Raw genomic sequence first — 72,089 nt, 5'->3', positions numbered from 1 at the left:
TTCATTAATACATTTTTTTTAGAAATGTAGAACTTGTAATTGCTGGTAGACGTCTAATGGCGGTATATGCTTTGAGTGATTTTTTTAAACATAAAGAAATTGAAGTGCAACAGATGTAATTGATTTATTTGTTCCCCTGCGTTTCAGAATGGATAAATCCTGGATGAGCGCTTGTCACCTGCACTTAAGATTTGAATATATGCTGAAACTTGACGCATAATGACCCTGGAGAACGAGGTCATTGTGTTTGATTTGGATGGATATAAAATGATTATGTAGTGTGTTAGTGTGTCTCTGGCTCTCTGCACTTAGTTGAAGTGGGCATTTCATTTTATGTACTTGAAGGGATGAGATATGTACATTTCATGCTTGGGTACTTATTTCTGGAATAAGTGAGTTTTTTTTTTTGAACAAATTTTAAAACCTCCAAGAATTTATTAGTACAACATTTGAGTTGATAAAAATGAATAAAGGAATCTAAAATTAGTGGTTCTCTTTTCAGTGAGTTGAATGTAATCGTGTTCTAGTAGTGCAACTACTCTGAACCATCATCTAAAATGTTACTTTCCATATGTAAAACTATAAACTAGTTTATAATATTATGTAATGGCTCCATCAAGAAAAGTTTAAGATACGTTTTCATATTTAAGATTGTCATCAATGACCTATTTTTGATTTTGGTGTGGTCATCAGTGATGTGATTTGAGAATTCTAGGAAAAAGTAACACAATAGAACTCCACTATGAATGTCTTATTTTCACAAAATAGCCAGCTGCACCCGCTGTATTGCAATTCCTTTGGAACACAATCACTTATAATATATCCTTCTAAGACCAGAGCTTCAGGTTTTTGTATTGCAGTGAACAAGCATAGACATTATGCCACGCTGATGTAAATGATCTGGGTTGCAGTGGATAAATCCTGTTTTTTTCGTTCTAATATTTCCGTTACTTTGGCCATATAAAAGTATTTCATCTGGGTTGCAATATGTGCATAATGAACTGAAGGCTATGGTCACATAAACAAAATCATTGTGGCCATATAGTAATCCTCCCAGAAAAATAAGTGGTGTAGCAATATGTTAATCTTTTGTCATGTTTTTTTAAAATGTGCCCGTTTCTAAAATGTAAATGTTAAAAAATCATGTACTATGGACACATAAACAAAAAGTGGCTAAATAAATATCTTTTCGTCACGGGTTGATAATTGTGTCTATTGCCATCCTACACATTTGACACATACATAATTCCTAAATGTGGCCATATTCGCATCTATGGCTACATGTGATGGGATTAGACTGAAAAGTTTGGATAAACAATTCCCTATGGCTACAGTTGATGGGTTTATGATTAAACCCATGACCAAATGGTGCACTATGGCTACAAGGTAACACAAAACGTAGCTATATTTATGTTGATGACCAGTAGCCACGCAAATAACCCAAAACGTGGCTAGGCTTTAAACCAAAAAACGTGGCCTATGTGAAGGTTTGTACTAGTGGCGTTTTGAGACAACCAAGCTTGGTCGGTCTTGGCCGATTAGTCTGGTATACAGATGGCGGGCTGGTGTACACGTCCATACCTTAATACCCTATAGAAACGTGATCTGAGCCACTCAATTTTTTCGAAAAAGTTGAGTGGTCGAGATTAGTTTGCAATTGGGAGGTGTGACCACTCCTAGTTTGGTCGTGTGAATCGAGACGACCAGGCATGATGTGCCTTGGACGATCGGGTGTGGAGATATGTGGACCCACAGTGATCGTGTTGATACTTACTGGACCTGCTTAATCGACTCCTAGACCCTTCGTTCGATCAGGTGAAAATGGACGCTCGTGCTCGAAAACCCTAATTAGGGTTTTGCCAGCCGTGTGTCATGCCTTGTTTGGGCGCACGAATTGGGACGACCATCCATGTTTGGTCCTGACCGATCGGTCATGTATGTAGGAGGGCCCACGGTTTTTATGTTGGTATGCTCTGGGCCCTTTGAATCTACATCTACACCCTCCATCTATGCCTGCGAAGATGGATGGTTGAGACTGATTTGCGACACATGTAATGTGCTGCAAACCCTAATTTAGGGTTTCTCGTCCACGCTACTTTGGTTGTACGAATTGGCAAGCTATGCTACCCTTTTGAGGAGGCCGACCATGCGGGGTCCGCATTGGTCCGGTGTTGAACATTCCAATACCTGCTTGAGGGTTATGGATTCGATCTAAGCCATCCTATCATGATGGTGAAGTTGGATGGTCGTGATCGTTTCTGAGACTGATACGGACAGTCCAGATGCTCGATCGGGCTAGTATAACACTCGGAGAGTTATAGCCTGTACGGGTATTTCGTACATTCTTCATTATTAATGCTTGGAGATTCGTGTTGCTCTGCTGAGAGCAAGACTCGGTCGTCATGCAGTACAGGAAATACAAGGCTGGTCATGCATTAATAATGTTATAAATTCACAAGGTATATGGGATTGTTGCTACATGATCCATTATAGGTGAATTGGTAAACTGGAGAAGTATTCATCACTTATTAGTGGTTTTATCCTTTGCAGGATGTCAGCGCATAAATTTGGTTTTAAAATTTTAGCCCTGAACTAAAATCCACCATCAATATTAAGTCCCCTGCCTAGCGCATAATGGTTTCATTATTGTGGGGTAGGCATGAGATGGTGACAGTTAAAGATAAAACTTATGAGACAAAGTTAGATGTTACCAGAAGAAACGGGTCGTCTTTTCCTTGGAGCATGTCACGTTCAAGAGGCGTCCAGGCTAGCGTTCCCCTAGCATGATGTCGGTCTTGCCTGCTTCGATCGACCTTTCTATGCCTGCTTCGGTCGAGGGGATATTGCGCCTGCTTGATCGAACATGGGCTTGATGTGCCTAATCGAGGGACTGCTGCGCCTGCTTCGTTCGTGGGAGTACACCAGGTGTGATGACGACCTTGGTGGGACCGGTTTCCTCCTTCAGATATTTGAGCCAAGAAGGGAATAGAACTTGTATGCTCCTCTTCCCATAGACAACCGTGCATGTAACCCTGAACGATGTGGACCCCACCATGTATATGCTTCAACCAAATGTTACCCTGTTACACCTCTTTGATAGGCATGTGGGCCCGCCTACTTCGCTCAACCGTGGGACTCATCATGCGTCTGCTTGATCGAACATGGGCTTGTTATGCCTGCTCAAGTTAAACGTGGGTTCACTGTGTGCGCCTATTATACCGACCTTATGTCATAATCAATACCATCCTTTGTGACTTGATCAATACCAGCCTTGTGATTTGATCAATACCAGCCTTGTAACTTGAGCAATACCATCCTTGTGACTTTATCAATACCAGCCTTGTTTGCTGACGTGATATCAGTCTTGCTTGCGTGACAGGATACTAGCCTTGCGATCTCGACTAATACCAGCTTCGCGGAATTGAGCAACACCGGCCTCGTTTGATGACGTGGCCCAATACCAGTCTTGCTTGCTTTGCCCGTACGGTTTATGTGCTTGATCAATGTGGGACCCGCCGCGTGCCTGCTTTGCTTGGGGCTGGCTGTGCCTGCTTTGACCAATATGGGGCTGGTTGTGCTTTATCAATGTGGGACCCGCCACGTGCCTGCTTTGCTTGGGGACGGCTATGCCTGCTTTGACCAATCTGGGGTTGGTTGTTATTGATCAATGTGGGACCCGCCGTGTGCCTTCTTCGACCAGACACCAAACCTGTTGCCTCACACAACACCAGACTTGTCTCTTGACCAACACCGGCCTTGCCTTGACGAACACCGTCCTTGCTATCTTGTTTCGTTCGAACACCGGCCTTGTCTCATACACCAACTTTGTTACTTCTACCAACACCGGCCTTGCTGCTGAGACCAACACCGGTCTTGCTGATTAACATCGGTCTTGCTAATTAACATCGGTCTTCCCTTTGATCGAACGTGGGACCCAGGAGTGCTTGATTTTCCCAAACGTGAACCTTGTATGTTCGAACGTGGTGTGGGTCCCACTGAGAGCGTTGAAGCAGCTTCTGGTGGAGGGAGCGTTGAAGAAGCTCTTGACTGACGACGGAGGAATTTCATGCTGAGCCTCAGCCCCCATGCGTGGTCTACGTGGCTCTATCTTGTATTCCCGATAGGTCTTTTATACGTAATGGTCGTTGATATGGTGAAGCTCTAGATGGTATCAATCGACGAGCAACAACAGTTTTTGGCAGCAGCTGTAATCAGAAGAGGCTGGAAGGGAGAGGTGTGATAGCTATGGGCACGAACTTGGCAGTCTTCGTATAGTGGTAGAGCTCGTCTCATTGTTAGAGGGATAAACTGGAACCGATGGATTACTTGACGTTTCTTCATGAAATAGAGAAGAGGGAGACAGTCCCCTTCCCACGAGTATCCAGAGCTTTCGAACTTATAGGTGTTGTCACGCTAGATTCATGAGGTTGTCTTTGCGATGGGAAGTGCTAAGCAGTCCCAGTCATACTCCTTTGGTAATGCAACTACTTCTTCTATGGGAGAGAATCTCTCATTGATGTAGTTACCATCGATCCAGATATGGAATATCTTGGACGTTGTTTCACCATTACGGCAGTCGTTCATATGGTACTAGAGTTGAAGTTGGAAATTTTGGACGCGCAGGATGTTGTATCTTGGTGGCTTTCCTCTTGATGCTTTAGTGAAAATGCTTACAGAAGGCTGAAGGTTGTATTGCATGTTGGTGAGATGTATTCTTCCACGAACATCATGAGGCTCTTCATTACTGGCAGGCTTGTTCTTCTAGCAGGGAAGGTGCTGTCGCAACTAAGCGTTTAGCAGCTTTACGGAGTTCAGAAGATGTCTGAAAGCGCAGGTTCTTCGACAAAGCACGATAGACAGGTTCCGTCATATTGATGCACAATTACACCACTTGTTGTTCAGTCACATTTGGATCGTGACCCTCAAGTGTCCTGAATTCGGGACGCTCCAGTAGATCCGAAGATGTCCCTGGATCGCTCTTTGTCCGGGATGACATGATAGGTGAACCCTTGTGGATATTTGGAGATGACAATATTCGTTGAATCTTCCGAAACGCTTCCTGTTGTAGTGCGGTCTAGACGAAACTTTCTCGTCTCTTCAGCAAGGGAGTGAATGAAGCAACAAGATGGACTAATCCAGGTATAAAACATCGAATTCACCTTGCCCATGATGTTGTGGAACCCCTTAACGGTTCGCGGAAGCGGCATTGTGAGGATAGCTTGAGTCTTGTTTGATTACTATATCTTCCACATAGTCTTCAAGTGCACCATGCTCATACATCCTTATCTGGTTGTAGCCTCTACATCCATCCATGGAGGAGAACATATCGTGTTCGTTGGTAGCATCTACCAACATGTCGATGTTTGGTAGAGGAAATCTTCATTGAGGCAGCATTCGTTCAAGTCTCTGGAATCCATGCAACACCTGATATCGCGCCTGAATTGCCTCGGAGATTGTTTGACCGGCTTGAATCGGAGATTGTATGAATGCTTACACAAGGTCGAGCTGATGGAGATAGTCCTAGGAGATTCCTCATCGTCGATCTCATCAGTTATGGAGTTGGTACCATCTTGCAGCTGTCGTGGGGCGTCTTGCACTTCTTCTTGTGGCTGATCGTTGTTGTAGCATTCCGTTGGGTGGAGAGAAAAATTTAGATGCCTCGTCAGCAAAGATGCATCATGGGGCCTAGTTTTCGATGATGCAGGTCGGTCCTCCTCCTAGATTGACGCTCTCGTGGGGAGTGGGATGCAATGGACTTTGTCTGATCCTTCCCGCGGAGCTTCCCTCGGTTTGAATAGTTCCACTCCGCATATTCGTGCGTAAGGAAACAATGATGCAGGAATACGAATGACTTCTTTATTCATAGTCTTCAGGCATTGGTGATACGCTGAAAGGACGATCTCGTATGTGCTGGTCTGGTTTCATTCAAAGTATGTCATTGTGGTAGGATGCCATACGATCTTTCCTGAGCGAACCTTAGCCGTCCTGAGAGTCTTGAGAGTAATCACATTCAAAGACGCTCCCGTGTCGATGAGGGCCCTCTTGAACTCTGAATCCTTGATGCGTGCAGTAATGTGTAGGGCCCGGTTGTGATCTTCTTCTTGTTGATTGTAGCAAAACGTCTCTGCCCGTTGATTCTTCGAGAGGTGTAAAAGTTCGCATAAACTTTCCACTGGAGAAACCGCTTCCTGATCCACCGGCCTCCGGCTCATAGTGAAACTATTGACTTGAGGAGGATCGTTGTGAGGATCAGTCCCCAGTGTAGGAATCTCCATGACAGGACCGTTCATATTTGATGTCGCTTCTTTGATCAGGTCCATGTAGGTCCGCGCCGCTGAAGTACCTTCTCCGGGTGCGTTGAATGCGTTCCTTGTTGGCTTCAGGGGATGTCGCGGCTCTTGTGGCAATCAATCAGTTAATGTCTTAACAAAAGTGAGTACCTCTTTCTGAGTTGCAGCCATATCCGTTTGAGTCTTAGCAAGGACTTCCTGCCTATCCATGCGATGGTATTGGGAGATGTTCCTCCTCTTTCTTCTCCAGCTCCTCGTCCTGATGAAGGGGTGGAAGTTGTTGCTCTGTTGACCGCCGTAGGTGTTACACTTTGAGGAGATGCCGGGATTTGCGGCTGCTCTGGCTCTGGTGATGGGAGGTGTTACACTTACCGGAACGTCTCCTGCTCCGCTAGTGCTGGTAGTAGAGGAAGCAATTCCACGAGATACATTGATGGTATTGACTGGTTGCACGGTGACACCTGAGATATCAACGACGAGAGTGTTGTCAACGCTAGTCCCGTCAGAAGGAAGCATGTAATGCTAGGTTAAATAACTAAGTTATTTGGAATTTGATACTTGTAAAATATCACGTGAATTATATGCATGTAATGCATCGAATATATTCAGCATGTATGAAGCATCACTGTTTTAAGGCTTAATGGAGTAAGTCACGATTAAGCGTCTTAAAATAGATGTGTGTCTAGCCATCTTAAAGTGATCGTTTAGGGCTATACAGGTAAGTCCTGACTTGACCGATCACTGGGTGTGGTAGAGTGGCGGATGGTAATCAACACAACACCTCATTGACCAGTTAACTCGTGACCAGGGTTGTATAACCAAGTAGGTGAAGTTGAACGGACGAGATGATCTTTGAGACACTCATCTGCGACCGTTAGTGGAATTAGGGTTTATGAAGAGGTGCGCAAGCATTACTCTTCAGCTTGGTCGAAACCAAGCTTGGGACGCAATTTTGGCCAGGACGATCGTGCATGCGTGTAGATGGCATGCCGGTGTAAGCGCCCATACCTCATTGTCTCGTGAAAGTGTGATCTAAGCCACTCAATTTTTCCGGCGAAGTTGAGTGTTTGAGATCAATTTGCGACAAAAATCCGGTGCCGCAAAAGCCGCGCGTCATGCCAACTTCGGGCGCGCGTTTCGAGACGACCAAGCTTGGTCGGTCTTGGCCGATTAGTCTGGTATACATATGGCGGGCTGGTGTACATGTCCATACCTTAATAACCCATAGAAACATGATCTGAGCCACTCAATTTGTCCGGCAAAGTTGAGTGGTCGAGATTAGTTTGCAATTGGGAGGTGTGACCACGCCTAGTTTGGGAGTGCGAATCGAGACGACCAGGCATGATATGCCTTGGCCGATCGGGTGTGGAGATATGTGGACCCAAATTGATCATGTTGATACTTACTGGACCTTCTTAATCGACTCCTAGACCCTTCGTTCGATCAGGTTAAAATGGACGCTCGTGATCGAAAACCCTAATTAGGGTTTTGTTAGCCGTGCGTCATGCCTTGTTTGGGCGCACGAATTGGGACGACCATCCATGTTTGGTCCTGACCGACCGGTCATGTATGTAGGAGGGCCCGCAGTGTTTGTGTTGACATGCTCTTGGCCCTTTGAATCTATATCTACACCCTCCATCTATGCCTGCGAAGATGGATGGTTGAGACTGATTTGCGACACATGTAATGTGCTGCAAACCCTAATTTAGGGTTTCTCGTCCACGCTGCTTTGGCTGGACGAATTGGAAAGCCATGCTACCCTTTTGAGGAGGCCGACCATGCGGGGTCCGCATTGGTCCGGTGTTGAACATTCCAATACCTGCTTGAGGGTTATGGATTCGATCTAAGCCATCCTATCATGATGGTGAAGTTGGATGGTCGTGATCGTTTCTGAGACTGATACGGACAGTCCAGATGCTCGATCGGGCTAGTATAACACTCCGAGGGTTATAGCCTGTACAGGTATTTCATACATGCTTCATTATTAATGCTTGGAGATTCGTGTTACTCTGCTGAGAGCAAGACTCAATCGTCATGCCGCACCAATAATAAGAGTGGAGCAGTACAGGAAATACAAGGCTGGTCATACATTAATAATGTTATAAATTCACAAGGTATATGGGACTGTTGCTACATGCTCCATTTTAGGTGAATTAGTAAAGTGGAGAAGTATTCATCACTTATCAGTGGTTTTATCCTTTGCAGGATGTCAGCGCATAAATTTGGTTTTACAATTTTAACCCTGAACTAAAATCCACCATCAACAAAGTCCCCTGCCTAGCGCATAATGGTTGCATTATTGTGGGGTAGGCATGAGATGGTAGAAGTTAAAGATAAAACTTATGAGACAAAGTTAGATGTTACCAGGAGAGACGGGTCGTCTTGTCCTTGGAGCATGTCACGTTCAAGAGGTGTCCAGGCGAGCGTTCCCCTAGCATGATGTCGGTCTTGCCTTCTTCGATCGACCTTGCTATGCCTGCTTTGGTCGAGGGGCTATTGCGCCTGCTTGATATAACGTGGGCTTGATGTGCCTAATCGACGGACTGCTGCGCCTGCTTCGTTCGTGGGAGTACGCCAGGTGTGACGACGACCTTGGTGGGACCGGTTTCCTCCTTCATATATTTGATCCAAGAAGGGAATAGAACTTATATGCTCCTCTTCCCATAGACAACCGTGCATGTAACCCTGAACGATGTGGACCCCACCATGTATATGCTTCGACCAAACGTTACCATGTTGCACCTGTTTTATAGGCATGGGGGCCCGCCTACTTCGCTCAACCGTGGGACTCATCATGCGTCTGCTTGATCGAACGTGGGCTTGTTGTGCTATCTTCGGTTAAACGTGGGTCCACTGTGTGCGCATATTATACCGGCCTTATGTCCTGATCAATACCAGCCTTTGTGACTTGATCAATACCAGCCTTGTGACTTGATCGATTCCAGCCTTGTGATTTGATCGATACCAGCCTTGTGACTTGAGCAATACCAGCCTTGTGACTTGATCAATACCATCCTTGTTTGCTGACGTGATATCAGTCTTTCTTGCGTGACAGGATATTAGCCTTGCGATCTCGAATAATACCAGCTTCGCGTACTTGAGCAACACCGGCCTCGTTTGCTGATGTGGCCCAATACAAGCCTTACTTTCTTTGCACGTACGGTTTATGTGCTTGATCAATGTGGGACCCGCCGCGTGTCTGCTTTGCTTGGGGTCGGTTGTGCCTGCTTTGACCAATCTGGGGCTTGTTGTGCTTGATCAATGTGGGACCCGCCGCGTGCCTGCTTTGCTTGGGGACGGTTGTGCCTGCTTTGACCAATCTGGGGCTGGTTGTGCTTGATCAATGTGGGACCCGCCGCGTGCCTTCTTCGACCAGACACCAAACCTGTTTCCTCACCCAACACCAGACTTATCTCTTGACCAACACCGGCCTTGCCTTGAGGAACACCGTCCTTGCTATCTTGTTTCGTTCGAACACCAGCCTTGTCCCATACACCAGCTTTGTTACTTTTACCAGCACCGTCCTTGCTGCTGTGACCAACACCGGTCTTGCTGACTAACACCGGTCTTGATAATTAACATCGGTCTTCCCTTTGCTCGAACGTGGGACCCAGACGTGCTTGCTTTTCCCAAACGTGAACCTTGTATATTAGAACGTGGTGTGGGTCCCACTGAGAGCGTTGAAGCAACTTCTGGTGGAGGGAGCGTTGAAGAAGCTCTTGAATGACGACGGAGGAATTTGATGCTGAGCCTCAGTCCCCAAGCGTGGTCTACGTGGCTCTATCTTGTATGCCCGATGGGTCTTTTGTACGTAATGGTCGTTGATATGGTGAAGCTCTGGATGGTATCAATCGACGAGCAACAACAGTTCTTGGCAGCAGCTGTGATCAGAAGAGACTGGCAGGGAGAGGTGTGATAGCTATGGGCACGAACTTGGCAGTCTTCATATAGTGGTAAAGCTCGTCTCATTGTTAGAGGGATAAAATGGAACCGATGGATTACTTGACGTTTCTTCATGAAATAGAGAAGAGGCAGACAGTCCCCTGCCCACGAGTATCCAGAGCTTTCGACCTTATAGGTGTTGTCACGCTAGATTCATGAGGTTGTCTTTGTAATGGGAAGTGCTAAGCAGTCCCAGTCATACTCCTTTGGTAATGCAACTACTTCTTCTATGGGAGAGCATCTCTCATTGATGTAGTTACCATCGATCCAGATATGGAATATCTTGGACGTTGTTTCACCATTACGGCAGTCGTTCATATGGTACTAGAGTTGAAGTTGGAAATTTTGGACGCGCAGGATGTTGTATCTTGGTGGCTTTCCTCTTGATGCTTTAGTGAAAATTCTTACAGAAGGCTGAAGGTTGTATTGCATGTTGGTGAGATGTATTCTTCCACGAACATCATGAGGCTCTTCATTACTGGCAGGATTGTTCCTCTAGCAGGGAAGGTGCTATCACAACTAAGCGTTTAGCAGCTTTACGGAGTTCAGATGATGTCTGAGAACGCAGGTTCTTCGACAAAGCACGATAGACAGATTCCGTCATATTGATGCACAATTACACAACTTGTTGTAGCATTCCGTTGGGTGGAGAGAAGAATTTAGATGCCTCGTCAGCAAGGATGCATCATGGGTCCTAGCCTTCGATGATGCAGGTCGATCCTCCTCCTGGATTGACGCTCACGTGGGGAGTGGGATGCAATGGACTTTGTCTGATCCTTCCCGCGGAGATTTCCTCAGTTTGAACAGTTCCACTCCGCATATTCTTGCGTAAGGAAACAATGATTCAGCAAAGTCTTCAGGAATTGGTAATACGTTGAAGGGACGATCTCGTATGTGCTGGTCTGGTTTCATTCAAAGTCTGTCATTGTGGTAGGATGCCATACGATCTTTCCTGAGCGAACCTTGGCCGTCCTGAGGTCTTGAGAGTAATCACATTCTAAGACGCTCCCGTGTCGATGAGGGCCCTCTTGAACTCTGAATCCTTGATGCCGCAAAAGCCACGCGTCATGCCAACTTCGGGCGCGCGTTTCGAGACGATCAAGCTTGGTCGGTCTTGGCCGATTAGTCTGGTATACAGACGGCGGGCTGGTGCACACGTTCATACCTTAATACCCCATAGAAACGTGATCTGAGTTACTCAATTTGTCCGGCAAAGTTGAGTGGTCGAGATTAGTTTGCAATCGGGAGGTGTGACCACGCCTAGTTTGGGCGTGCGAATCGAGACAACTAGGCATGATATGCCTTGGCCGATCGGGTGTGGAGATATGTGGGCCCACAGTGATCGTGTCGATACTTACTGGACCTGCTTAATCGACTCCTAGACCCTTCGTTCGATCAGGTGAAAATGGACGCTCGTGATCGAAAACCTTAATTAGGGTTTTGCCAGCCATGCGTCATGCCTTGTTTGGGCGCTCGAATTGGGACGACCATCCATGTTTGGTCCTAACCGATCGGTCATGTATGTAGGAGGGCCCACGGTGTTTGTGTTGACATGCTCTGGTCCCATTTAATCTACATCTACGCCCTCCATCTATGCCTTCGAAGATGGATGGTTGAGACTGATTTGCGACACATGTAATGTGCTGCAAACCCTAATTTAGGGTTTATCGTCCACGCTGCTTTGGCTGGAAGAATTGGCAAGCCATTCTACCCTTTTGGGTAGGCCGACCATGCGGGGTCCGCATTGTTCCGGTGTTGAACATTCCAATACCTGCTTGAGGGTTATGGATTCGATCTAAGCCATCCTATCATGCTGGTGAAGTTGGATGGTCGTGATCGTTTCTGAGACTGATACGGACAGTCCAGATGCTCGATCGGGCTAGTATAACACTCTGAGAGTTATAGCATGTACGGGTATTTCGTACATGCTTCATTATTAATGCTTGGAGATTCGTGTTGCTCTGCTGAGAGCAAGAATCAGTCGTCATGCCGCACCAATGATAAGAGTGGAGCAGTACAGAAAATACAAGGCTTGTCATACATTAATAATGTTATAAATTCACAAGATATATGGGATTGTTGCTACATGCTCCATTTTAGGTGAATTAGTAAAGTGGAGAAGTATTTATCACTTATCAGTGGCTTTATCCTTTGCAGGATGTCAGCGAATAAATTTTGTTTTACAATTTTACCCCTGAACTAAAATCCACCATCAACAATCCTGTTATACGATTAGCAATGTTATTAACATATGACTAGACAAGGACGAGCCCGAAGGCTCTGAGTCGATGAGTCATCGCACCCTCGTAGTTTTATGCATATCGTACTCAGTTTTATAATGAATGATTGTATGCGAACATTGTTTGTGAACGTTTGGATGCCATCGTGATCTATGTGTTCACATTAGTCTTCCAACAATCCCTCATTAAGCATGGTCACCTGGGGTACTAGGGCTTCCATGATCATCGGAAGCAACACGGTCAATATCACCACAGGATTGTGTCCAGCGAAAGCAGCAGTAACACTATTTCCAATTTCATCAACATGACGAACATCAATATCATCATCTATCGTCGTACCTCCTGTAGTTACATTTCTTCAGTGTACACAACAAATTTTGCAGCTCTTTGTGTACTTGACACAGTATCTGCAACTGGGGAATGACATTTCATAGAGCAAGGGATACGCATCGGAATAATACGTGGGCGATGCTTGGGAATAAAAGGAAGTATTTCTTTACCAGGAGATATGCTTGTAGCTAAAGAATGACGATACGAAGAGACCATTGATCCTTTCAATAGACAAGTAGTGGTGGTAAGTAATATAGCTAATATCGCAACATTGATCGCCATTGACAGTAGAGACTAGCTCTCTGATTCTCTACTCTCTCTGTCACGAAAATCCTTAAATAGGGTAAATGCACACCTCTGAAGCCACTACTACAGTATAATCAGGTCATTTGACAGAGGGTTAAGTTTCGCACTGATTCCTCTTTGAACAGTGATATAAAAATGTACGTTGTTTAAGCCACGGGCCAAAAAAGAGAATTGGTGATATATCCCACTGCACATGTTCAAAATACCAATAGAAATGGTTTTTGCAACTTTGAGTATCTTTTGTTTTTTTTTTTCTTTTTTGTGCTGTTTTGGTGTTACACGTAAAATAGCATAAATCACATGTTTTAATTCCACATAGTGGAAATTCATCTTCAAGAGCTTGGTAATGTGGCTTGTCTAGGAGCTAAATTTTAAAAAAAATCCAAGATGAACACATTTTACAGTTAAATTCAACTCCAAAAAGTAAAACTAATTGATTTATCAAAACTCAACTCAACCAACGATTTTCAACCCCTTACTGGTTTAGATGTGTTTAGTAAATAATCAGAACAAGGATTTTCCAAAGAATGGCAAGAATGTCAAGGTATGTATCAGTTTGTCGATCATATTTTTAATCTTATAATTCTATTGATACAAATTTGTCTGCTATCTAACTTTTACATGTTTTGTGTGAAAATATCGAAAAATTTGTTGTAAAGGTTGGCTATACCCCGGTTCAATGATCTCAAGATAAATCAAAACCAAGGAGAAGACGGTAAGAAGACGGTAAAGGCAAAAGTGTACTCAAAGCGTATGGAAATCAGAGACCAAAAGATCAGGACAAAGATAGTAAATGAGAAGGCATGTTTTATTTGTAGTACGTACTGGTCATATATTGTTTTTTTTGGGATTTAAGGTAAATTCACTACCCCGTTCCCATTTTGGCGAAAAAAGGGACACCTTTGGCTCCGCCACTGGGTGTTGGTTTCCATTAGTCAATATAGGTGGAAATTGGAAAGTCGATATAGATGGAAATTGGAAAGTCGATATAAATTCGGGCTGAGTTCCCTTGGATAGAACCTTAGGCAATTAATTATCGTACGTCTAACAAACTCATTAAAAACAACATCATCAAAGTTCAGTGTGCTAGTGGCCTAGTGCTCGTATCATTCACATTTTATTATACAAAGTTCACTTCACGTGTAATTGTAAATTACATGACCCATTTCCATTGGCATTTTATTTTTGTTATTTCATGACTTGTCCATATATATACATAGGTATACTGACTGGGCTTCTTAGAGTTGGAACATTTGGTGGAGACTAAATGCGAATTTAATCCTAAACATCAGCAAAAAAAAATTGGCATGTTGGAGAAAACTAAAATAAAGAAATCAATCAAGAAAAAAAGTATCCACTGCCACTATCACTAGGATTAGGCAAGTTCCCTCTGATATAAACTGCTAAACTTTCCTTAAATATCATAATAAATAAGTTTTACTCCAGTATTCTTCCATTAGTTGATTTGTCTTTGGTGAGATCATAGAGGGGACGATAGAGAAACTTGAGTGAAGAGACGATCAATTTACAGTTACAGATGTTTCATCTTCAATTTACTAAAGAAAATATTAACTAAAAGTTAACCTAGCTTTCCTTTCACGAGAAATTTACACTTTCAATACAAAAGTCAGGTTAATTAACATTTTCTTAATAAGATCACTCCATTATTAATTCGTAGTTTAGATGCTAAAATAGAGTTGTTGTTTTTTTTTTGTCCTAAAAAACTTGTTATATGTACTTCATATTTTTTTCACCTTTTATTCTAACTCAGCCCCAACTTGAAATCCGGCCTTAATACGGAAAATTGTGTAGTTCAACTTTGTAAACACAATGTAAAATACTTCTCTCTATATTTTTTTTATACGAAGAAGAACTTTTATTAAACTCAATGAGGTTCAGGCACATTGTTCCTTGAAAGTACAGACTTTAACCAAGGAGAAAAATCTAAGTACTCCTCTAAATGAAGTTTATCAATCCTCACTTTCTTACAGATGATATCTCCAACACGATTACCATCTCTCTTAACATGAGATAACTTATACGAACTAAAAAATGAAAGAACAGACTTAATCTCTTGTAGAGTTTTGTTATTTTCCCATCTGATTTGCACATTCTCAGTGGTTATCGAATTAACTATAACATCAACATCTGATATCATATAAAAGTCATCCAGCTGCATACTTTGCATCCATTCTAGAGCTTCTCGTATCGCCAGACTTTCTCCTGCTTCTGCATCCATTACTCCAGTTGCATAGGTGCCCCTGATTCTTTCACAATTTCCCGTGTCAGAGAAAAGCACCATGGCAGTGCCATTTTCATTAGTAAGATGATTAAAAGAAGCATCTACGCATAATGTAAACTTATATTTCTTTTCTGCAACACAGGTAAAGAGTTAGTGACAACTGCAACAGGGTGAGTAGCTAAATAGAAATTATGCAGATGGTGCTGAATTCTAGAAGCAGTAGAAGTAGGGTTAGAGTTTTTTCTTGGAAGACACATTCATAGCGCTCCTTCCAAATTACCCAACATCCTACCATAAGAGTATTTATCCATTTAATCATATCCTCAGCTCCCATATTACCCATATCATTGAACCATGAGAGTATCCATTCTTGAACTGTAACACAATTGTCTTTAACCTGATAAAAATTAATATTTATTATCCTCCATGTTGCTCTTGCATGTGAACAAGTGATGAGAAGATGACAGAGAGATTCCTCCTCATTGTGACAGATGCCACAGTCGAAATCAATTTCTCTGTTATAATGTGCTAGTGTTATTTTAGTTTGAACTATTCCCCTTAAGCATTTCCAGATAAACAACTTTATCCTGTGAGGAAGATTCATTTTCCATAACTCCTTCCAGACAAATTTAGGTACAGTGTATAGAGCAGCCTGACTGTTGACCGTGTGTTGACAAGCTTGTTATAAGCACTTTTTACTGTGAAGATCTCATCCTTGGTAGGTTTCCATCTAACAATATCTTGATTATTGGGAGAGATGATCATTAACTTTATTTTGTCAACAACTTCAGCAGAAAATAGAGTGTTGAGTAGCGGCACATTCCAAGTAGCTGAATCAGGTAAAATTAGCTCACTTACCTGATTATAAGTTGAGTGGGAAGGATCACTAGGTGCTGGTTTAGAGTCCAAGCCAATAATCCAATAATCAAGCCATATTCTAGTTTTTTCTCCATTATTAACTTCCATACAGTAGTGTTCTTGCGGAATGTGAAGACCCACTTCAATACCCCTCCAAATCCAAGAAGTGTTGTGCTTTTTAGAATTGATATGAAGAAATTCTTCATCTCTGAAGTATTTAGCTTTGAGAACCTGTGACACTAATTGATCTTCTTGAGTGCAAATTCTCCAGGCCAGTTTAGTCAGGAGAGCATGATTCAACATCTCCAGATCTCTAAAGGCCAATCCACCTAAATCCTTTGGGATGCAAAGATTATGCCAAGCAATGAATTTAGTACCTCTATTACCTTTATGAGCCCACCAGAATTTTATCTGTTGTGAATTAAGCTTTTTAATCAACTTCTTTGGAATTTTAAAGGTGCTCATCTGATACAATGTAACTGAATTGAGGACAACTTTGACCATGGTTGTTCTACCATCTTGACCAAGATTGATGTCATTCCATCTAGATAATCTTCTTTCAAAAGCAGTATTGACTTCTTCAAAGGTGTTTACTTTGGATCTTCCAATTAGAAGTGGAGAGCCCAAGTACTTTTCCTTCTTATCCATATAATTAACCCCAAGGATGTTTTTGAGAGAATTACAAACATCATGATCCATATTGTTGCTAAACAAAATGGAGGATTTGTCAAAGTTAATGACCTGACCAGATTATGAACTAAAATCTAGCAAAAGTTGCTTGAGATTATTCACACTGGTTAAATTAGCTTGGGTAAATATAAGGCAATCATCTTCAAATAAAAGATGATTAATTGGAGGCCTCTAGCAGCCTTAATTCCTTTGATTTTCTTTGAAAGATGAGCAGCAGTTAAAGACCTTGAGAACCATTCCATAGCAAGAATAAACAAGTAAGGAGATAAATGATCTCCCTGCCTTATCCCTCTAGTTGGTTTGAAATCTTCACAAGGAGAACCATTGAGAAGTACAAAAAGTGAAGTTATGCCGATACACTGATGTATTAGATGAATCCAGTCCTTCGAAAAACCAAAACCTTCCAAAACTTTAAGGATGAAATTCCATTCAAGTATGTCAAAAGATTTGCTCATATCCAATTTAAGAACCATCCAACCGCTTTCTCCCTCTTTTTTCCTCATTGAATGAATTAACTCATGAGAAATAATAGTATTGTCATTGATAAGCCTTCCAGAAACATATGCAGCTTGATAAGGAGAAACTTACAAATTAATGGCTTCATTCTTGTAACCACGATTTTGGAGATTATCTTATAAGAAGTATTGCATAATCCAATGGGTCTAAACTCAGAAGGAGTAGTTGGTTTTTTAGTCTTGGGAATCAAAGAAATATAAATCTTGTTTAAATATTGAAGCATAAATACTAAAGTGAAAAAATTTCTCACCATTTCACAAACATCTGAACCAACAGTATTCCATTGTGATTTAAAGAAACCTGCTTGAAACCCTTCTGGTCCAGGGGCTGACCAGTTTTCCATACTTTTTAAAGTTTTGAAAGTCTCCTCATCTGGGGGGGGGGGATAAGAAGAAGTTTGTTCTCTTCAGCTGTGATAATAGATGGAAGCAAATTATATTAATGTTCTTCAATTGCAGGTGAAGAAGTAGTGCTTATCTCCTTAAAATGCTTTGTCAATAGATTTGACAGATCTTCTCTTGAATTAAGCCAATTGCCATCATTATCTTTTAAGGAATTGATGTTGTTTCTTGCTCTACTTGGTGTTATTATCCATCTCCTTAAAAAAATTATCCCTTGATTTCTGCTTATGAAAATCATGTTGTATCTAATGACATTTTTTGAGTTCTTCATTAACTTCATAAGCTTTGGATGTGTTATCAGCAGAATGCCGGATTTGTTGTATTTCATTTGGTTGATGTTGAAGCATATCAACCTTTTGATCAATATCACCAAAATGGGATTTGTTCCATTTAGATAATGCAATTCTTGTAAATTGCAGTTTCTTGAGGAGTTTGAAACCAGGTGAACAATGTACTTCTTTGTCCCAAGCTTTAGCAATCTCCACAGCACAAGACTTATCATGTAACCAAGTGAGGAAGAACTTAAATGGATTCCATAATTTAGGAAGATTATAATATGAAGCTAGCATAATGGGGCAATGATCACTGCCTGTTTTAACAAGATGTAATAATTTAGAGTATGGAAAACTGGTATTCCACTCTGCATTTCCCAGAGCCAAATCTATTCTTGATCTTTTTTTTCCTGTCCCCAAGTTGTTACTAGTCCATGTATGCTCTTTTCCAATAAAACCAATGTCTTCTAAACCAACAGACTGAAGAATTGAATTAACCCAACCATCACTTTAAGTATAAGAAGAATTAGAATGAAGGATATGTATATTCAGATCACCCAATAGAATCCAAGTGTGCCTGATATTATTACCTACTTCTTCAATGAACTTCCACTGTTTTTTCTTTTTCTTTGAATTGCAGTACCCATACATACAAGAAAGAAGCCATTCTGGGAGGCTAGGATCATCTTGAATTATGGCATGAATCATATTGTCTTCACAACTTAGAATTTCACAACCAAAACCATTTTTCCACAACAAAGCTAAACCTTCCAGAGAGTCCAACAGGCTCAAATAATTTAATATTTGGGAAGTTAAATGAAGAGAATAAGGGTCTGATTTTGGACTCTTCTAATTTTGTTTCACATAAAAAATCATATCAGGATTTTGTGTCCTAATGAGATCTCTTAGGTGGTCTCTAGTATAAACATTCTTGAAACCTTGAACATTCCAGGAGATAATTTTCATGGTGCAGGGATTGCTAAGAAGTAACAAAGAATTGATCAAGAAAAGCCTTAAAATATGTATATGTGTACTAGAGTGTATGCAAGCTAGATTGTAATACTGATAAAATAAAAAGATTATAAAAAATACTACAAAGATGGAAAAAGAGAAATATATGCAAAATATATGCCTAATGTGAATGCAGGAATCAGAATCTATGAACCTAAATAACTTTTTAAGCTTATCCAAATAGCAAAATTGAAATTGGAAGGGATATAAATTAAAACTATTTAAAGCCTGAGTAATATTTAATACCTGATTCTCCTTGTCCGTAGTTTCAGTCTGTTTTTCTGCTGTGATTACCGTATGAGTATTTTGGAAGTTTGCATTGTTATCCATGGTTCCATGTTGAGAAGATGACTCAGTGTTGGGATGGTTGCAGCTATCTTCTTTAGAACTTCTAAGCCTCTTACCAAGACTTATGTCCTCAGCTTCTTCATTGTTGCTCTTCTTAAAAAGGAAATCCATATTAATCACCTCTCCATCTTTGGGTGGAACAAAAACAACAGCCTTAACATACTTGTCATGTTTCTTTATGGAAGTAGGAGCCTCTCCAGTTTTGATTTTGCAGACATTCTTTCTGAGATTATTAGGATTGCCAAAAAATAATGCTTCCCATGAGACTTAGCCAGATAATTATCTACATCCTTGCAAGCCCCTTTACAATGTTTTATCACATAACATTCAGTACAAATGCTACCTGGTTGTCTCTCGAAGAAAATTTCTGCCACTTTGTAATTCTTGCATTAGTTATGCACTTAACCCCCCTCCTTAAAGGAATACAGAGATCCACATTGATACACACTTTGACAGGATCGATACCAATTGGAATAACATCTTTTGGTTCAATGGAAGTAACTTCACCCATAAGTTCTCCAATTTTAGTAACAGAGAATACATTCATATGTTCTGGAAGGAGGTATTTCAACTGGAGCCAGAATTGTTGAAAGCCCCAGTGCTTCTCTATATAAACCATATCTGGGATATACTCATGAACCATCAACATATGTTTATTAATACTCCATGGTCTATGCTCTATTACCTTATTTAAGAAATCCCAGTTACTGAACTTGAAAATCATCATATTTGGCTCTATTTCGACGATTCTGATATCAGCAGTGGCAATGAAAGGCCAAGTGTATTTGATGAATCTCTGAACTGTGTCATAGCTCATCTTGCCTTCAATAATGACTTTTCTAATTGCACTAGCTTCCCAATTATTTTCTCCATTTTCAACCTTATCATTATCTTTCTGTAAGACTTCAACTTCTGTTGTATCTCCAAGTTCCAGTAAGGCTTGCTTAAACTTGTTAACCAGATCACCAACATTTTGGGAATTTTCTCTATAGCTGCAGGAAATCCTACACTACACCCCTCACAAGATTTCATTAACATTCAACTCATTTTAGATTAACAATCTTAATTTTATTGATGAATCTTTGAACAATCTTACAAGAAAAGATAAAGGAATCAAGAATAACCACTGCTCTAGATTTTCTCTCTCCTATTTATTTGCTTCTCACTCAGAAAAAGATCTCCCCCCTCCTTACAGTTGATCGACTCTTTATATAGAGTTTTACATAGTGGATGACAGCTAATCTAACCTTTATTTTCGGATATGGCTTGCGACATTCTCGCAACCTTACAAATGTTAATCTCGCAAACTCTCTAATTTTCGCAGGACCATCACATTTTTCTCATGATTTAGCTGACGTTGTTTATTATTTCGTTTCTGAAGTTATTCTGTGACGCTGCTGTGTTGTGTTATTAATAATTTCGCTGAGGCATTATTGCTGCGAGATTCTGATCCTACATCTTTCCTCTTCTCATATCTTCTCTGCAAAGTAGAGAATGATGTGAGAAATGCCGCAACTTTTCATCTCTTCATATTATACATTTATCACACGTATTCTTTCTTCCATCTATTTCTTGACACGTCTTCTGTAACCGCTGCTTTTCAACCGCTCACGTCTTTTCTCCTTAATGGTGTTTATTTCTTCGAGTAAAAAAAATCTTCTTTATATATTCTTCTTACTCTTCTTTCCATTTTTTTTACTTTCTCCTCTCTTTTTATTCTCTCATCTCTGCAACTCTATTGTTCTTCCGTAAGTTCTGCTACTGTAATTCTTCCCTCTTCAATCTTCTTACTTTTTATCTATTCCCATACTTTATATTCAGATATTCCTCCAGGTGGTCACAAACATGAGAAAAACTTAATATACGTCCAAAAAGATCTTGTTGAGAAAGGTTTTACACTTTCTACCATTCCTGGTGAAAGTGCCAAGTCAATTCTTTCTATCAAACTTTTCTCTGATCAACATTGTGATGATCAATCAATCATAATTTCGCTAGGTCAAATTCTCGCAGGTCTCCCCATTCCTATTTATGACCCAGATATTCCTCTATTCTATGGAATTCTCGCCCACTCGGGATTTTCGCGAGCTATCTTCCAATTGAGTGGGGATTGCATCCGTCTGATGCTAGAGTTCACTAACCGTGGTGCTGGTAAAGGATCTCTTTACTCCAAAGAACTTAGGGATCCTAAATTCACAGACTTGGAGATAATTGCTGAAAAATACACAGTGGCGAGTTTCTTTGAAAATTATGAATTGATCTCCATGAAGAATACTCGCTGGGGTCTTCGCTTGAAAAGGAAAGATAATATTGATGAAGCTAAAATACTCATGCAAGACATTGATTGGAATTCTGGTAAGAACACAACTCCTCGCCAATCCAAAGATGATAAATGGTGTGTTTTTCCCTTGATGTTGAAAGGACCTTACATTGCTGGGTCAAATGTTCTTCCTGAGAATCTCGCTTCCTATCAACCTTGGGTATTTTCTTGGCCCGAGAAGAAGAAATAGGTATGTCTCTTCCAGTTTTACCCACTTTATATTTCTTTATTTGTCTTTATTCTTTTGTTCGCTGACTCTAACGACATTCTACAGATCCAGAAACTGAAAGATAGCAATCAAAGGACTGGAAAGGCTAGTACCTTGTTATCTCTTCGCTCATACACAGATGAGGTAAGAAATATTCTCTTATGATTTTAAACAGTATACTGTTGCTTCTATTTCTTATTTCTATCTGTGTGTGAAGATTATTGCTGAAATAGAAGAACCTGCCAATGTTGCGAGGACTGGTGATAAAGGCAAAGGTGCTCTTCGCAGGGAAAAACCAACTGCTCCTCCTTCAAAGAAGAGAAAAACTCATTCTTCCTCTCCTTCAAATATTCCTTCTCAAGAAAACTCCGAGAGTGATGAGGATGATGTGGATAATGATGTCCTTGCTGCCAATGAAGATTCTCCATCTGAATCTTCTATGGCTAAGCTCTCTGGCCTCTTTTCTGATTCTTGGCAAGGAATGGGAGATAATCAATTCGCTAATACCTGCAAATCTCTCGCTACAATTTGTGATGTTCCTTTAATGGATGGTGATAATTCTCTTCGTGGAGTTTCTAGATCAGTTACTCCCAACTTCCTGCATTCTCTTAATATTCTGGTATGCTTTCGTCTTTTTACTTCTTCATTACTGTAACTCAAAATCTTCTTCTATTTTAATACTTTTTACATTCTCTCGCAGACTGAAAAAGCTTCTTTCGTTGTTTCCTCAGATCTAGAGAGGAGATGCGAAATTCTTGAGAAGAAAAATTTTCAATTTCGTGCAAAGAATGAGGAATTGGAAATTGAAGTCATAGATCTTCGCGAGAAGAACAAACAACTAGAAATTGATTCTTCTTCGTATAATAATAAAATCTCTAGTCTTCAGCAAGCTAATAACCAACTCTATGGTATGTTTATTTTTCTCCTTTCCCTTCATTCATTCATCCTGTTGTTTTTCTTATTTGATTAATCCTTTTTGCAGACATTTATGGTCTTTCTGATGAAGCTACCATTCTTCATTCATTTCCTAATGCCTTGGATAATGATACCCTTCTTGAGCGTCTTAATAAATCTTTAAATAGTTTCTCAAATGATAAAATTTCATCTCTTTCTCTGAATGAACTGAGATCCAAATTTCGCCTCTTAGAGATTGACCATAGATCTAGTTTAAGTTTAGCCAACCGATTTAAGCGTCTCTTTCTTAATTCTAAAGAGAAAATCAATGAGTTAAGAACCAAAATTAGCGGTCTCATAGATGATAAGGATCACATCCCTGATCAAGGTGCTAAGGCGTTGGCGAAATTCCAAGATACCCTTCTTGAAGTTCAACTTGAACGAGATGAAGCTAACCGCAAGAATACCGAGCTCTGCGAAAGAGAAAACCAAATTCGTTCTCGTCTCCTTATAAATAATGAGGATGAATTCGCTTGGGCTGCAAAAATCTTAGACGATTCCAGAAAAGATTTAGGTGTAAATATTAGTCTCCAAGTTGAGCATACAACCTTGATTAGAGATATGATTTCTGACAGAGAAGGTTATTAACTGTTCTTCTTCACTAATCTTTTGTTTCTTGTGAATTTTCCTCAAGTTATTAATTAATTGCCTTTTGCTCACAGATTCTGAAAGTAAATATCGCGGAAGAATTGAGGAACTTGAAGCTGAAAAAGAGGAACTCGCAAAGAATCTTTCTTCTCGCAACGATAAATATTCTAGATTAAAGAATCAAATCAAGATCACTGTTGCGAACTTTAAAATGATGCTATGCATTTTCTCAATCAAACTATTCAAATGGTTTGTGATGACCATAGTATTCCTTATTCTGATTATCCTTGTCTCTTGGAGGAGATCCCAAAGAACATTCCTAGCCTGACTATTTCTGATAGTGAAGCTGATGATGAAGAATCTGATGGTGATGAAGGTTCTGATGGAGATAAAAGTTCTGAAGCAGGCGAAGAAGGGAACAAGTCTGATGAAGATGATGAAGGATCAACTAAGAAGTAGTTTTTGTTTCTTTCTTTAATCTTCTGTAATACTTGTACATTTATTCCTCCTTTCTGTACATTTGCGAATTCTTTTGATTCTCCATATTCCTTAATATATGAGTTTCTTTCATTTTGACCTGCATTCATTAAAACAATTCTTCTTTGCAATATGGTTAATCAATATAATCATTAATTTTTTAATTTTTGCGTAAATCTATCATGTGGAGACAAATAACATTTTCTAATTTCATTCATTCCCATACTTGCCTCTGTTATTTGTATCCGAATGATTTGCAGATTTTTCTTATTTTGTGCCTCAACTTTGCAGTTGTTTATGTATAATTTCGCAATCATATGCAAAATGAATTTTGATTTTTTTTTTTAAATATCCTCCCTGTGTGGTCTTATTTTTCCTTCCTAGTTAAAGGTCTTACTATGCCACCTCTTGTCATTGCGACAAAATCGCAGGACGTCCTTGCACTTTCATGCAAAAATTCATTGATCTTGCCTTAACTTTTTTCTTTTGTATTATGGCCTCTTCAGAAATGTTGCGACAATATAACATGCCTAAATATTCTTGCGAACATAAATCCCCATTACATTGAAAACCCATTGATCTCGTCTTATCTTTTTCTTTAGTATTATTGCCTCTTCAGGATTGTTGCACAAATATGACAAGCCTTAATACCCTTGCAAGTAAAAAGCCTCATGACATTTGCGTCTTAAGACACTTATCAACTCCCTAATGGAGGGTGTCACCCTTATCTTCACCCTGGTTGCCCCTTCAAGGAGGCGTACTTCGACCATACAAGGTTGGCTCCTCCCATCCAGTCTTAACAACAACCAGTTGTTTTCGCATCCTCTTATCCCTTTTACCTATAGGGTTTATGGTTACGAGGATGCACCTTAAGTGGGGTTTTCTTCGGGACGAGTGCAGTATAAGCCAAGACTTGTCAAGAATGGCAAGGTACGCTCCAGACGCCCCTGGCACTCTTGACTCAACCGTGTACCTCGGCGCCTTGATCAGATTCTGCACTCCTTGGGAGAATCCTTAGTACCTTAGTCACCCAACCTAATTAGTCATATGCTTAAGCTGAGAATCCAAGGTGCCTCTCCCGGATGGGCTTTATTGACCCCAAATCTCCATGAGTCAGGTTCCGGTGGCGATGTATCCTTTCCCTGAGCCATGCAACATGTACCCCCTTGACGTACTTTAAGTCTTACATTTGCCTATTGCGAAATTGTATTCGCGAACTAGGGTGTACGCCATAAAGGTTCTCCCCTTTCTCTTTTGTCATTGTTCTCTGATTGTCTTTTGTAGAATTCATTATCTCTGCGAGATTCTTGCACATCATTATATTGTATTTGCATTTCACAATCTCAATTTTGTTATTCAATAAAATGTATTTTTGAGAATTTTGTTTATTGCGAGAGTGTCACAACAAATCAATCATTCATACATTACCTTTGCTATCCTCTGCTTCTTTGTTATTTTCTGCTACTGTTTCCTTGGTAGTGGTATGTTCACCATTTTTTATTCTGAGCTAGCATTAGTTTCGCAACATCTCTTCTTCTTTTCTTTCGATTGCATCCACCATCAAATTCTCACTTCTTTGTGTCTCTTTGATTTTGTGTCGCCAACTTTCGTTCTTGTTTTCTCTTCCTTCGTAGGATTCTATCTCAGTTTCGTAACACCTATTTCCTTCAACCCAATCTCCCTTTATGATTCCTACACCGCTAGGATGAGGGAATATCATGCACTGGTGGAAATTTGAAGCTACACCTAGAATCGCATGAAGCCAAGGTCGACCAATTAATGCATTGTAGGGTGATTCTAAATCAACGACACAGTAATAGGATTTCAGAAGATATTCCCTTCAATGGAATTCGCATAGTAACCTCCCCTTTAGGCTTGTTTGCGTTACCATTAAAATCATATATCTTATATGTTGATGGTATAAGATCATCATCTCTTCCTCCCATAGTTTTATAAGTATGATAAAATAAGATGTTCACAGAGCTTCCAGTATCGATTAGAATCCTATTAATTTCCCATGAATCTTCAGCTTCATCATCCTCATCTTCTTTCGGTTTTGGATTAATTACTAATTTTATTGCCAATGGATTATCATGTACCTCTTCACCTTCGGGGATTTCTTCTGCGGCAAAAGAAATAATCTGTTTCTGCCATGCCTCTAGTGGCGAGATTTTCGCAATATTCATAATTTCTCTTCCATCGTTATTTCTTGCGAACACTCTACTCAAGACATTGTCATGAAAATATTCAATTGTCTTGTATGAATGTACAATAGAGTGACAGAATAGATTCTTTGCTTTTGCACCAACTTCTATGAAGAATGTTTCCTTCTTTTTCATCGTGTTTACTTTGTGATGCTCTGGTGGTGGTGGCAATGGTTGAGATTGTGGGTGCCCTACCAAAAAGTGGTTTAGTTTTCCTTGATCTATCATTCTCAGAATAATTTTTTTTACATTTCTGCAATCATTTATAGTATGTCCATGAAAATGATGATAAGAACAAAACTCATGACTTATGTGGTTTGGAGGTGGTTCCGTTCCCATGTTCCATGGTGTTGGTATATTCTCCATCAAAATTATAGCTTCCCATATTTTCTCCACACTTGCATTTAGAGGTGGCATCTTGATTTCTTCCCATACTACCTTGTGACCTCCTTGTCATCTATTATAGTTTTGTGTTTGACCTCCATAAGTTTCTTGCGGCTGATCAAGTCTTTGAATTTTGTTATTTCCACCATGATTGTAGAAATTTCTTTCTCTTTCATACTCCTCTTGATCTCGGCTTCCCATAGCCACCAGTTTCTGTTGATTGTTGCCCGTCACCTTTTCTTGTTGTACTTGCGAGGTGCTCGCCATTGTGTTTATTAGTTTGGGTAATAAGCTTGCATTCACTGTTTGTGAACTGGTGTTCGCAACCGTATATGATTCCATTTCATTTTGCCTTTCCTCTAGAGCAATATATTCTTCATGAAGTTCTCGCAATTCAGTCATTGTGATTGTATTCTTGACTCTGAAAATTTGGATATACAATAGGTTGGTTGCAAACATAGCATTGATAAATGATAAGATAAGATATCTCTCATCCACACGGCCAACCATTTCTCTACACATAGTCCTCCATCTTTTAGTTAGGTACTTCAAACTTTCGCCAAATCTTTGTTTTAATCCAAATACGTCTTCAATACCAGGTCACGAAGAATTATTACTTATATATGCCCCCAGGAATTTAGTCTGCAAATGATTGAAGGATGTTATTGTATTCTTCGGTAGACCTTCGAACCATTTTAACGCCTCCCCTGTTAAGCTGGATGCGAAATACTTGCATAATACATCATCATGATTTTCCCATTGCAACATGCACCTCACGTAGGCTTTAATGTGTTGAATTGCACAAGTTGTTCCATCAAAAATGCTGGTTAATGCGGGCAAATTGCATTTCGGTGGTATTCCTCCTAGTTGTACTTCCCTTGTAAATGGAGTTTTCGCAGCTTCCTCTATGGCTTCATCTAATTGTGTTCTGCCTACTTCTCCTCTATTATTTAGCATTCATCTCATTTCTTCTAATTCTTTTAAGATTTGTTTATTTACACCTGAATTTTGATCGATTGGTCTTTTTAATTTCGCCTCTCTTCTTCTGCGTTCATATCTTTCTTCTCTCGCGAAATTTTGCATTTTTTCTTCATCATCTTCATCTCGTCTTCTTCTGCGATTCTCTTCCTCATCTCTATCTTGAATTCGCATATGATGATGTCTCTCATTTTACCCTCCATGATTTTGTTCATTTCTCATCAATTCCATTTGTTATCTTTCATCCATTCTCTGTACTCTTCATTGATATTACCGTTATTCCGATTTTGTGTTCTTCTTCTTTCTCGATTGTCGTGATTGTTCTGGCGAATTGTTTCCTGAAGCTCTTGTTCTTCCATTTCCGCTCTCAATCTTTCACGTTCGCAAATTAAACGTGCTTGTTCAGCATAATGTCTTTCAACTTCTTCTTCGATTGTTTGTTGATTTCTTTGAGCTTCTCTCTCATGTAAAATTCTCCTTCCTTCCTCTCGATTCCCTTCGCCATCTTGATTATTTTGTCCCTGACGTTTTCCATTCTCTTGATTTCTATCATTCTGCCTATCATCAAAAATTTCATTTTGTGGAACGTAACGATCATCAATCATTTCTCTATTTTCGCGATGTTCTTCATCAGGATTTGATATTTCTTCTTGAATGTTAGTTCTGGCATTAATTGTGGGTGAGTTTCGCCTCATCTCTCTTCTAGTCGATCTTGAATATGATTTTGTAATACTTCTCGATCTTCTACTCTGTAGTCTCATATTTTCCATCCTCAATTCGTGATTTTGCCTTGTTAAATTCGCACATTCTTCTGCCTCAGCTCTTCTTTCTTCATGTATTCTTCGTCTCAACGTTTCTAATGCTCCAATTTCCTCATCTTCATGAATTATTCCTTCATCTGCTTCTTGATTTCTCTTTACCTGTCTATGGTTTCTGGTTTGCTGCTCTTCTTCTACTTCTTCTGCTGAATTTGATTGCCAAGTGTGTATACTCACCCTATCATAATCTGTATTCCTCCCTTGTACTAGTGTTTGTTGAATTGGTGGTTGAGTTTGATTTTCTCTATTATTTCTCATTCTAATAGATTCTCCCATTTCACTTCTTTCCCTTCCAGCAATTCTCTTGCTTCTTCTAACAGTAGTTGGTTGTTCTGATGTATTTCATCTTCTAGCCATTTCTTCAATATTAATGAATTGCAAGAGATTATGTAAAATTCTTAATCAATCACTCCAAATATTTACAAATCTCAATATTAATCCTCAATTTTTTCTAGAATAATCTTCAATTTTCAATCCGTCCCTGTTTCTAGCGCCATTATATAGTTGCAGGAAATCCTACACTATACCCCTCACAAGATTTATTAACATTCAACTCATTTTAGATTAACAATCTTAATTTTATTGATGAATCTTTGAACAATCTTACAAGAAAAGATAAAGGAATCCAGAATAACCACTGCTCTAGATTTTCTCTCTCCTATTTACTTGCTTCTCACTCAGAAGAAGATCTCCCCCTCCTTACAGTTGATCGGCTCTTTATATAGAGTTTTACATAGTGGATGACAGCTAATCTAACCTTTATTTTCGGATATGGCTTGCGACATTCTCGCAACCTTACAAATGTTAATCTCGCGAACTCTCTAATTTTCGCAGGACCATCACATTTTTCTCATGATTTAGCTGACGTCGTTTATTATTTCGTTTCTGAAGTTATTCTGCGACGCTGCTGTGTTGTGTTATTAATAATTTCGCTGAGGCATTATTTCTACGAGATTCTGATCTTACATTCTCCTTCCATATTTTTGTAGTTTTTAGGATTACTGATTCTGAAGGGTGTTTGAATAAAAAGGATAGAAGGTGGTTTATAATGGCTAGGGTTTTGAAGAGATTTTTGTATTGAATGGGATAGTATATTCTGTCTATAATTAGGGAAACAGAATGAGCACGACTGAAATAGCTGGCATTTGACCAAGCAAGTAACCAAAAATAACAAACATTCCTAAAATAACTGACAATTCAAAATTTGAATTTTGAAGACCTGAATTGAGAGCGGGATAATTTGATGGATCGGGAGAACGGACCGGCATTGCACCGAGTCTTCTTCCTCCAAACATTATTGAAACCATGGATAACTGCACAAAATATTCCTGCAAGAAAAAGCTTAAAATGATACTCAGCAAAAGATATAATCATAACACATAAAAAGGCAAAAGCCAATAGAGAAAAATCAGACTGTAAACACATTATGGAGAAACAAATATATTGATTAGTAGAGGAGATAAGAAAAGGAGAGAGCAATTGAGATGAAATCAGAACAAACCAAATTTAATGCGTAGGAATAAAACAATAAACAATTAGATGTAAAACAATTAAAACTGGATGAAGGAAAGATCAAGAAACAATCAGACCTAATGAAAGTAATGACTGAGTCGCATTTTCAAACTCGGTCATCAGAGAAGAGAGAGAAAATTGACAACCTTCTCCACCCCGAAATACTCCTTTCCATATACTTCCTTTTAATACGGAGGAAATGTATAGTGGACATTATTTTGAATGTTTTTTTCAAGTAAACAACTAAAAACTAGACACTAAAAACACGGGTGCAGATTACGATTCTCTTAATTAGTGGACTTGTAATCCAAAATAATATTAAGTGGTTCTGGATTTTCCATTTTATCTTTAATTTTTCCTAAAATTAGGTTGGGAAAATATTAATCATCAGGAGGTAATTGGTATGTCGAGGAAACTAAAATAAATAAATCAACAAATAAACAATTTCCGCCGCTCCAGTACTTGGGAAATCTACGGCTTTGATATTAAGCACCAAGATTGTTCCAAAGTTATGCAACTTTAATATTGTAGGAAATACCATATGGTCCTATGAATGATATATTAGAGAGAGTCTAGTCCAGTTGATTCATTCATGTGTCTGTTTGGTCTTATTTGTGAAAATATATTATTGTTTGGTCCTACAAATTATAGTTTGGTCCTAAGGTGATGTCATGGATGATGTAATTTTTATTGTGTGGTGGCAGAAATACCGTTATATTATTATTTGGTCCTATAAAATAATGGTTTGGTCCTAAGACCAAATAGTAAAAAATATTAATTTCTCTTTTTTCTCTCTCTTAATTAAAAGAATTAAATAAAACTTAAAGCTTAAATATCTTTTGAACCATATGTCCAAAAATGATAAATTTTATATATTCATAAAGCCCTCGACGATAGCTTTCCAACGAGTTCCATTGTCGCTATGTTTCAGAGCTTTTAATTTTTTTCCTTATTTTTTAGCTATAAAATGAATTATTATACGAGTTCATTCTACGAAATGAACTACTTTAATGAACTATTATACGAGTTCATTCTACAAAACCAATTACTTTAATGAACTATCATGCTAGTTAGTTCATTCCAAAAAATGAACTATTATTACGAGTTCATTTTATAAAATGAACTACCATAATGAACAACTATTAGGAGTTCATTCTACAATATGAACTACCATTCTTAATTACTATTACGAGTTTATTTTACAACATGAATTATCAATCCTACAATATGAACAACTATTATGAGTTCATTCGAAATTAAGAACAACTATCACGAGTTCATTCTTCATTACGACTTCATTCTTCAAATTAAACTACTATTATGAGTTTATTCTACAAAAAAAATAGCTAGTATCTACGAGTTCATTTTACAAAATGAACTGCTACTATTATGAGTTTATTGTACAAAATAAATTGCTAGTATATACGAGTTCATTTTACGAAATGAACTGCTAGAACTAGAATGAACAACATGTTCAAAAATAGTGTTCATTCTCGGAAATGAACTACTATTATATCGAAAAAAAATAAAAGCACCGAAACATAGCGACAATGGTACTCGTTGGAAAGTTATCATCGAATGCTTTCCGAATATATAAAATTTATTAATTTTCGACTTATATCTTGAGAGATATTTTATTTTTAAGTTTTTATTTATTAAAGTTAAGAAGAGAGAAATTAATAGAAAAATAAAGAATAGAGAAAAAAAAATTACTCAGTGAGGAAAAAAAATAAGAGGTAGAAAGGGTATTTTAGATATTTTAATATTTTTAAATAATTACGGATCAAATGGAAAAGGTGATTTTTGAAAGGACCAAATAAACATGGGACCACCTAAAAAAGGACCAAACCATATTTTTACCTTTAATATTCAAGACAAGTTAAAACATTTTAGGATGGAGATACTCTGAGGAAATCCTTTTTGTGTACCAATAATTGGGTGATTTTATTTAATTAAAAAGCAATTGAGTGATCTGGTTTTTCGTTTTTTTTGTTAACTAGGTGGTTTTCTTAATAATAACACAATTATTTCATGCGAAAAGCCTGTGGGCATCTTTATTTGTCTCACCTAAACACACAACAGATAGGTATGAGTACCCTAGATCATTCTGCTTGTTGACTAATTTTACCCCGGCATCATCTATCTCAAGCAATAATTACTAGTTGTCCAGCTGATCCCCATCAAGCATAGGGTGACGATCATCAGAAGCAGTATGATAAACCATTTCACCACCAGGATTACGTCCAGCGGAAGCAGCAACATTATTTCTAATCCCATCAACGTGACTAACATCAACATCATCATCTATCGAACCTCCTGTAGTTACATTTCTTCGGTGTACACAACAAATCTTGCAGCTCTTTGTGTGCTTGACACAGTATTTGCAACAGGGGAATGGCATTTCATTAGAGCAAGGGATACGCATCGGAATAATACGTACGCGATGCTTGGGAATAAGAGGAAGTATTTCTTTACCAGGAGGAGATATGCTTGTAGCTAAAGAATTACGATGCGAAGAGACCATTGACGATCCATTCAGTAGACAAGTAGTGATGGTAAGTAATATAGCTAATATCGCAACATTGATCGCCATTGATAGTAGAGACTAGAGATCTCTGATTCTCTACTCTCTCTTTCACGAAAATCCTTAAATAGAGTAAATGCACACCTCAGAAGCCACTACTACAGGATAAACAGGTCATTTGACAGTGGGTTAAGTTTCACACTGATTCCTCTTTGAGTTCTCAAAATTAAAAGTTAACTAAAAATGTACACTTTTAAAGCCATATGCAAAAAAGAGATTTGGTGATATATCCCACGGCTGCACTGCACATGATCAAAATAACAATAAAAATGATTTTTGCAACTTTGAGCATCTTTTGCTTTTGCTGTTCTTTGTGCTGTTTTGGTGTTTTACAAGTAAAATAGCATAAATCACATGTTTTAATTCCACAAAGTGGAAATTCATCTTCAACAGCTCGGTAACGTTGTTTGTTTAACCTGACGAGATTGGGGTATACCCAGATTAATTGGGGTATATCCAATAAGATAAAATCTGGTCATTATGAAGTAAAACCAAACCACCCCTTAACCTTGTATTTTCTAAATGGCTAATATGCCATTGGTTAATTAACACTAAAATTCTGATTAGGTTAATTAATTGAGTTAAATTAAAATTTTGAAATTATGAATTCAGTAGATTAAACCTTTCATCTGTCTTATGAGTTCGATTTCGATCAAAAATTTGGTTTTGAAAATGCACAAGGCCGGCAAGGTCGTGGCTTGAATAAGGTGCCGACCGGTCTTCGGCCGGCAAGGTCCACGTTGAATAAGCTGCCGACCAGTATTCAGCCGGCAAGGTCCACGGATGAAGAACACGCCGACTATGTTGGGAAACAATCTTACGATCGGCATGTAAATATTTTCTACCATGCCGGCTATCGTAAAGTCGGCATGCACATAATTTATAACACTGTCGGCTGACATGTAGCCGGCATGTTAAGGATTTATGTCCTCGCCGGCCTAAACTTATACCAAACAGAAAAAAATAATATGGAAGATGTAATTTACTTTATTCATGCGATTTTGGTTACTACATTGATTGAACATAAAACCTAATCCTTGTCGACGGAAAAACGAATGCACTTAGCATGTGCGTCAAGCCTTTGAACCCCTAGGCGATCCTAATGGACGAGTTATAATCTCGTGAGGGCTTACATAGAGGTATACCCACAAAACCTACACTAAAACTTCGAAAACCATTAATCTTCCTCCGACGAAGCGATACCGCATCCAAGTAGTCCGGGTTATCCTTCGGAATTCTTTCGGCCAAGAAGTGATAGCTTGCATCGAATGCGAATGCTTCCCCCTTTACCTCCAAGTAGCGCGCTTTCACGACTTCGTGCTACAAAAACAAACTTACATTAGTTAGTGGTGTTTCATTGGAAGATAAAACAACATGGATCACGTAAAACAAACCACAAAAATACTCACAAATTGTGCAATGGACAAGGTGAAGGGGCGAGTGTTAAAAATACGAGGTTGGAGAGCTAAAAATGCAAGTATCGCATTTTCAATGACTAGATGCCTCTCATGCACTTGTTTAACACTTCTTGCATTTGGATTCCCAAAGTCTTGGATAAATTTGTTGTGTACCCTAGCCCAAAATGTTGTGGAATCCACCCTTTCGGAGGATTGACGTCTAATTTTTTTTTTCCGCATACCATGCTTTTGTGATTGCCAAATCTTCATTTGAATCAAATGAAGTCATTGTTGTTTAGCTATTGGGTGAGTTAGATGGATTGTATGATGATATGAACTTTGGATAGTATATGGAACTATTTGTAGGTTGTTTTGTAGAGAGAAGTAGTGTATTTATAGGATGGTGGCAAAATTTGGTTGTTATAGTGCCCAAGTACAAGTAATTGGACTTGCAAAAAATTTGAATTTTGAATCCACCGGCGAGGTTTGTTTTCTCCAACATGCCGACCTAATAAACAGCCGGATAGGTATGAATTTTGTTACCATATGCCGACCTGATAAGATTTTAGGCATCAGGAGAAAGGTTTTTCTGCCACACATACTACCCTGCCGGCTAATAAACAGCCGAAATGTAAGAATTTTGTTACTATGCCGACCTTATATGATTTTAGGCATCAGGTTTTTTTTGCCATAAATAACCGGCATGGTCGATAACATATTACCTTGTCGGCGAGTAAACAACCGGATAGGTTGGAATCGTATTACCTTGCCGACCCTGGTAACTATATTATTTCCGTTGTCAGGGCCGGCAGTCTGACAATTCACAACCTTGTCGGTCCTGGGACAGTCGACAATGTAACTTAGAAGAAGCATGCCGGCATATGTATTTAAACTTTACATAGCTAAAAAAACCATTCATTCAACAACTAGAAATCCGACACTTTTTGTCCAAAATACGAAAACATGTCCCATAAACCTTAAAAAAAAACATTTGTCCACACCATTAACTTTAACATTTGTCTACCACAATATAAAGAAATAAACCAGAAAAGCATTCATTTACCACAACCACGAACACGGCTCCGTTTTGGAACACTACCTTCACCACCACGACCACTGCTGCTACCTTCACCACCACGACCACTGCTGCTACCTTCACCACCACGAGCACTACGAGTCCTCTTTTTATCAGCCTGCATCTTGGCTTGTGCTTTCCTCCTAGCTTTTTCTTCCGCCTTTACTTGAGCCTCAAGTTGCTTGAACAATATATGGGAATCCTCATTGTCAACATTGCAAGCATAGTCAATGTGCTTGGTTTGCTCTTCAATCGACAAAGGCTCTCCTCTGTCTTTCGCACAACACAACACCCTCACAAAGGTCTTCAACTGGTCCTTCTATTTTCAATTAAACAACAAAAAATTAATAGAATGATTCGGTAATGCAATCAACCTTAAAATACTAAGAGCAACTCTAAAATACTTACAAAGAACTTAAGCATTATTGCTGGGTCTTTCGATTCCATCTTCTTCTTACGAGCCAGTTCTTCAGCAGTCATTTTCCTAATCACAGTAGGACGATCCCAACCCAAGTACCACGCCATGTATTTCTCAGTAGCTTCATGACCGGTGGTCACCTCGTCCAAAAGACTCACATCGATTTTACGGCTACGTCTGTCGTCCCAATGTTCTTGAGTTGGCGCTGGATCGTAAACGACGTTAATAGTTTTTTGGGACGTGGTGCATTGAGCCATTTTCACAGTAAAGAACGGCTTTTCTTCATCGAAATTAGGTTCTTCTTGGATGTAACCCAATTGTCGCATTACCCGATGTGGATCGTACATTGAATATCCATCAAACATAGTCATCAAGGGTCCATAGTATAATGCAACAACTTCATCTCTCATTTGGATTAAACCTTGATTTCTAGCATCTCGATACGGATCAAATATCACCTCCTCCGCAGTCAATTTGTCGATAGTGTTTTGGAGTTTGATAAGTTGTTGCGGCATTTCCTTATCCTGAGTACCCTTAAAACTGTACCTTTGCGCTCTTGGCTTATCAATCGCAACACTCTCATCCACTTTGACGTAGGAGTACTTGGTTTTGAACAAAGAAGGGAAGTGCTCATATATCCAAACCTATGAAAAAAAAAAAATTTTAGTAAGAATCTTATCTTACGAGAATTTTGCAAATATAAATGATTTAGACAATAAAATTACCTGGAAGAGACATGTGTTTCCGTTAACTTCCTTAGTGAGTGCCTTAGAACATTTTCCCAACTCATTGTTCAAGAAGGAGACCACCACAGTACCCCAAGAATACTCACGCATCTTATCTAAGGGATCCAATAGTTGCAAGTAACTGGCCTCGACCAAGCTTCCGGAACTGTCGGGGAAGATACATTTTCCAAGGACGTATAGCAAATAAGCTGACGCGGTAGCATTGATTCGTACTGGTTCACCCTTCCTTCCTCCAAAGATTTTCTTTGTCTCCCACAATTTTTCCCTCAACTTATTCAGATTAAACTTCTTTCTTAGACGACCATCCTTCATCTCAAGAACAGACTCCGTCTCAACCTGATTCCAACCGAACAATTTCTGGCTCAATTTGTAAATATCCTCGAAAAGAAACTTATTATCGAATCCCTCAGTGACTGCTTTTCCATCAACCTGGAGGCCTAGAATTTGTTGAGCATCATCGGGAGTTATCGCCATCTCACTGAATGGGAATAACATTGTATCAGTCTCTCCGTAGAACCTCTCACAGAATGCAGATACGGTAGCTTTATCATGATCAATATTCGAACTCTCCACCGCAGGCCGCAACCCGGAGTTCTTGACAATCACTTTCACCTCCTCACATTCCTTGTCAAGATCCCAAGTATTAGTCACTGAACATGAAGCTTGGCGCCTCATGAGACGGACGGCATGCCTGTGATCCTAAATACCAAAAAAACAAAATGAAAAGAAATACAAACATTTGACGCAAATTTAAGATAGTTACACAATTGAATAAAGAACAAAGACGGATTGAGATTACTTACGACAGTATTATGGATCATACATGCCCAAGAGTCTTTGTATCCAAAAAGAACTTCTCCACCATCTCTTGGGGTCCCCCTTGGAGGCTCACCTGGTTTCAGTGTAACCATTAGGTGATGGGGAGGCATGTGAGAATCATCTGGTTTAGTGATCACCCTCTTCCTCGTTCCGGTTTCGATTGAAGCTGAAGCTTCGGTGGGTTAAACAATAGCTAGAGTTTGTTCTCCTTCTTCTTCTTCTTTTTCTTCCACTGCCTCTTCAATAATTTCTTCTTCGATTTCCTTACCTTTATCTCCATTACCATCATCATCATCATCATCACCTCCTCCAACATTAGGCATGTCTTGATCACTATCATCATCATTATTGTTACCTCCTCCATCAGTCAGAGTGCTTTCATAAACATCATCATCATCACCTCTTCTACCAGATGGAATTGATTGGTGTTCATCTGGAGTCTCGTCTTAATCACTGGTTCCGACGGTGGTTCAGAATCATTCGGTACACGGATCTTGAGCGTTCCAGGCACAACGTATGCCCCTCAATGTGTTAAAGTCAAGAGTTTTTCACCAACACGAGGAGGTCTTGAAGGAGGACTAAGATCTTTCAAAGATTTCTTATTTGTCTTTTCCAACCTAAACAAGAACAATTAAGAAAAAAATTACAGGTCAGCAGTGTCGACAGTTTAACAATTCCGGCGGAACAATGGCCGGAAGGGTCGACTAAAACATACGTGCCGGATAAAGTATAGCCGACAGGGTATCATCAAAATAGCCTGTCGGTTGATGACAAATATGAACACAGTAGAACATGAATTTTTCACATTACAGGTCGACAAGGTCCATTACCCACACTGCTGGCCAACTAACAGCCGGCATGGTCTTATATAAATACCTTTCCGGTTATATAAATTCTAGGCATCAGGAACCAAATATTAAAAACAAGGGCCAGCAGGGTAAAAACTAATAACATGCCGGCTACATTAAAAACTGCCATCGGCAAGGTCTACATTTGAATAACTTGTCGGCCCTGCTAGTAGCAGTTACAGATACTAAGTAGCCGGCAAGATATTCAACCTAAGAGCTTGCCGGCCAAACCCTAACTATGAAAAGTCGGCAAGGTCGATAACATAGTACCTTGCCGGCGTCACAACTGCCATTTCACATTTTCGATTTTTCTTCCCTAATTTAACATGCAAACATCAAATCGAAGTAATAGAGTGAGTTTAAGTAGGCCCTAATTTAACATGCAAACATCAAATGGAAAATACGTCAAATGAAGATAAACAGGAGGCCAAAACTTGTACTTGATTTTTATTGAAGTTTTTATTATTGTCTAAATATTTATATCTTGTAAAAGAATTGGCAGTAATATCAATGAATGAAAATGTTTATATTTTAAAATAGATTTCCACTTCAGATTAAGTGAAATTTATTACAATTTATTAAACTTGCAAATAACATCAAACTACATTTTAATAAACCACAACAAAAACATCTAACTACATCAAATCCAGCGACATTCTCTCTGTAAAGTTCATAACATTCAAAATGCCTAAACTCTCTCCTGTTTTTTTCGGTAAACTTGGTCTTAGCGATGGTTTCCAGTTCTTCGTTGGATAATCCAGAATTGCTACGATGAACCATCCACAATATTTCTGTATAATGTTTGACTTCATTAGTGATAAATGCAATTCTTAGTTCTAGGCTCTTACTGTTTCTTATTGATTCGTTCCGCGATGCTACAAAATGTCCCAATACTCTTTCCCAGAAAATGTCATTGTTCATTGGTCTCACCATACGATGTAACCAACATCGAACAAGAGCAACATCTTCTTCCATTGTAAATTCCGGCAGCAGCATTCAAGTGCAGTAACGATGTGCTTGAGATGGACCATCTTTTAGAATTCTGAAACACGCTTCGTAACAAAAAGGCTTATCGTGAGCTTCCTCCCAATTATCAAGAGCTGTTTGGATCACTTCATCTTCAGTTACACCGCTGAACTTTTCTCGATCAATTTCTATTACCAAAGAAAGAAATGGCTAGACTGCAAGCCTAATAGAATGAAAACGAGCACGCAATCGACGAGCATCTCGGTTTCCTGGGTTTCCCGTCAATGAGACGAACATTGAAAAAACGTTCTCCCAAAAAGAACTGTCATGAGAAATAAGAACACCATTGATTACCCTATAAAATAAATATGCTTTGCATAGAGTTATATCCTCTTCTTCGGTAAACTTAGGACCACGATTTCTAACAGACATTTCTGCAAAGGAGGAGAGATATAAGAAAAAAGAAGAAGAAGAAGAAGAAGAAGAAGAAGAAGATGTGATTTTGGAGATGGGAGGAATGAAATTTATAGGACGAGAAAGAAAAATTTGCCGTTGGAAATGGAAATTTAGTCGTTGGCGTTTGTATGAAAGTCACGGGAGACTTTCCTTTGAGCGCCCGTTTGAATTACCAACGCCTATTTTCTATTATAAATACATCACTAGATTTCATTCTAAACCAAACCAAACGATTTCTCTCTCATCATCCACCATGTTTTCTAAAGGCAAAGCTAAGCAAATATTATGTGTCGAAGCAAAAGAGGTTTGCCCATTATGTTTCATGGATAACCACAGTCTTAGGAAATGTCCTTGGATTATTCAAATCTTCCGCGGGAAGGTTGTTCACGCATCAGAATGATGATTGAATCACAACCGGAAAAGCTCAGGTCTTTGCAATGTCAAGATCCCAATTGTCCAGAGGAACTACATATGCTAGATGATGCTATGAAGATTAAAAAAATAAGAACAAGAAAAGATTGCAACACTCTGCAAAAACTTCAAACTTAAATCCAAATTGAGGAAGGAGTTATTACACTGCAATCATTGTGGATATGGAGATCACGAATACAAACATTGTCCACAGAGAATCAGTTCATGCTCAAAGCCCGGTTGCAGGACTTTTATGCATTTGCGGACTTCTTCTGAAGAAGACACATATGGAAGGCATTTTTGGGAATGTCCCAGGTGTTCTTTGGTGGAGTGGGCTGATTGAAGTTGTAGGACAAATCGATTCACTATGGTATTATGTTATTTAATTTGTTGTTTATTCTGCGTTATTATGATTATCTAAAACCATCAATATCAAGTAATTTAAATTTTTCTTCGATTAAACATTGCACCATCGATTTCATAAATAAAAACATACTGCATTGAACAACCATACCATACATGAGAATAAAAGAAATACATCAGATTAAAATAACTACTACATAGGCGGCGTCAGTTCTCGGCGGGTGGTGGAATTCCTAGGGCGATGTACAATACCAGCCGCCTGTTCTGGAACTTCCTGTTCCAATCGAAGCATATAGATCCGTAAATAGATTTGTATGTATAGCCACTTCAGTCGTGCTCGTCGTTTCTCGAATTGCCCGGGAGGGGGTCGGAGCCCATGCTTCAAAAGCTGCATGCTTGTCCTCCCCAGCTTAGCTCGTGCAATTCACTTCTTCTTTCAACTCTTTAGTACTTAGGTTCATTCAATTGGTGCATTCATAAATAGGAACAAGACCAGAGATAGGGACTTGAGTATTGGACAGGTCTAATGAATACGAGAAGATCGTATTTGTTGAGCACCCTAAGAATGTTGAAACAAGCATGGAAGCCGAAAGGACGACCGTAGTGAGATGCTTTCCACATCTCTAGAGTTCTGGGTTCCACTTCATGTTCGGCTTCACCGTTCAGCTTATTTTTGTGATTCTCCATTAGTTGAGAGATGAACTCCGATATATTACAACTAATTACACTAGAACGATGCGCCAATCTGTGACAATCACGCCTATTAATGTTCATCGTTTCAGCAGCGAACATTTCAAAAACTTTCTGCCAGAACGTCGATTGTGATACATTCCTACCGGTAGCAACATCAGCGGCAACATCTTCTGTTTGTAAAACGTACGCTCTGCAAATAGCTAAATCCTCTTGTTGAGTGAATCTAACAAAACGAACTCTGGGAGGCATTTTTGTAGATGATTTGAGAGGGAAGAATGTGTAGAATGTGTGAATTTAGAGTTGAAATGAGGAGTATTTATAGAATTCAAAAAATGTAGCCGTTGGATCAAAGGGTTTTGTAGCCGTTCAGATTGAGTCGTTGGCGCAATAGAGTCAGACGCTGGCGATTCTAATACGGACGCGGGCGTTCTAACTGCGGACGCGCGTTGGTTAAAAAAACGCTGGAGTTTTTCTTCTGACGCCAGCGTTATTAGCGATGTAAGGACGCGCGCCGAATGTTCCGACTCGATGTTCAAATCAACAGATCTGTTGATTTGAACATCCATTGTTCATGTTTGTTCATTCCATAGTGGGAGCAAAATGAACAAACTCTGAGTTTGTTCATCCCATAGGAACTGCTCTTATGATCCTTTGTCCCGAATTAAGTTTCTCTGACTGTCCTTCCAAAATCCCATTCATGCTAAAAAAAAATTTCACAAAAACTCCCTAGAAAGCATGAATTTTTTGCGCTCGAAGTGTTGTTTTTATTCGCATTTTCCATTTGCTATATGTTTATTAATTTGCTTCCACCTCCTCAGGAATCAGTCGAATAAGTTTAATTAAAAGGTCTTGTCACCACAAGACGATTATGTCGAACAGGCAAACAGGAATGTAATTGAAGATGTGGAGAAGCTCTTAGCAATACAATAGAAATACCTACATACTTATTAGAGGGTACTCTTCTCTTATTCATTAATAATACCAACCTAGAGTACCAATAATAATTAAACTTATCTCGGAGCACACACATATGCAGCGGTGTTTTAATGATGCACTTTGTCTTACATTAAGCATAATAAGCAGGGCTACTAGCAGCTGCAGGGTGATCATGGACATCATTTTCCCGACTCTCGCAATTATTAGCAGCAGCAGTTGCATAGTTTCCTTTGTGATTGTAAGCGCAACAACTCTTGCACGTCTTTAGCTTACACTGCTTATGAAATTGCTTCAAACAATCTTTGCAAACCTTTTTAACAGATTTAACAGTACTTTTATCGGCACTAACTGGGAGAGTGCAACTTTTCTGGCATCCTTGTAACTGTGTTGTACACTTCTGAAATAATTGTTGGATACATTCTCTGCAGCTCCCGAATGGACAGCAATCCTTAGAAGGGGGGCTTTGAACAGTAACTTGACCAGAAGATGTGATAATTGATCCACTCAATAGCCAACTAGTGATGGTAACTAATAAAACAAGCATTACTCCATTGTTGTTTGCCATCTTGTGGATCTCTCTCTCTCTCAATATAAACTATTCTCTTTCGTTTTCGCTCTTTAAGTCTCCTGCTTTTGTTTATGTATTCTCTCTCTGCTGTTAAGCATGTCCTTAAATAAGAGCTAGAGTAAGGAAAGGAGGTTATTGATCATGAGCAAACACTGCATGACACGAAAACTAGGACCAAGCGTGGAAAGGATGACTATATCAGTTTCAAACTGAGTCTACTTTGATGATCAGTTCTCAAATCTGTTCTTCACTAAATATGCGCATGGTGAAAAATCATCAAATGCAAATGCTTATATCATTCAGATTGTATATTATACAGAGCTCATATAATTTGCAGTATATATATTGTAAATTGTATGACCAATTGACATATTATTTTTATCATTTCATGAGTTGTACACGTTACATATGGGTGGATACCGAGTTTCTTAAAGTTGAACACAAAACAGATGTTAACTTATAAGGAGGGAATTGGTATGTCGGAGCAAACTAAAATAAAGAAATCAACAAGAAATAAGTCCCCGTATGTCTTCTCCCTTTTATTTTCCATATGCTACTAATTATGGAGCTGTTTTTCATTTGGTTGGCATTTGGCACATCCATTTTCCCGTAGTCTTTTTTTACTTAGTATAAGCATAAAAATGCCGTGACTTGATTTTTTTTGGGTAAGAGAGCAAGGAATTGTAAAATAAAATTAATAAATAATGCCAGTCAGGCAAATTTTTACTGAACTTTTTGCTTCTTTACACATGGGGAGCCTACCCCGTTCTCTTAGATCCTGGTTTTTATTTACGTGTGCAGTTTATCTTAAAATACATGACTGGTGGGGTATGATCGCTAGCTTACAAGTTTTTTTTTTTTTTTTGGACTCGTCTAACATCGAACTTACTTAAATCTTTGATTAAAAAATTATTAAATAACAAAGCTATTATTTTCTTTTAAATCCGATTAGTTATATGCTCAACAAGTCAAGTACAAAATGTTATCCAATTCAAATAATTATGAGTTGAATGCATAAGCCGAAACCGACCAAGTTAGGCACAAAAACAAATAAATAAATAAAAGTCAAATGCATATTTGACTAAGTCGAGTCAAAATCCACGTCCGTTTCAAATCTCAAGACAGATTCAAACAAACACTAAATTGTTGCTCGTTACAAATGATCAAAGTTACAAGATTCGAACCTTATTTACATTAAAAAAATCTAAAAACTGTTTTCACATGACTGTTATTAGGATACCAGTTTATTAAGGAGGTTATCCACATTAACAATCCTAATGTCTTCCGCCATTGGTTTAGTTGGAGTGCATTTAGCTCGACGCGTGCACAAATGAGAGCCTTGGTAGATCTTATCACGACTCTAAACCTTAACCGTGACCGACCGCGACAGAATAACTAACTAGATATCCAAGAAATGCCCATCAAGAAATCGATAAATCTCTTGAGCAATTACGAGCCACATAATTGTCTATTAATTCCCATAGCAGGGACATAATTGTCATAGCCCATCATAATGACCACCATCACCTCATTGACCTCAGTTAATCAGAGTTCCCCATTTTTTCTCCGATCTTCACAAAACCGATTTCCACTCCCATTCCCATCTTCATACAAGGGTTTAAGAAACAGTACCAGATTTCCATCATCTTCAATCGAATTTGTGGGTAAAATTTACAGGGCAATGCCGTTGAACTGCTCTAAAGAAGTAGATAACGGAGCACTAAGTTCCTTTAAACTCAACGAATCTACTTTTTTAGCTTCTTTGATGCCGAAGAAAGAAATCGGTGCTGACCGATTCATTGAATCTAACCCTAATTTTGATGGTCGCGGTGCTCTCATTGCTATCTTTGGTAATCAATTGAACTTGAACTTGTTTGTTAAGTAGAATTTTTGGTGGATTTTGAGATGATGATTTCGATTTTGATTTTTTTTGCAGATTCTGGTGTTGATCCAGCTGCGGCTGGTTTACAAGTTACTACAGATGGGAAACCGAAGATTCTAGATGTTCTTGATTGGTATTATAAGTTTTGAAGTGATTACTGATGAGTTTGATTTTTGTTATTTTCTTCTTGATTTGTTTGCTTATGATTTTTGTTTTGTGTGTGTGCAGTACAGGGAGTGGTGATGTTGATACCTCGAAAGTGGTTAAAGCTGATGAAGATGGTGTTATTATGGGAGCTTCAGGTTTGTAAAGACTTATGTTGGTTGAATTGTTGTTATTAAGCATAATTCTGTGAACTTGGATGTGGTTGAAAATTGCAGTCTATGGAAATGTTTGCTCTTAGGTTATATTTGGAGTTGGTAGGTAAACCTGTTAGATGTGTCTGAAAAGTTGCTTCCATCTTTACGAGTTAACAATTAGCAATGCGTCTGTCTTATTGATTTGAAACTTAAGAGTTATTCTCATTTTTCTGAGTTAGGGTGATCAGTATTCTGGTAACGTAAATGAAGTGTTTAGTTAATATGATACCCTTGCATATAAGGGTTAGGTTTAGGACAGTAGACATTTCTCTGCGATTTGAAATCATGTATTGATCCCTACGTTAATTAGCTATTTCTAGACATATAAAGCTACTGTTGCAGTTTTCTTAATCTGTTTATTTATTCAGTTTGTATTTCTTAAGTTTACTCCTTTTTTTTAGTTTAACAATAAAGAAACAAAATCTCGTCTAATGTCTTTGATGTGTTACCTTGTTTTTTTTTCTTCATATTGGGCTAATATGTGTTTCTGGATTTTATTTTTATCGGATAGTAGTATGCCTTTAGAACAGAAGTTGCTGCTTTACATGTATGTCCATGTTTCTGATTTTATCCAAATACAGGAGCACCTTTGGTTGTTAATTCTTCATGGAAGAATCCTACTGGGGACTGGCATGTTGGTTATAAAATGGTTTATGAGCTTTTCACGGATACTTTGACTTCTCGGTTGAAGGTAAGCATTCCCTTGTAAATTACTAGTTATGTGTCGTGCCAACGGCACAGCGAGTTTATTATTCCTGGAAATGTACCCCGATGGTACCGTAAGTTTGTCATTTCCTGTGTCTGGAGATGTCATACGTAAACTGTGAACCTGTGAGATATTGGGTATTCATAGAACTTACAAAAAGCAATAGAGTTGAAATTTGAGACCTTAGAAAGTGGGCAAGTTATTATGATATGGAGTTACAAATGAAGGTTAGATTTTAGAAAGTTTTGATTAGGAAAGAGTTTAGAAACTTTTGATCTGTCAAATGTATCTGAGAACCAATGCAAAAAAGACGTTCATGTTTTACTATATGGTCAATTTCTATCTTGAATGTTGGACTTACTTTGCATCTATATAATAACTTCTTATGGATGTGCTCTAACCATCTCAATCACACATTTTTGGCGGAATCTAATCATCTGGAAAACCTGTTCGTTTGGCAGAAAGAAAGGAAGAAGAAATGGGATGAGAAGAACCAGGAAGCAATTGCTGAAGCTGTAAAGCAACTCCAAGAATTTGACCAGGTTTTTCTTTATATATGGAACTCTCTTTAATTTTTGTTTCTGTAAGAACCTGTCTGAAACATACATCAACTCAAATCTCCAAAATTCATATCAAGTTTGATACCTCCATAAACTACCATCCTCTTCCCCTTTGCCATTGTTTTTGTTAACTCTCAAATATTAGCTTTTGAAAAGAGATGTGCACCTCTTACAGTGTGAATTATTTGAAGGACATTCAAATTTGTAAATTTACCCAGATTCCTTGATAATAACTACGGTAAGCGGATTGAGCACACCATTTTGTGGAAAAGAAAGCAATCACCTCAATCAATAACCTGCTAAAATACACACTTATCAGTTGGATAATCATTTGTGGTTAGTTATAGTGGAGGACACCATCTTAAAATAAATACCTATCCTGTAGTCAGAATACTAGCAGTTGTGGGGATACTCATACATCCGTCTCTTTGTCACAAAGATATTTTCATGCACCCAAAGCTGTAGCTGAGTAAGTTCTCTTTTCCTATGCGTGATTTCTTGTCTGCAGAAGTATGTTAAAGTGGAGGACATCAACTTGAAAAGAACTCACGACGACCTTCAAAATAAAGTTGATTATCTCCGTAAACAAGGCGATGTGAGTGATTATCCTATCAGTTTAAAGTTAGATTTACCATTTAATATGTATTTAGCATTAAGTTAATGTTTCTTTTCAGAGCTATGATGATAGGGGACCAGTTATTGACGCTGTTGTGTGGAATGATGGTGATGTATGGAGGGTGGCTCTAGACACCCAGAGCCTTGAGGATGACCAGGAGCTTGGAAAACTAGCAAATTTTTCTCCTCTAACAAATTACAGGTCTGTATTCTGAGTGTGCTTATTTTGTTGGAAAAATTGTCAATAGTTTGTATCCTGATGTTGAAATAGAGAGGTATATATATTTCATTTAGTATAATAACAAGTGAATCTCACGAACATGTGTTGGATATTGGCTAGATTTTAGGAAACATCAGTGTGATTTCTTAAATCGGTTTTGACTGATTTTTAGAATTATGTTTAGACTTCTAACTAAACAAGGGTTTCCTATCTTAGTTAGTTTAGGTTTCCTAGATTAGAGTAAAGCTTGGTTTCCTAATCGAAGCATTGTAAGCCTATAAATAAAGGCATAACCTTTAGGTTATAGGCATCTACATCATCTACATCAATATTGTCTAAACCCTTAGGTTGTAGACATCTCCTTACAAAGAAAAGAAGTAATCTCTTCATTAGAGAGATGTAGATCCTTTCATAGCTCTAGGGCTGGGAGAGTTGAAGGTGAGTTGAGAATGTGAAGAAGAAGAAGGGGTGTTGAGTGTCATGTGCATTGTGTATTCTCTGATATATGAAGTAAGTGAATTTCTGCCCGTGGACGTAGGCACATTGCCGAACCACGTAAATCTCTGTGTCTTGTGTGTTCTATGTCCATTAGCTTCCGTTGATTGTGTAGTTTTTCGTTTCTGATGCCAGATGCTGTGAAGCCTTGAGGAAAGATATGAACCTCTCGGCACAACAAACTGGTATCAGAGCTTAGGTCTAGGTTCTTGAAATCTAGGGTATACCAGAGCTTAGGTCTAGGTTCTTGAAATCTAGGGTTTGCTCGTTTGAATTGGGTCAGAAACGATATGTGAAGATATCAAAGAAGATGTCAAATTTGAAGAAGAACACAAAGACAAGGTGACGTTTTTTAACTGAAATTTGTGGTAAAAGAATCGTGATAGTTCTGAAAACTTGTGGTGAAGATTGGTGTCAGTTTTAGAACTATGGTGCAAAGTGGTAACAGTTTCGTTAGAAAACGTGGGAGGATTTATGGAAGAAGACATACTTGGAGATTGAAGTAAAAGCATAGAAGAAGATGCATCAATAGGCATGTTGTAGAATCAAGTTATGTCGATTTGAAATCAGAGTTACTTTGGAATTCAGAAAATCATTGTATAGCCTCATGTGATGAATCTTGGAGACAAGGTCGTTTGAATTGCATCAAGGTGAAGAGGTGGATTTTTTTCTAATTTGACAAGCACCGTTTGAAGTATCAATTACTCATAAACGAATGTATTTGAAGTGTTTCACATTTGTTGATTGTTGATTGTTGATTGATACACTTTTGAAGTTGAAGCCCTACATGAAAGAAGGATTCGACGTTGGTATACTTCTTGAGGCTTAAACCCTGTGTATTTTGCATAGCTTCAGGTGAGTAATTTCATAACCTTATTAACTAGTTTGATAAAGGTGTTTGGTTGTTTTTTGTTCTTTACCTCGTTTGTTTGAGACTTTTGTGGACTATTTGGGAACTCCTTGTTGGTTTTCCGTTTGAATGTGCTTGTTTTGCAAGCCAAGTTGCAAGGAAACAAGAGAATCATGTTTGAAGTACAAGTTGAATGGTTTGTACGTTGGAAGAGGTAAAGATGCAAAAATTGAATTCGTAAAAGATCCTTAGAATTGTTCGAAGTACCAAGAGGAACAATTGTGAATGTTACCGGTTGTCATTAGTTTGATCATGTTGTCCTTGACGTAGTCAAAGGAATTGAAGAAATTAAAACTCAAGTTTGCCTCAGTTGCATGGTGTAGCGAGGATTGCAGAAACCTATTAGTTGGTTTCATGTGAGAATTATTGATCGTTTGAATGTATTAGTGTTGCGAGGGCACTAGTGGAAGGTTGATAAATTCTAGGTGAAGAGTTTAATTTCATGAAGAAGTGCTTGAAGCTGGTAGCTATAAGCATATTGCATGCATTGTTAATGATCGATTGAGGACGCGGTAATAGATTTCCTATATGGAGATATTGTGTGTGGTGGAGCTGTAGTTTCTTGTTCTGTTTTGAAGAGAAGCGATTGAAGATGAAGTCGACACAATTTTTGGCATATACACCTTGGGTATATGATTGAAGAAGGGTTTATTTGGATGTGTTGAGTGAGTAATTTACCCGAAGAGTAAACGTACGAGGATTGAATTTCTGCAAGCTTTTGTTGTTTACACACATTGTAGGAGCAGAGTTTCTCGTACCGTTGAACACCGCAAATATGAGAATTAAGGTGTTTACCTTTTGAAGTCATCAAGTTGAAGAAGTGCAAGACCGTGGTGAAAAAAAAAACAGATTGATTATATGGATATGTTCCGTTTTTGAGGTGAAAACTCGGTTGCAAGGAACAAGGTACCATTGTAGCACTTCACAATCGTAAGGTACAATACTACATGTGAAGTATATGGTTAAGCGAAGAAATCGCAAGTTATTTGAAGAATGCGGTATGTGAATTGAATTGAATTGCCTTTTGTGGTGCATTGGAAAACAAGGAAAGAAGTTTCAAGTTCAGACGTGAACGTTGATAAACGCAAATCTAATAATATGTGGAAATTTCGAGTGTTTGAATGCTTTTATCATAGGTATTCTTTAGAGAATGGTTTTCTGACTTTTAAGAGTTGGAGTTTGAAGTTGTAGATGTTAAGCATTCAATTGAAGTACTTAGCTGTAACTCGAGAAGCTTGAAGTTGTTCGGTGTGTACCGAAGTTTGAAGAAGAATCTGAAATTATTAGATCCATTTGACTCCGTGGGGTTTAAAGTTGTTTAAACGGTGGAGTGTTGAAAAAGTTTTTCCAATGCAGTTGCAGTGATGAAAGGATTGAAGAATGGAAATCCGTATTGCTGAATATGGAAGTAAAAGTGTTAGATAGTGCACAATCTAATACAGTTGAAGACTACTTCATGCAATTAAGGCATGAAGTTGAAGAAAGCAGAATCATGCAGTTTAGGATTTTGCGAACATTTTGTGAAGGTGGAGAAAGAATTAAGCTTAGAGGAGAAATTTCCAGTTTTTGAAGATATGAAAATATCATAAATATCACCACATATGGGATACTGGAATGTGTTTACACAGATGTTTGGGAACTTGCAAAGGCTGCATCTTTGCAAGGTATGAATTATTTCATCTTTTAAAGAAAACTTCGTGGGTATGGGGGTACACCATACATTTGCATGTGATGAAATATTGAACTCCGCATTGAAAGAGGAAGTGTTGGAATTTGAAGAAGTAGGATGGAGAAAGAGCTCAAATTTGACAAGTGAAGTGGTGAGTTGAAGTCAAAGACTATATCCTACATGTTGAAGCAAATGTGCAAAGAATTGAATTTTGCAAGTTTGAAGAATATGTGCATGTGAAAATCTATGAAGCTGAAGACGCGTCAAGAATTCATAGATAATTGGATTTGCTGAGAAATTAGCAAAGTAGCAAAAGAAGTGGTGGAATTCGGTTAAGGCCTTCCTGGACCAAATCATGTCTTTTGAGTTTGCTACACCATTCAGGTGTATTGGTGTCTTTAGACACAGTTGCAGCCCTGTTATGAGATCGAATTTGTGAAGCACATGTTGAAGCACATTGCATCTTAAAATGAATTTGAAACATCATTTGGTGTGTTGGTGTCGGTGGACACATTTGAACCTTAGAGAAGCATTTTGGATATTGTACTAGTGCAACAACGTCTTCGGATGAATGAAAAATTGAAGCCCATTTGTGGGAGTGCATCATCTTTAGGATGATTGAAGTATGAAAGCATCATTAAATGATTGGAGAATTGAAGCCCTATGAGGGATTGAAACATCTTCGGATGGGTGGCACCTACGGGTGAGTGAAGTATTGAAGTCCTTTTATGGAAGTGAAATATCTCCGGATGGTTGACACCTATGGGTGATTGAAGTCCTTTAGTGGAATTGAAGCATCTACGGATGATTGGCACCTCTGGGTGATTGAAGGCAGTAGAATACAAAGGCGTGGAAGGTGAATGTCGAGATTTCATGCCAAGGTGGAGAAATCGGAGAATAGTGAAGTTCAAATTGTCCTAGAAATCTTGCCAAGGTGGAGAATTGTTGGATATTAGCTAGATTTTAGGAAACATCAGTGTGATTTCTTAAATCGGTTTTGACTGAGTTTTAGAATTATGTTTAGACTTCTATCTAAACAAGGGTTTCCTATCTTAGCTAGTTTAGGTTTCCTAGATTAGAGTAAAGCTTGGTTTCCTAATCGAAGCATTGTAAGCCTATAAATAAAGGCATAACCTTTAGGTTATAGGCATCTACATCATCTACATCAATATTGTCTAAACCCTTAGTAGACATCTCCTCACAAAGAAAAGAAGTAATCTCTTCATTAGAGAGATGTAGATCCTCTCATAGCTCTAGGGCTGAGAGAGTTGAAGGTGAGTTGAGAATGTGAAGAAGAAGAAGGGGTGTTCGTGTGATGTGCATTGTGTATTCTCTGATCTATGAAGTAAGTGAATTTCTGCCCGTGGACGTAGGCACATTGCCGAACCACGTAAATCTCTGTGTCTTGTGTGTTCTATATGCATTAGTTTCCGTTGATTGTGTAGTTTTTCGTTTCTGATGTCAGATCCTGTGAAGCCTTGAGGAATGATATGAACCTCTCGGCACAACAACATGCTAGCTAATATGCCAAATCATTTTAGTCCTCCCACGCACTTGTTAAGGAAGAAGGTGGGATCATAGCTGTTCTGTGACAGCAACTCTCCCAAACTAATATTTTATTTTATAAATAATCATCGCAGTCGCAGTAGAGGTTTACAGAATCTACGGGAACCTTTCTTTATAACTCAGAAGAGTAGATTTAGCCATATGTGAATCTGAACTATTATGTTTACACTTTCACAAGTAAAGACTCACTTAATCATTTCGTCAAGGAAAATTGATGTTGAAAATCCTTCATTTTATGGTGTACTAGATGGCTAAGCCTTTTAATAAATCAGTGCATGGCGTCATCTTTTGTTAGTCAAGGTGTACTTGAAAATGCTTATATTCAATCCTAGTCACTTGAAGGAGCACTCCTAGTGTTAAATGTAGTTTTCCTTGGGATCCTCATCATCCGAGGGCGGATTCTTATAAAGACTTTAGCTAATTGCTGAATAATTGACAAAGATGTAACTAAAGTGGTTACGTAAATGCGGAAGCCGTAACTTTTTTGAAAGTAGAAATTAACCATCTAATCTCTCCTAGTCCTTAACCTGCTGACTTTAGCAAACTCTCTCACTATCTAAATGCCAGGTATTTTTGAGTATCTGAATGTATATTTTATTCATACAGGACAGAACGAAAATATGGTATATTTAGCAAGCTGGATGCGTGCTCATTTGTCACCAATGTATACGATGAAGGAAAGATCTTAAGTATAGTAACTGATTGTTCCCCTCATGGCACTCATGTTGCTGGCATTGCAACTGCTTTCCACCCCAACGTAATGTGAATCTTTTTCTTTTGAGCTGAAGTTACTCCTTTGCTGCACAGTAACCATCTTACAATTGTCTACTGAATTGTTTCCTTTGATCCGTACAGGAACCTTTGCTGAACGGAGTAGCGCCAGGAGCACAACTGATATCTTGTAAAATTGGTGATGCACGGTTAGGTTCTATGGAAACCGGAACTGGCTTAAGTCGAGCTCTGATAGCTGCAGTGGAGGTGAGTTTAAATGCATAATACTTGACACTTAGTTTGATGTTGCTGTAGTTTTTGAAAAATGACTCTTCTGCTCTGCTGTGTTCTGTGGTCCGAGCCTGCCGAGTTTAAAGAGCAGGCTCTGACAACTTCCTTTTTCAAGTGCTAATTGAAACAGCTTCTAAACGCCCTTTGAAAAGCAACCACCTCGTAGCTCATAAAAGTTGACCAAAAAGGATGTGTTTTTCAAGAAAGGCACTTGCAGAATAGTTCACCGAAGACTGGTAGTCATTAGTCTAAACTTTTCTGACATCTAGCTTATTCTGAAGAGCTCTTTAACATATATAATCAGAAGGTTTATTATAAGTGTTAATTGCCTTAACCTGTCTATTAGTTCCATGATTTCAATTTTCTATACCTGTCTAAGAAAATGTACCATTATACGTAGTTCAGATAATTCATATTAGCTAATATGTTCCACAAATGTCACTGATCTGGAGCTAGTATTTGATCTTTAGGTGTTAATCCAAACTAGCAGAATGATGCTAAGACATAATTCTTCAGCTACTATTTTTTATTCTGAGACGGTACGTACCGGAAGTAGTTTAAAACTTGTTTGATAACTACTTTAGAGCTCAAACTATGCCTTTATTATATGCAATGCTGTTAAAGCAATATTTATCTGAACAGTGGAGGGGCTAAAATAATTGATGAAAGCCATATCTGTCAGAACTTGGATGTCTTTTCTTTCATTTGGATGTTAGCTCTCCAGCTATGTGTTACTTGGGATGTAAGAGGAGATAAAAGAACCATATGGGTGCTTCTTGTTCTTTTTGGCTAGTGAAGAAAATTTTAAGTGGTACTTAATATTTAATTCTTACTGATCGAAATGCATTCTGATGTGGTGTCATGGTATGCACATTCCGGAGTCTCTGAATTAGGCAGTCATGTGTTGGTAATCACATGTGTATGTACAGATTCATTGATCAAGCTTAAAAGCTAACTAATTTGATTTTTTTGCCTCATTCTGTTCAATCTATTACTTTTGTACAGGATCATTATGAGTTACACATTTTGTTCAATCAAAGGTAACACGAGTGAGTTAATCAAAGAGAAGCAGATACATATTGTCTCTTAATGTTCACTTGATAGATTTTCTTTTTCCCAAAAGCATAACTATTAGACTTGGCTTGTTTTTTGTGTGTTGGAGTTCTCTTCTCAAGTCAGAACAGAATAGAATTACACTGGAATATATGGAACCTTGTAAGTTTTAGTGTTACAAAACGTGTAGAAGACCATGAAATGAAATGAGAGTGTACCCAAACTTTTTGGCAAAGGCTTGAGACACTGGCTTAAATATAAGAAAGAGAACTCCATCAGAGGAATTCAACATATCTCCTAATGCAGTGCTGTGGGCTAAAATAGTGCATATAGCTCACTGATCACGGTAAAATGGCCTATAAGTTGGTTTCACACGCTCAAATTAAGTATGTTGCGCTCCTCCAAAAAAGTTATACTGTGCTGTTTTGTTGTCTTGGTTTATAAATTTAAAGTTGCGAATGTTTTTATTGTGTGTTTTTCCTTAAACTTTCATTTTTCGTTTCCCTTAAACTTGTATCACCTATGAGTCATATTGCTGGTTCATAAATTCATTGGACATAATGGTTCAATGTACCGCCACGTTTGTCTATGCCTGGGTTCTACCTTTTCTTGTGTGTTATCAAATATGTCCTATTCTTAAGTTTTTGTTATTATGGTGATTTTTTTGTATGAATAAATACTGATTTTCTGCATGGCTTCTGACACTCATTTCTTGAGCATACCACAACAAGAGAGGCCCCAAATGGTAGTTTCGGTAAATTGGTGTCAACAGCCTTTTGGTCATGACTAATGTAACATGTTATATTCACAGCACAAATGTGATCTGATCAACATGAGTTATGGAGAGGATACACTGTTACCAGATTATGGGCGCTTTATTGACCTTGTAAATGAGGTATTACATCCTTATTGTGCAGCTGACCATCTTCCATTTGATTGCTATATTTTCCTGTCTTTTATATTTTCTTTTCTTTTATCTTCTTTATCCTTCTATACTTCGATCTGTTTCATATTCCTGTTGTTAATTATGATAGCTGATTGGTTATTTTAGGCTGTCAACAAACATCGACTGATATTTATCAGCAGTGCTGGTAATAGTGGACCTGCCTTGAACACTGTCGGTGCACCAGGTGGTACTACTTCAAGCATAATTGGTGTTGGTGCATATGTCTCTCCTGCCATGGCCGCCGGGGCTCATTGTGTAGTTGAACCTCCAGCTGAAGGACTTGAATACACCTGGTACATTGTTTTAATCTTCTTATCTTAATTTATCTGAAGTTGCTTTAAAGAGGAGGTGCCTAAACTTACTCTGAAGAGGCAATCCGATTACTGGTATTTTGCATTTTGAACCTCTACCCTTGTGGACTGGGATATCCACAGGTCTAGCAGAGGCCCTACAGCTGACGGTGATCTTGGTGTATGTATAAGTGCTCCTGGTGGGGCAGTAGCTCCTGTCCCTACTTGGACTCTTCAACGCCGCATGCTTATGAATGGAACTTCCATGGCTTCACCATCTGCTTGTGGAGGAGTCGCGTTATTGATCAGTGCAATGAAGGTCTCCTTTTGATATACCGTCTTCGTTGTTTGTACTGTTATTCTTTTGTCTGTGTAGATATTATCATGATTCTGTAGTAAACATCTTACTACTTATGGTGCAGGCTGAAGGTATTACTGTGAGTCCATACACTGTGCGAAGGGCACTTGAAAATACCGCCAATTCTGTAGGTGGTCATCCAGAAGATAAATTATCTACCGGACAAGGGCTAATGCAAGTTGACAAGTAAGTTTTCGATCTTTTACTGCAGCAATTGATTTCTTTTTCCACTTCTAGGATATATAGATAATGTGAAACCTTCAATTTGATCAAACATTGATTATTTCATCTCATGACAGGGCTCTTGAGTATATTCAACAGTCTAGGAACACTCCATGTGTTCGGTATCAAATAACAATCAACCAGTCTGGCAAAACAAGTAAGCAATTGCAAGTTCTCCATCATAAAATAGAAGTCCAAGTCATTAATTAGCTGCATAACATGTTCAGCGCGGTGTAAGTTGTTTATAATGATGTTTATGCACTGATTATGCTAGCTATACAAAGGATTTATATGAGCTGCAGAACATGTCAATAGTAGGGTAAAATCTGTTTTCAGCATATGGTTATTAATATCATGTTTAGGTCTAAAGAGCTGAATTTCTGACACTAGTAACTAAATTACTAATAAAAACTATTAAAAGAGCCTATTCTGCTTCAATGTGAATCTCCATCTTCTACATTGCCGTGATAAGAAAAAAGACTTATACCATTGATTTAGTGAAGCTCTTATAGATAACATCAGCCATCAGGTTAGACTCTTTTATTCTAAATTAGCTTTCCAGTACATCCTACATTCTACTTTTAGCACAATGTGAATCTAGGGAGGTTTCACTTTATATTTCAAAATTACTGTCAGAATTGTCGAACCGAGTTACTAGCTTTATATGACTCTCTAGATTCAGATCCTTCGTGATAGAGAGCTAGGACAGAAAGATTTGATGTGAACACATTGTTAATTTGTATTCCACTTGCAATCTATTTCGTTATTAGGTTGAAAAACTGCTCCCATATGCCTAGCTGTTCTTGCAATCTTTTTGACTTGCATCTTATTGTTACCGCAGTATGTAATTGAAGTGTTGAATTGGTTACTCAAGTCAATTTATTCTATCCTTTTGATTGCAGCACCTAAATCACGAGGCATTTATTTGAGGGAAGCTAGTGCTTGCCAAAAAGCTACCGAGGTGAGTAATTTGTAAATGAAATGCTATTGCTGTAAACTGTGCCAATCCAGCAAGGAACTTGTCATTTGAAGTGTTCTTATCAATATGAAATAGTGAGAGATCAAATACTGCATAAACTGCTTGAATAAATTGCTCCTCAGACCTTAGCAATTTTATATATAAGTGTTACATGTAGTAATGTAATGTTTCATTTAGCACATGGTTCCCAATCTACACATAATTAAGCTTTATAGTAATGTGATTTCAGTGTTGTATTTTATAGTAGCCACGAGAGCCATTTATTAGTCACTTAGAGCTTTTAACTTTAGTATTATGCTCGTTAATAACCACTCATCCTAGAACCAGATATAAGAGGAATTGAAGACTTTGGGCCGTTAGTAACTGTGAGCTTTGGGTGGGTTCCTCCTTAGGGATTATATTGGCATTAATGTATGAAGCATCGGTTGCTCGAGCCAGGATTACAGTCTACAGTTTCATAATTCATTTTTTGCGTAATGCAACCCTCTGTTTTTCTTTAGTTTTTTTGGTAAGAAGCTTAATTCTTCTCTTGACAGTGGACCGTTCAAGTGGAACCGATGTTTCATGAAGATGCAAGTAACTTGGAGCAGCTGGTTCCTTTTGAGGAGTGTCTACAGTTGCACACTACAGAAAATGATATTATCCAGGCTCCGGAGTATCTTCTTCTTACTAACAATGGGCGAACCTTCAAGTTAGTTTTCTAACTCCATTATTTCTTTACTTTCGGTTCATGGGTGAATTTCTAACTCTTTACTTGAGTTAATTCAGAGATCAGGTCAGTAGCATGCTGATCACAAAACCATATTTGCTTATCTCAAAGGTGTTATAAGTTATAACTATACTTCGATGAGCAATTGTTATATGGGATTTCTTGTCCAACCTGTTTTTTCTGTGCATTCATATATTGGTTATATGGGATTTCTTCGATGAGCAATTGTTATACGAGAACTCTTCCTCCATATATTGTTATGTTTAATGTTCTGTTATAAGGGACTATAATGCCTCTGAATGACAATGTAAAGCAGTTGAAAATTGTTTTTTTTTTTTTTGGAAAATGAATCAAAAATAATGGTAACCGGGTGTTGGAAAAGAATAAAGGTCCACTCTTGAACAATTCTAGAAAGTGTATCAGTTGCTAATTTTCCTTAGTTTTAAACATTTAGACTGAATCTTTATATGCATAATAATAGCATAACTTTGATGTACTTTCTGCAGATTTCCGGACCAAAAGAGATTTTTATTATTAAGATTATCTTCAGTAGTAAAGTATGATTGAATTGAATCATTCTTGTCTGGAGTGTATCCGATATGATGTCTCTCAGTTTCAGTTATTTAGGCTAAGCCATATGCATGAATTTTCAAATATATATCACCTTTGACCTCTTGTTTTACCTTTTCTCGAGTAATATTGAACGATTGATTTTAGTTACTCAATGTGAGTTCAATACATATGTTTGGTGCCTCGTATTAATAATTAGAAATCTTGCACTATATCACTTATAAAAGTGCGTCGGTTTTTTGTTACATTCTTCATTGGTAGTCTCCTGCTTCTTTGTACTATGTTCTTTTGGATATTCACACCTTACTCAAGTTTTTCCTTTGCAGCATTGTGGTTGATCCTACCAAACTGAAGGATGGTGTACATTATTTTGAACTCTATGGAGTAGATTGCAAAGCACCATCGCGTGGTCCTCTTTTCAGGGTTCCAATAACTATAACAAAGCCTATTGTTTTGACAGATAAAACTCCACTAGTTGCGTTTTCAGGGATGAGATTCGTTCCAGGTTTTTATTTACTTCTCTCGTGATATGCTCGGTATAGGTTATTTTGTCGCCTACTTAGTAAGTTTACTTCTTTAAATTGTTGTCAGGTGAAGTTCTTTTAAAAAATGTAGGTCCAAGACCAGAAAAAGACCATTTTCTTACCAAATCCTTACTGGGGACCCCTATCGAAAAAATTGCCTTATACCTCCATATAGGCAGGCTTCTCCATAGGGACCCTGGGACGAATTTTACTTCTCTATTCAAACGCTTCTTTTAGCTTGGGACATTGGTCCTTTGGATGATTTTATCTCTATTATACATAACACAAATGTGCAATGATGAAGCCTAGTTCACAAAAGTCTAATATCATATTAATTACCAACAACATTAATGAAGATAAAACTTTTTCTTCTCTCCTGCAAGTCTGCAAGGTTGTTTGCTGCCTAAATAAACTTTGCGCTACTCTTTGAGTAGGATGTATAATGCATTTTTATAGAAGCTGATTGGGTTGACTAGATCATATCGTTACTTTTTCTTTTTCTTGTAGTTTACTTTTTGTTGCTGTTTGAATAGGTCATATTGAGAGGAGATTTATTGAGGTACCACGTGGTGCTAATTGGGTTGAGGCGACGATGCGAACTTCAGGTTTTGATACTGCTAGGAGATTCTTTATTGACACTCTTCAGGTACATTGTGCATTAGTATCGGTCTCTAATTTGCATTAAAATGGACATATATTCACGTGCTAGTGTGTTGCAGATTTGCCCCCTCAAGAGACCTATGAAGTGGGAACGCGTGGAAACATTCTCATCTCCTTCTGCTAAAAGCTTTTCGTTCCCCGTGGAAGGTGGTCAGACAATGGAATTAGCTGTAGCTCAATTTTGGTCAAGTGGCATTGGAAGTCAAGAAATAACCATTGCTGACTTTGAGGTCATGTTTTATTGTCGTGGTAGCTCTGAGTTTCTTCACTGGTATTTGATGTTTTATTTGCTGATTCGGATGTTCTGGATTTTTACGAACCCAGATTGAATTCCATGGGATAAGCATCAACAAAGAAACTGTGGTTCTTGATGGAAGTGATGCACCTGTTAGAGTTGATGCCACGGCTCTATTGTCATGTGAAAAACTTGTACCTGCTGCTACTCTTAACAAGGTAAGTCCAGTTCCTCTATTTTTGTTTTTTACTTAAATACAAATACACACTTCACTGTCAGTTCAAATATTCTAGAATTTTGAATTATTAGTTACAATGTTTCCTTCTCTGTGTGCTCCATTTTGCAGATTAGGATCCCCTATCGTCCCTCTGAAGCTAAATTTTGCACTCTTCCTACAGATCGGGATAAGTTAGTTTCGGGCAAGCAAATCCTTGCACTAACATTAACGTGAGATTCGGCAACAGTATTGTGCCGTCTGTATCTTTTATCTACTAAATTACTACATAGCTTTAGAACCAGTCTGACACTTGATTTCTTTTGTCACTGGATCTGTAGTTACAAGTTCAAATTGGATGATGGAGCTGAAATAAAGCCTGTTGTACCTTTACTTAACGGTCGTGTATATGATAACAAATTCGAGTCGCAGTTTTATATGATATCAGATTCAAACAAGGTAATGGCAGATTACTAAGTCAATTTCCAGTTCTGGATATTCTTACTACTTGCATATTGATCTCTGTGTCTTTCTTACTCTTCTATTTCTATCCCATATTACTTTTTTGTGATAATTTTCCTTAACATAGTGGACAAAGCTGATGTCTGTCTCTTGATCTCTTCCATTACAGCGTGTCTATGCAACAGGCGATGTCTACCCAAAATCTGTAAAACTTCCTAAGGGTGATTACAACCTACAGCTATATTTAAGGTATGATCCCTTTTACTATGAAGCACTAAGTATATATGAATTTATGTACTCTGAATCACTGATAAAATATCAAGATTATCTTCAATATCAATATGTTGATTGCCAGTTCAGAAAGCCAGCTGTTTTACAGTTCATTGATCAGTTGAGAAGCTCATTTGCCAAAAAAGAAGCAAACAATCTGTTACTATTTCTAATTCATGTTTGAAGTTCATGACCACAGATTTCACAATATCAAGAATGCTAATAACAAACGCTATTTTTCTACAGATAAAACTTGGGTCTTACCTTTAGGTTTAACTCTACAAAAATTCTAAACAAACAACACAAAAAACAACCCAAAAACAACCCCTCACATTGGAGTGGGACCCACCCCTAAAAATGGGACCCCCTGCTAATCTTTTGGGGTGGGTCCCGTTCCAATGTGAGGGGTTGTTTTTTCTGTTGTTGGTTTAGAATCACTTTTAACTCTATGTACTATGTGGGGCCCACAAAAGTAAAAGTCCAATACAATGATAAATGGTTGTAATATATACCTTGTTTAGCGTGCAATAGTTACATTACAGTGATTGACACCCACAATAAAATCTGATCCTGATGGCTCTTTCCTTGTCATATAACTCAAATAGAACTGCAGGATAGTCTTACGGGAGACTGATTGGGCTTTCTCCCCATGTAGGCTGTGGCTCACTCTGCATTTCATCATTTTTAGTTCTGCATTGACTGATTGAGCTTAATTCATACTGTTACAGGCATGATAACGTACAATACTTAGAGAAGATGAAGCAGTTGGTCTTATTCATCGAGAAAAAACTGGAAGAAAAGGTATGTTCTCCTTAATTTTACTTCAAAGATGTGATTTCTCACTTTCCCGTTGAGAATCATGTTTTAGTCAGTAGAGGACTTGAAAGTTGGCCCAGAAGGCTGGAGATGGCATAAATGCATCTACTTGAAACAGTTCTATAGTGAGAACAGGCATCTACTCAGGTGTAGATCAAATTGTTATGTAAAGACCATGCATTTATCTGGCACTCCAGTGTAGATCAAATTGTTATGTAGAGTAGGGATTGGTGTCTGATGAACCCAATGTAAACCAATATTCAGAGTTCTATTGCAGTACCCAACTTTACCCTTAATCCCACTTGGAACTCCTATGTCAAAGAATATATCTGTTTTTACAGAGCTGCTCCTTTAATAGAATCAGATCTGAGGGAGTACTATGTGTAGAGTAAGAAGTCTTTGTGATCTTTAAGATAAATTTTTAATAGTCAACTGATTCCTTGATGCTTTAAATGTAGGACTTCATCCGCTTGAGTTTTTACTCTCAACCAGATGGTCCAGTGATGGGTAATGGTAGCTTTAAATCCTCAGATTTAGTACCTGGGTATGTTGCTTACCTAGGATATTTTTTGCTAACTTCGTGTGGTCTTCGTAATGCTTTGTTTTACAAGTTAGCATATACTTATGTATATCTATGTCCATCTCTTTTTAATAGGACACTTGAAGCATTTTATGTGGCCCCACCGACTAAGGACAAACTTCCAAAGGTAATCCATTTCGAAGGCTACTTCATTGTACTTTATTTTTGGAACATCCATATAATATGAGTTCTAAACATTTTCAATATGTTGCAGAACTGTCCAGCAGGATCTGTGTTGCTTGGAGCAATTTCATATAAAAAGCCATCTCCGAAGGGGAAGCAGATTGTATCATATGAAGTTTCATTTGTAGTTCCACCAACTAAGGTTGTAATTTCGCTTATTAAAAAAATAAATAAAATAGAAAGAGTAAAGGTTGTCGTATCATATCCACTTCTTTAGCTACTAACTGGGTCGGGTATAATTTAAGACTTCTAAAGTATATGTGGCAGACCTATTTGCATGGTAGTCTTTTTCTATTTCAAATACTAGATGACATCTTTTATTCATTTGTTTAATTTTTCTTGTTTAAGGTGGATGAGAAGCCAAAAGATTCTTCTCCAATGTGCACCAAGAGTGTGCTTGAGCGTCTAACAGAAGAGGTAATTAGCATGCTATTTTGACCATCGTTTGAGCATTATCGTATATTATCCTGTTTAAAAAAATTGAAATACTACGGACAGCCATTCAAACCTTCATCTGTAGTTCTGTGCTGGATTGATCATAATGTTGTAAGGCAAACATGCTTAGGAGTGGATTTGGGTAAAATGCTTCTGTTCTGTTTGGACTTTGAAATAGCTAGAATCTGATGATCATAGCAAGTCATCCCAGATCACAAGGGGTGTAAAATCCATAAGATAAATTTGAAACCTTTTTCAGTATCGGTTACCCCAATGGTTGATCTCTTAGGTTCAAATCTGTAAACTGCATGCTTGATGTACTTAAATTTTTTTATCTTACAGACACTGGGTCGCTTTGCAGTATTCACCGAGATATAACTATTTCAGTTCCTTGAATTTTTTTTTTGAAGTTCTCCTTACCACTCTGTAGGAATGACCTCCTTCATTTGTTGCTTTCACTAGAATCCTAAAACCTGATATTGCATGCTTTCTGGAAGATGCCTCATTTACTAGTGAAACAGATTTATACGTGAGTTTTGTGAACTCACATTGCTATCATTCTTCCTGCAATAGGTTCGTGATGCAAAGGTGAGCTTTTTGGGAAGTGTAAAACATGGGACTGAAGAAGAACGATGCCAGTGGAATGAGTTAACTGCAAGTCTCAAGGTAAAACTTATTGCTTTTGTTCTTTAGGACTAATTCAGCTGGTTAGATATTGCATAGTGGAACCTTCCAACAATGTAAAGCTCTATCAAACATTACTCTGTTAAAGTAATTCAGTTGATGGGAATTGGTACGATATATTGACATTTATGGGATCAATGATTGAGGGTGAAATTTGCAGGCCTCAAGTCCTCAATGACAACTGTTCTAAAAAAGAATTCAAATCTGTTTAATTGTACTGCCAGTAATTTCAACAGGATCTGTAATAGTAATTTTGTTTTTGCAGTCGGATTACCCAAATTACACTCCACTACTTTCTAAAATCATGGAGTGTTTGCTCTCTGAAAGTAAAGAAGATAAGATCGTCTACAATGAAGAGGTAATTTTTTGCTTGAAGAAGACTTAGAAATTCTGTGAAATGGCATGCTTGCCTCTAGAGCTGAATGTGGCTGACGAGGACTTTCTCAAACACAATACGTATTAAATGTGTCCAATGTTGTCATTACTACTTAACATAACTAATTTGGATACTCCATAAAAGTTTCTGCTAAAACACAAGTTTTCAATGTTTCAGCTAATAGATGCAGCAAATGAGGTTGTTGATAGTGTTGACAAAGATGAATTATTGAAGTTCTTTTCGGTGAACCATGATCCTGAAGATGACAAGGAAGTGGTGCACATCCCGTAGACTCATTCCTTTACTTCTTTTTTTGGGTCCATTTCTTTGGATTCTACTACTTACAGAGGAGTGTAACATCGTCTAAAATGACTGCAGGCAATGAAAAAGAAGATGGAAGCAACACGAGACCAGTTGGTAGAAGCTTTATACCAAAAAGGATTATCACTTTACGAGATCGACTCCCTCAAGGTGGAAATATCTTTCTTTTCTTAATGTTTTCTTCACCTCCTTGTATTCACATAATTTTAATTGTCTTCTGTCCTATCAGTTCAAAATGGTTTAAACTGCAAATGATAAGCCTATATTACCATTCGTTCATGTGTTATAAGTTTATAGCTCCTTTCTTTGTGTCTTCAAGTCATATTATCGAACTGTTGTAATGTGTCTTGAATACTAAAGTTCATAGTCTTAACTTAGTCTCAAAGCATTATGACTAAGAGAGGACGGAGGTCCAGTAATCTTATTCGTGCATAGTGAATTATATCAACGTCATTACTGTGGATGTAGGTCACATGACCCACATTAACTTAAACACTAGCTCTTACGGTATGAATGACTATCCACTTTATTAGGTATATTCAGGGCACCTTTCAATAGAGTGGTAGGCAGTCTTATCCTATAAAGCAATCGAACGTGATACTTCACTTCACCTGTACCCTTTGCTTTATGCTAAATTTTGTGTTTGATGATTTAGGAGAAATATTGTTTACGCATGTTTTTGTATCCTAAAGTTTCTAGCAGATGTGTGAAGCAAGAAATTTATATCCATTTTATGTCATCGAATTTATGAATTTTTTTTCTTCGAATCGGCTGAATTTGGGTGATTGAAACATAACAGGGTGGGAAGGTGGTAAAAAATGGATCTGCTACTGAAGGTTTTTATGTGGTGGATAAGTCAACAACGGAGTATGCTTCTGACTCCAGTGACAAACAGGAAGACTTGTTTGAAAAGAATTTCAAAGAATTGAAGAGATGGGTGGATGTAAAGCCCACATCCAAGTATGGCAAGCTCTTAGTGTTGCATGAAAGACGCCTCGGAAGGCTTGGGACAGCTTTGAAGGTAAACGATTCTTCCATATTATAAGATTATTATTGTGACCTGTTTTTTTTGTTTTTTGTTTTTCACTTGCATCTTGCCATTTTCTATTCAAAACAAAGTTATGAATATTTTCTTTCTTTCTTTTTAATCGGAGCAGGTGGTTAGTGAAGTGATTCAAAATGATGATAGTCCTCCAAAGAAGCAGCTGTATGACATGAAGATATCGTTGCTGGAAGAGATAGGATGGGAGCATCTGGCATCTTACGAGAAGCAGTGGATGCATATACGCTTCCCTCCCAGCTTGCCTCTGTTTTAGTTGAAGTCTGCTTTCAAATGGTTTTAGTTAAATTTCTTATGTTCTGAACACTAATTTCATTCCTACGAAACATAGAAATATAGAACTAATTTAATGTAAATGTTAGATTCTTATTAAGGTTAGCTTAAGTTTTCCTCTTAATGAAAGATTCGAGGAAGAATATACATTCTCGTGATTTGTATCCAAGGGTCAATTCAAAATTGAAAATTGGATTATGGAATTGCGAAGCATAATTTTTTTTAGTTGGATCAAAACTTCCAATTGAATGAGTATGAATAAAGGGTACTTTAATTTATTTATTTTTGAGAATAAGTGAAATATATTAACCAAACCAAAATAGGATACAACAAGAACAAAAGACAAATTGTTGTCAAGCTATCAGATTAGGACATGCCCTATTCTGAGATGTACAACAATCTATTGGCAGTACTACTACCTTCTTTTTGATTACTTAATTTATCTAAAATAAAAAAGGTACGCCGGAAACACCTCCTTCCAATTGCTAAAAATGGAGGATTTTTTGCCTTCGCCGCAGGCTTATCTGCCATAGAGCCGCAAGCTTATCAGCCACAGAGTTGCAAGATCCGTGGATGAATTTGAAACCCCAAAAGTTATTGCAGTCTTCTAAGAGTTGCACCGCTTCCTTCACCAATGTCCAGATCTGTGGATGAATTTGAAACCCCAAAAGTTATTGCAATCTTCTAAGATTTGCACCGCTTCCTTAACCAATGTCTGATTCCTCTAATCCATCTAAGTCACCCTTCCTTATATCTATAATCCTTTCAATGTCTGATTTCTCTAATCCATCAAAGTCACCCTAACTTATATCCTATAATCCTTTCGCAGTCTCCCTCCATCCAGAATTAAGATAAACTTTCCTCTCTGGCCCATCTAGCTTCTTGTAGAAGAGCTAGAGCTTCTGCTTTTTCTGCAATTGAAGCAATGAAAACGCCTGCCTTTGCTGCTCTCCCATTACCTGCATCATCTCGTAGCACCAGAATTAAGATAAACTTTCCTCTCTGGCCCATCTAGCTTCTTGTAGAAGAGCTAGAGCTTCTGCTTTTTCTGCAATTGAAGCAAAGAAAACGCCTTCCTTTGCTGTTCTCCCATTACCTGCATCATCTCTTAGGATTAGTCCAAAACCAGCATGAAATGTATCCGAGACCCAAGAAGCATCAAAGTTTAGCTTAAAATATTTAGTTTCAGGAGCTTTCCATGAGACAATAAGATTTAAATTATTAGGGTGACAGGCAGTTGGTTTAACTATGTTTTTCCCATTATAGTTCCAGTAATTAAGATGTCTCTGAATTATAATGGAAGTCTAAGGAAGAAGTATATTTCTCTTCAAAAATTCTATTACACCTCTCTTTCCATATAAACCAACATTTAGTGGCATTGATTTCAATTACTTTCTCGCCCTACAATTGCCACCATTTATAATGATCAAGGAAAGAGTTACTTACAGTGTCATACTATTAGAGCATAGCTCGGTTGAACGCAACAAGCGTTGGTATGTCAAGTTTGGTTGTCATATTTTAGTGAATCAAAACTCATTTTAAGAGTCGCTTGATTATGTACTACAGTCAACTTTGTATAGGTTAGCTTGAAAGTATTATGATTCACAAGTATTGCGAAGACTTGAAGAAGTGAAGAAATAAGAAGCTACAACGACAACATCATCCTTCCACTTGAGGTTAGTGATATTTGACTTGAACTGTTTCATTCCCTAACGTATCTTTCAAGTCGTGCATCTTGAAAACGAAACTGTGAAACATGAACACTCTAGATAGACATAGTATTAAGGAATAAAATATGAAGTTTATTTCTTAACCATTAAATTTTTCTAGATAAGACATCGATATAATCCTTTAAATGCTACCGTGATTATGTATGGTTATGAGGTGAGGATTTCATCCTAGCAAACAATGTTTTTACATGCGTTTTAAGGAAGTAAATTCATAAACTTGTTTATAAATCGAAAAGCAAATCGTCAGGCGTTATTGGGATTGTTATTCATTGCATATCTTGTGAACGTCCAATATGTGTGATTTAGTATAACCGCTCACGACTTGTTTGTGTTCTTGGAAAAACTATTCACAAAGGCCTGACTTATGTATTGGTATAACTTTTATTAGTGAAACCGATCTTAAGTAATCACTTGAGATGGCACGATCGAGTTTGTGATTTTTCGAACCGAATCTGGGTAAAGGGGAACCACTCATATGAATAGGTGCAACACATCACAAAGGGGAATCGATCCTTGTATAAGGTGCAGCAAGTTTCTAGCAGAAAGGGGAACCGATCCTATGGATATGTGCAACACATATAAGTTAAATACCATATATATGTGAGGAACCGATCCTAGTACCTAGTCAACCGAATTTTGGAAAGCTAGCGTGACTATGCACAGTACTCACATGGAGGTAGAACCGAAACTTGTTTTGGTAGAACTGTTAAACCCATGATTTGTGATTGAGTGTTCTTGATCAATCACATAGTTCTTGAAAGTCAAGATGAACCAATTCTAAACTTGTTTGGAAGTGTGGTAAATCGGTTCCAAGGTTGTAAGTATGAAAGAGGACTTACAAAGTAAGAATGTCGACATACTTTGAACACGTACAATAATGTTTATATTTTATTGTTCAAAGTTATTCCTTAATAGGTACAAGAAGAAAATCCCAGGATCGAAATATAGATAAGTTAAGAATCTTTTAATTAAGGTTGTTAATTTTATTTTAGGAAAATGAGAATTAGTAATGTGAATTTACTAGTTGAGATTTTGCAAAGACATTTTCGGTCATTATTTTGGACAGAGCATTTTCAGGAATTATGGAAACCAAATTTGGAATATATTGAATATCTTTGAGAATATTTTCGGTTTTGGAAATTCCTTGGTGTCCAAACTTCCTTGTCTATAAATACTTGAAGTTTGCATTTCTAGCAAACTAATCCTTCGTGACAGCAAACTTCCTCGGTTGTGTTGTTACTGGTGAAGCCGCCTATTCCGAGAGGAGAGTAACCTAATTAGGCGAAATCTCTTACGCCCGCTCAGTTTAAAGTCTTCTTTGGGATTGAGAAGCTCTACGAGTACCGTTGGTGGGAAACTAGATAATTGCGGTTTATCTTGTGTTTTCGATTGATTTGATTGACTAACGATGGTTGAACTTTGATTACACCTAGTTTGTTTATGCTTGAGAATTTTCTCTTCTGATATAAGATTCACTCAAACTAGATCGAAGTTTCGACAGGTTTCTTTAGACTGTTGTTTGTGCTAAAGACGATCTTGTGATAATCCATTGATAACAGACTCCGTTCTGTACGTGATTGATATATCACAAGAGATTCAAGTTGTTGTGTGCAGGTGTTTATTGAAGATCTAAGAATATTTGAAGACAAAGAGGATATTGAAGATTTCTGATTTGGGGTTCATAATCTTTGGTGTGCACAATACTTCTTTCGGTATAAGACGATCCAACTATAATCGGTTTATCCTTGTGGTAGATTGGATTGATTAGTTGTGTAGATCGACATCAATACAATTCTTTGTGATTAAAAGTATTGATTGCAAAGTCTTAACAATTACCTTTGGTAGTTGAGAATAAGATAGATCTAAGAACCTGAAAAAGGAGTTTATGTTAAGATAAACAGAAGAGCCTTTGTCCGGCTCACGTCACTTGGTTGAATAGAGTTGATACCAAACGGATTTGTTGTTCCTTTACTGTTTGGAATACGAACAAAAAGAATTGTTCCAAGTACGCGACATATTCATCAGTTGGAGGCGTGGGAATACAAACGGAACTAGGTGAACTATAGGTTTAGTTGCTTGGTCTCAACTATACGAAGTTGGTTTAATTTTGTGTAGCGGCTTAATCCTGAGAGTATTCAATTCTAGACAAGGTCCGGTGGTTTTTCTGCATTTGCGGTTGCCTCGTTAACAAAATCTTGCTATGTCATTTACTATATACACAAAATTGGTTAAAAAGACCAAAATCAACAATTCCTGCGTGAAATGGACAGTTAGATTTTGATACTGTTTAAATGGACAAAAATGTAAAAATAGGCAGGATGTAACCAGTTTCATCGTGCCCATTTTCAAATAGTTTTTCTTATTTTTAATTTACACAAGATGTATCCAGTTTCATCCTTGCTATTTTTTAAATGTAAGCTAGGATGAAACTTACTATTTTTTTTTTGCCATTTCACCCAAACTATTTTTTGCTCGTCTATTTGAACCGTGATTTAAAAATATTTGGACAAATGACCCATTTTCCGTATTTTATATTTCCGCATTATAATTGTTTTATCTCCCAACAAGCCTCAAATCAAAACCGTTAACCATTTTTCACCTCCCGCACGTATTTTTGGCCTCCCGCACGTTTTTTAGCCTCCCGCACGTATTCTTCACGTATTGTTAGTGTAGATCGTTGGATTATGTCTATCTCCAAGGGATGCCGTCAGATATATCTACACTGCAGGTTCTCCAAACTGCCCCGTACCAATAAAAACCACTTTTTTTTTTCATCTCCCTCGACTCTCTTCCCAACTGCCAAAATTCCCCAAACTGAAATTCTCGGTTCCAACAATTAATGATCAAAATGATGATTAAATTGATCTATTAAAATATAACCCAGTAGAATTTCTGTAGGTCGATTGAATATTCATGGTTGGGGTTATTTTGAATTCCCTCTTCTCTCCGAGTTTCTTCTGAACTCTTTTAGGGCTGCAGCAAATCAAGAGATTAAATGGACGGATTCACCGTGTAATCGCGCGGATTTACTGTTAGGTAAGTTTTTCTTATAGATCGTTAGAATCCATAAATGAATTCGATTTGATTGTTTACCAATTTCAATTAAGAGAAGCTTGAATCAACATGACCCTATGAATGTTAAATTCGAACTTTATGTTAGTTTTGTTGAAATATCTCTTATGTATTTACGTTTTTGGTTTACTATACAAAATTTGGTAACTACCGCAGAATTTAGGGCTTTTGTTGCTGATAATAATGTTATTTGCATTTGATTTGTAGGTTAAATGTCTAAAATTAAAGAAAAATGTAAACAAGTTTCTTAAGGAGTTGTTACAGATGTTGCTTAAGAAATCGTTGCTCAGGTTTGTTCGCTTAACTTTTCTGTTTTAGGGGCTTTTTTTTTGGGTGTTTATGTTCTTAAGATTTGTAAAGGTTTATCTGTCTCAAATTCATAGGTTGTTTTGTAGTTTATCAGTAGTTCTTGAAGAATGGGTTTTTATCTTAGATTGATTTCTGGCTATGTTTGAGGTCATTTTCTGACAATTATTGACAAAGCAAAGGTGGAATAGGTTCATCTTTACGCGCTTCCTTTATCGCAAATCTGTTCATCCCTTGAAATAACTAATAATCTGAAATATATATCTCAATTGCTTTGAAATTTCTTTCTTTATGCGTGAATCCTCTAATCCTATGAATATTTGGTTGTGGATTGCAGGGGCACAGTACATGGCATTTTGTCTTTTGGGTTTATGTCGTTGCAGATGGAACATCAAAATGTTTAATTTTATATTCTAAAATTGAAGAATCTGTGATATTAGTCATGTGGAAGTTTCTATTGCTTCTCCAAGGAAAGATGATATTTTGCTCAAGATGAAAGCTACAAACTGTTAGGTGAGAAGATAGAAGAACCTCAAAGCCGGCAACAAAGTTGTATCGGTGCTTAGCTGTAGTGTAAGTACTGCTTTACCTGTTTATAGTTTTCCACTGTGTTTCTTTCACATTTACTTATTACCTATCCTATGATTCCTATATTGGATGGAAAACTATGAGAATATCAATGAGATATGGGTGTTTCTATCTTTCATTTTTAAGTTACAAAGTCAACTGAACAATGAGAGACGGATATTTAAATCTTTTGGTTGCAGATAATATCTACCAAAAAGCATAAGTAATAAGTATACATTTCTATGTAATTGAAGACTTTTCATTGGGGCTGATGGACGTAGGTTTGGTGCAATTCTTATGCGGCTAATTTCGTCATTACGAAGTGATATCTTGCGGGTTTTTATCTTCTATTCTTTCTTTCAGCTGCGTATTACTGTGGTCTGTTTTCAGCTGTGTATTACTGATGTCTGTTTTCCAAAATGGGAAAAATGTGCCCAAAAAAGACTATGTTTGTCGACGTGCAACACACGTGCACTCTAATTTTTATAATTAAAGTAAATTACACAAACGTTAGTTCCTATCATTCTGATAAGCAATCTCATTGTGTTTGGTTAAGTCCGAACATTTTTTTATCAAGTAAACATACTTCGTTGTTGTATTGTCTCGATCTCGTATCCATAGACGATCACACGAAGTGTGAACCGATTAGTTGCATTGTATCAACTCAGTCCATAGACAATCACTTTTGGAGAAAGGACTTATAAGTAGGAAAAGTTTTAACTTGAGGTATATTTGGGTACCCTCGCCTTTTCAATTGGTATCAGACCAGGAAAACACGAAAAGATCTAACAATCTGTGTTTGGTGCAATCCAACCTATAAGAATGAAATCGAGTTCTCATGAATCAACTTCAATTAACGTACCGCCAAGATTTGACGGAACAAACTATTTATGGTGGAAATCTTCTATGAGATCTTTTCTTCAATCACGAGACTTTAATACTTGGATATTAGTCGTCGATAGTTATATTCATCCAAAGATACAAAATTCAGAAACTGAGTTTAAATGCTTAGGAAATTTTTCAAACGAAGAAAGGTGCATGCAAAGCAAAATTCAGATAGTTTGAATGCTATAATACATGTTGTAAGCCGTGATCTACAACATCATGTATCATCATGTCAAACTTCGAAAGAAGCTAGGAATAATCTTCAGATCGTATTAGAAGGAAACACTTCCAAGAAAGAAGCTATAATTCAAACTCTTACGTCCGATCGAATGGATGACAACGAAACTTTTGAAGAGTTCCATCTTAAACTCTCTGAGATAATCAATGCCTCTTTCTCTCTCGGAAAGACTATATCTGAAAAGGATATACTGTGCAAAATTCTCAGATAGTTGCCACCAAGATACGATTCTAAGAAGCATGGAATCATAGAAGCAAATGATCTCTCAACTCTCTCACGAAGCACACTCGTTGGAAGGTTAAAGATCTTTGACCATGAATCACAGTCTATTCAAAGTAAAGGAATCGCTTTTAAAGCTACAAAAATTCCGAAAGCTTCAATGGATAGGAATAGACAGATTTAATTACTTCGCAAGTTATCTTTTTAACCAAGTAGCTTTACTTCGTCCATCTTTATTTCGTGGTTGGTGTCTTGTCGGGTACTCCAATTGATCCTTTGCGGTTTAGATTCTTCTAGTGAGTTATTTCGCCTTAAGATCCTATGTAGCACGACTTCTCATTTTGTCTGTCAGTCAACAATGACGACCCTTACTTGATTTGACAAGTCACTGATGAGGATTCCGGGGAATGGTACAAGATCTTTCGATAGGATTCCCCATGAATAACTCGCGTCTTCTCCTTCGTCCACGTGGCGAATCGTATTTTGGTATCTACAACAGGAACTAGATGGGGTGCTCGAAATCTCGAAGAATCTCATGTGATCCGAAGGCGGGTGCTCGCCCGAGTCAAGTAGAAAGTGCAGCATTGGTTAGAGAGTTATGATATGGGCAATGGACTTGAAGCTTACAAATGTTCTTTCCGAGCGATTCTCTTGAGGATAAAATGCATCTCTTGTTAACTGCCTTTTTACAGAAATCATCCA

At 38.0% G+C, this 72,089-nt stretch overlaps 1 protein-coding gene and 1 long non-coding RNA gene across 3 annotated transcripts; both read left to right on the top strand.

Moving 5' to 3' along the window:
- The first annotated feature begins 43,661 nt into the window (after nt 1-43,661).
- Nucleotides 43,662-64,652, top strand: LOC113274574 (tripeptidyl-peptidase 2-like). Of its 2 annotated transcripts, none has more exons than XM_026523960.1 (34): nt 43,662-44,016; nt 44,103-44,181; nt 44,277-44,350; nt 44,989-45,098; nt 45,575-45,655; nt 46,182-46,268; nt 46,348-46,490; nt 51,755-51,905; nt 52,004-52,126; nt 54,015-54,098; nt 54,255-54,442; nt 54,584-54,758; nt 54,862-54,983; nt 55,097-55,176; nt 55,922-55,980; nt 56,535-56,689; nt 57,604-57,782; nt 58,335-58,447; nt 58,521-58,691; nt 58,786-58,914; nt 59,043-59,143; nt 59,252-59,369; nt 59,542-59,621; nt 60,371-60,443; nt 60,917-61,002; nt 61,114-61,165; nt 61,253-61,363; nt 61,570-61,638; nt 62,230-62,322; nt 62,606-62,698; nt 62,894-62,989; nt 63,095-63,187; nt 63,837-64,058; nt 64,195-64,652. In XM_026523960.1, exons 1-34 carry the CDS (start codon nt 43,680-43,682, stop codon nt 64,351-64,353), a joined length of 4,086 nt encoding a protein of 1,361 aa, XP_026379745.1. In that variant the 5' UTR covers nt 43,662-43,679; the 3' UTR covers nt 64,354-64,652. The 2 variants fall into 2 exon arrangements, with proteins under 2 accessions (XP_026379745.1, XP_026379744.1); XM_026523959.1 differs by having other exon boundaries at nt 62,894-62,992.
- A 4,229-nt stretch (nt 64,653-68,881) lies between these two features.
- LOC113273417 lies at nt 68,882-70,565 on the top strand. The gene is made up of 4 exons (XR_003322386.1): nt 68,882-69,136; nt 69,380-69,462; nt 69,816-70,051; nt 70,246-70,565. It is a non-coding gene; the product is annotated as an uncharacterized LOC113273417 (long non-coding RNA).
- Nucleotides 70,566-72,089: the final 1,524 nt, after the last annotated feature.

Source organism: Papaver somniferum, chromosome 4 (genome assembly GCF_003573695.1).
Source record: "Papaver somniferum cultivar HN1 chromosome 4, ASM357369v1, whole genome shotgun sequence".
NCBI lineage: Eukaryota > Viridiplantae > Streptophyta > Magnoliopsida > Ranunculales > Papaveraceae > Papaver > Papaver somniferum.
The sequence above is the reverse complement of the archived record's forward strand: the minus strand, read 5'-3'. Positions and strand labels throughout refer to the sequence as shown.

What these genes read in the sequence shown, in the direction of transcription:
- LOC113274574 (XM_026523959.1), top strand. Translation starts at nt 43,680, where the DNA reads ATGACCACCATCACCTCATTGACCTCAGTTAATCAGAGTTCCCCATTT. An exon ending in TTATTGACCTTGTAAATGAG is followed by an intron (nt 54,099 to 54,254) that starts GTATTACATCCT and finishes TGGTTATTTTAG; the next exon opens with GCTGTCAACAAACATCGACT. An exon ending in TAACCATTGCTGACTTTGAG is followed by an intron (nt 58,692 to 58,785) that starts GTCATGTTTTAT and finishes TTACGAACCCAG; the next exon opens with ATTGAATTCCATGGGATAAG.